This window comes from Bidens hawaiensis, unplaced genomic scaffold (assembly GCF_021521415.1).
Source record: "Bidens hawaiensis isolate Kalapana, Puna unplaced genomic scaffold, B.hawaiensis_p1.1 tig00001368_1, whole genome shotgun sequence".
Taxonomy (NCBI): Eukaryota; Viridiplantae; Streptophyta; class Magnoliopsida; order Asterales; family Asteraceae; genus Bidens; species Bidens hawaiensis.
This window is the reverse complement of record NW_027491076.1, coordinates 7120-74380: the sequence shown is the minus strand read 5'-3', so window position 1 is coordinate 74380 and position 67261 is coordinate 7120. Positions and strand designations below refer to the sequence as shown.

The window sequence follows — 67261 nt, the reverse complement described above, 5'->3', positions numbered from 1 at the left end:
CCAAACCTAATAGTGATCATGATGAATGAGAAAATTGGAGACTCGGTATGAATAAGAATCTTTTATCCTAATAAATGCTTTTACCCGTTTTAAAGATAATCGTTTGTAGTTGATTATCTATAGATAGTGCGAGTTGTCAACAGTGTGGGTTTTGTCTTTGCTGGTAAGCCTGAGTAGATCAGGTTAGGAGCCTCAAATTCAGTATAATTAGTTAACATCTTGTCTCGGTAATGCTCATTCGAGTAGAGGGTAGTTCCAAACGTCATTAAAAGAAAATTCAATTGTCAACAATGTTAATCTTATAAAATGATACCTGTAAAATTTTTTATATTAAGATCACTAATCAAGGGAAGGTGGGGACGCCACCAAACTCGTAATTCCTGAATCAGTGGGTATAAGGCCATGGGGTATACTCTAACCCATTTTAACTCCACATAAGTTTCACATCACTCATTTTTTTCTCTTTCACTCTATGTCATCCAAAGGAAATGGTTTAATCCCCATTTAACACATAATTAATATAACAAATCAATTAGTAATTAATACATAATTAATGCATATTGTTCTTTTTAACCCTTTAAAAACATAACCCATGGGCCATTTTAACACATTTAACACAAGTGATGAGTGGTTTAATCCATCTTTAAAGAGCCATGTCACTTTAACCTATGTATAGGTTAGAGTATATCCCATGGCCTAAAATGATGCTTATCTTATGCTTAAAAGACAAGCTTCCTTAATTATCCAGATCCATACATAATGAGTTAATATCATCTTCTCTTATTATTTGTTTTTTTACCTTTTAAGGTTGCATTTTGTGACATTTACCCAGCATGCGCCATAAATCATTTATGCTTCCAATCAAAGGCAAACAAACAAATGATTCTGCTTACTCCTGCTACTTGGCAACTAATTAAAAGAGTTAATGGCCATTTTCGTCCATGTGGTTTGCTACTTTCGCCATTTCAGTCTAAAATTTGTAATTTTGTCAATTTAGTCCTCATAGTTTTAAATATTAGCCAATTACGTCCCATCTGTGTAACGGCATCCAGCTATACCGTTAGTTTAAGGGTATTTTTGTCTTTCTCTTTAATTTTGAGTTAATGGTCATCTTAGTCCCTGTGGTTTGATATTTTTGCCAATTCAGTCCAAAGTTTGAAAATTTGTCAATTTAATGTTTAGTTTAATTCAGTTTTTTTTATTTTTTATTTTTTTTTTGTTTATAACCCTGAAGAGCATAATTAAAGCCCAAAACCATCGAGCAACCTCAAATACTGGTATGCATTTACTCTGTTGACAACAGTAATCATCCCCCCCCCCCTCGTTTATATTTAGTTTCTAGACATTTCCTAAAATCTTCTCCATGGTGGAATTCAATGGTAAAGTGGTCAAGGTAATTCCCTGAAACCGAAATGTACAGAAAAAACTAAAAATCGTTTCGTTGATTAATGTATAATAGTTGATTACGACCCAGATTTTCGTTATGATATGTTAATCTCTAAACCCTAACTATTATGCATTCATCAAAAAATCGATTTTTAGTTTTTTTCGTACAATTCGGTTTCACGGAATTGCTTTGACCACTTTACCATTGAATTCCACCATGGGGGAGAATTTAGGAACCGTCTAGAAACTAAATACGAGAGGAGAGAGTATGATTACTGTTGTCGACAGAGTAAATGCAGACATGTTTTGGGATTGGATAATGCTCTCTAGGGTTATAGACAAAAAAAACATGAATTAAATTGACAAAATTTCAAACTTTGTACTGAAGTGGCAAAAGTATCAAACCACGGGGACGAAAATGACCATTAACTCAAAAAAAAAAGACAAAAATACCCTTAAACTAACGGCATAGCTGGATGCCGTTAGTCGGAGGGGACGTGATTGGTTAATATTTAAAACTATTAGGACTAAATTGACAAAATTAAAAATTTTGGACTGAAGTAGCGAAAGTAGCAAACCGCAAGGACAAAAATGGCCATTAACTCTAATTTATAATTAGTTACTAAGAAGGTTTCTAAGCATGAGACATCGTGTTTGGAGAATCAGCGCGTGTTCATTCCATTTGCCTTCGACACTTTTGGATCACTAGCTCCCGAGGCGGTTCGCTTCTTGGAGCGGGTGCAAAAGGTGGTCCACAGTGACTCGCAGAGCCCGAGAAACCAAGGATTTATATTTAGTAGAATAGGGTTTGCGATTCAAAAGGGGATAACGACGCAGCTTGTTGCTCGCTTACCCATTATCCAGATGTAGTTTGATTTGTGTTATGAGTAATTAATAAATAAGTTACTAAGAAAACTAACTATTGAAATAAATGTAAACTTGGCTTCAAACTTTTACATTAAACAATGATATAAACGCCAAATCTCGTTCATTTTTAATGCGTATGCTTTTTTTTTTTTAAAGTAGATATATATCACTTTCAGTGACAAAAAAAAAAAAGAAAAAAAAAAGCATGGAATCGTGAAAATGTTTTAAAAAATAAACCCTAACCGTTATCTAATTAGTATAAAAGAAGAGTTTGGTGCCACAAAGTGGACTCTTTATGTTTTTGTATATGAATTAATGGTTTTGAGAGTTGACACATGTGTTGTTGTTGGTTGGGTGACTATGTTGGTAAATTAAATTGTTTTGTGTTGGCTTTCAACCCGGGATCGAGTCCCTGATGCAACATACCATTGTTTTACTTTTTTACTTGACTATGTTAAATTATTGTATAAGTGTAGATTACTTTATGCTTTGGTTTACTTTTGGCACTATAAACAGATACCAACCGAACTGTTTTTTATTCGCCATCATAACACACGGTTTTTGTTAAGTTAATATGTTGTATTTGGGTATTTATAATTTTTTAAAGTTTATTTCCGTTTTCGTAACCCGACGCCAAACAAATTCATCTCAACTCACAGCCGCACCACAATTTTAATAATTTGTACGACTGTTAATAACATCAACCAGGCGAAACTCACTGGAAACCGACGCCCGAGTTTACTGACCAACATCGCGCCACTGGTTCACTCAATTTTTATAATATATATCTTTCTTATTTAGCTCTGGTACCGTAACGAACGTAGCCAAAACCGACTCGTGTCCGGTTACGGCCTCAATGCCCGGAACTGTCAGCACTTGAGTTTTACCACAACCCGGTTTACTGACCAAACAAACTTATACCGTAAATAATATATTTTTTTATATGTTAATTTAACGAATATATATTTTTTGGATGCTAAGGTCTTATCAATGGTATCTATATCGTAAAGAACGTAAACGATACTAACTGAATTCACGTCGACTCACTGACATAACGCTCGGATTTTACCAACATCTAGGTTTCAATGTTGAGGTTTTACCAATAGCCCCGACGCAACGCGCCGGGTGAAAATCTAGTTACAAAAAAGAATGAAATGTTCAAATAAAAGGTTCTATTATATATTTGTATTATACTAACTAATAATGACAGGACGTAATCGGAGATAGTGAGGCTCTAAAATGCTATATTTGTATTATACTAACTAATAATGACAGGACGTAATCGGAGATAGTGAGGCTCTAAAATGCTCATGTTGAATTGTTAAATACCATTACGCCTTCTCCAAATCTACCTATATTAAAACAACTAGCTTTTGAACTTGTGTATAACACGGGATTTGTCAAATGATAAAAATAAAAAGATTCATTATTTGAAAGAAATGAACAAAATTAACAAACAATAAGAAGTCTAAAATCTCAAATTTATAAAATCGATTTTTTATATACAATATTTGCATAAATTGTTTTTACCAATTACCCGTGGATAACTATGATGAATGAGATGAAAGATTCGAAAATTAGAATGAAAATTATAACCCATTTATCAAAATTGTTTTGTCTCATGACCTATGGATTGTTAGAGTAAATAAGATGAGGAATTAGATAATTAGAAATGAAATTATAACTCATTTAACTAAATTATCTTGACCCATGACCCATGGATTGCTAGGTAGAATTAAATGAGAGATTAAATAATTAGAAAGGAAATTATAACTCATTTGTCAACATGGTTTTGCTCTATAACCCATGGATAAGTCAATGAATGAAAAGAGAGATTATGGCAAGAATGAATGTGAGATTGTCACATCATCTTCATTATTTTCTTTTATTAGTATAGTTAGATAGATAGGTTTTTTTTTGGAAAAATTACATATTTTTATTAATTCATCACTATAGTTTTCATACATACTAAGTTTCTCAAATTTTCTTAGTAATTAAATAATTTAAAAGTAAATAATATTATTATATTGTCACCCGATTTAATTTATATATTATTGTTAATTAATGTTAATGATTGTGATATCTACCTATAATGAATTATAAGTTATTAGACATAATGTTTTGCTTTAAAACATCAATGTAATATAAAAATTCGGTTTGTCATTTCAAAATGTTTTTTATATCTATTTAAGAAGTACAATAATTTTCCAGCATTCACTTAATATGGCTTAAATCTCGGACCAATTTTCTTTACAAATGATATATTTACGCATAATATAGCTATAACTTTTATACATAGAATGAAAAAATGTTGTTAATACTTTACATATTAATCAAACTTTCACAAAATATACTTTTTTTTACCTCCTATATATGTTTGTCGTAACACACCACTCCTTTTCCATCTATTTCATAAGTTATTACCAACGTGATTGTAAGTGTCTTATATTCATCTATATTACTAACAATATAAGAATCTACTTATTATATTAAAACAACATCATCTAATTGGACCTGGCTTCTTTCTATTGGTTCATTTTTTATTTTCTAAAAATAACAAGTTCTCATAGAATCCTTGTCAATAAAATAATTCAAAGATAAAATCATAATTAACATTATATAAATGGGTACCAATATGGCAATATTGTAGATTTATGTTAACAATACAAATGGTTTAAATGGTAGTTATGAAATTTTAATATGTTTAAAATAGTTAAAGTTAAATCAATTGTTTTTGTCTTTATGTGATTTCTCAAACTTGTACATGTTTATTTGATTTTTATTTTTATTTTGTGATTATTTTTTTTTTTATGGTAACGTAAACTAACGTGAAACTTAAACCTATTATGACCATCTATATAATGTATAAAAAAACTCAATATGCATTTATTTATTCACTGTTCTCTGCAAGTTTTCCGTCATCCATCGCTCAAGAAAGGTATGCTATTTTTTTATTATTTTTTTTTAATTTTCTAAGTGTGTTAATATTTATAGTTTATATGTAACACCTTGGATTTTTAAAACCCTAAATTACAAGTAGTAATAATAAAAGAAGGATTAGTGTTGGGCTGCATTTTTAAAATTTATTTATGGTTTATAAGTTTAAGAAATGTTTAAATGATTTCTAAATTTCAAATGTGATCAAAATGTATTTTTTTGAACGACCAATTAAGTAACGCCGGGTACTCCGTACGCGGCCCCCATTGGCTAAAGGTAGCCCGAGCCGGCCACTAGTCCGGACGGACAAAGCCCCTAGCGGTCCATCTGTTGATCAAAATGTATTGAAATATGGAAGCATACTGTGCATACTTATTATAATTATTTTGTACATAATGAAATCATTTAACTTATTATTTAATTCCATTTCACCATCGTGTTGGTTACCCATTTTTACCCGGGAATATGGTTCTTTCCATGACTAAAAAAATATTTATATATTAAAAGAAACCCTCAATACACGTATCTTGGAGAAACCAATCATCCCAAATTATGTTCTAAGAGTATGTCCACTTTCATTCTTTTAATATTACATTCTTTTTTGTTCATAACTTAGTTGTTTTTTTTTAAAAAAAAGCAAAAAACAATGCACTAAAAATTCCGTTTGACAATTACAGTTTTATTTACATAAATATTTATAACACGCTAACTATGTTTTATAAAATTTGAAATGTAGTAATTCATAACTATATAATGCCTTTGAGTTATTCATCTATCAAATACTTTTTTTTTATTAAATCCTATTAAAATATGTGTTTTAATTAAAAATGTGTATTTCAAACCATATATGTTAATTAAAGCAAGAAATATATTCATCTATATATTATTTACTTAAGTCCATTTTAATTGTTTCCATAGTTACCAAAAAAAATTAAAATAATTATGTCAATTAAATCAACATAAAAAAAAATATTACCTCCCTATATATACTTTCAGTCTCACACAAGAAATGTTATATCACGTGTTTTCATTTATCAAATTATGCAATTTCACATTTCTTTGTAAGGTTTATTTCTATTACTCAACTTATTTTATTCATTATTGTTCATACAATTTAAATATTATTAATTTAATATTTTGTTTGTATTTTTATTATTTTACAAACAACACAATGGAGCCAACAAACATAACCATGTTTAATGAGCTGGATGTTCTTAAGAATGATTGCATTGTCAAGGTTCATATATTGAAGTTATGACGCATAAATGACAATAACAAACCCAGTGAACACTGGTCCATAGATATGACTTTGCAAGACGAGATGGTAATTTCATATTTACAAACATATATAATCTAAATTTACATTCGTTATTCTTATATTTTATTTACACGTTTTTTTGTTACTTTAGTTTTATAACAGGGTATCTTAATTCAAGTTTATGTCACAAAGGCTTGTATTTCAAAGCTTGATGTTTGTTTATCTTGTCTCACGCACGCCTTCCCGATGGGTTGGATTTTGGATGCAAAGAATAAAGAAAAAAGAGTGTGTTGGTTGGTGAAAGTGGTCCGGCCCATTAAGAAAGAAACCTAAGGTAAAAGGTGAAAGCCGAAGCCTCGTTCTCTGGCGGCGTTGGAAGGAAGAGCAAGAGAATTAGAGATGGGAAGGTCTCCGTCGCAGTCGCAGTCGCAAATGGTGGAGCAACTCGTCGCTGTCAATCCCTACAATCCTGACATCCTCCCCGATCTCCAAAATTACGTCAACGAACAGGTTCTAATTATACTTTCTTACTTTATTAATTGCCCCAATCCTAAACTCATACTATCTATCTGCTTGCTTTAGAGAGATTTATTTTTATTTTATTGAATGCTGGATACATACATCGCTAGTTAGCCGGTGTAGTAGTAGTTTGATTACTAAATAATCATTCTAAACAAATTCAGTAGACGTTCTATTAATATTCCTTCCGCATCAACTAAAGAAGCAAATCTTTCAGGTTTCATCGCAGACCTACAGTTTAGATGCAAATCTTTGTCTTCTTCGTCTCTATCAGGTATTTTTCCCATCTTATATTTCATTTTCAAGACTACTAATTACTAAATAATTTCCCTTTCTTCCATCACACAGTTTGAGCCCGAGAGGATGAGCACTCAGATTGTCGCCCGCATTTTGATCAAGGTAAGAACAAAATATATAATAATCATTTATTCATTCTATTCTGATTAATTTATTAATGATCTTCTATGTAATGTAGGCACTTATGGCAATGCCTGCTCCAGATTTCAGCTTATGCCTTTTCTTGATTCCAGAGAGAGTGGTATATATGCTCATTTCATAATCATGATGCATTCTTTGTCTGAGGCATATATTTTTTTTGATGTTTTCTTTTACAATTGTCATGTCAGCAAATGGATGAGCAGTTTAAGACTCTCATAGTTCTCTCCCATTACTTGGAGGTCTGTATATTTTTCTTCTTTTGTTTTTCGCTTCCTTTCAGACTACTGGATTTGGCTTTAATATTTATGCAGACTGCTAAATTCCGTCAGTTTTGGGATGAAGCAGCTAAAAACCGTCATATTCTTGAAGTTGTGCCAGGTAGGCATTTTCCTTTTTTAATGAAATGGTTTGTGTTCTAATTTTCCCTGTTGAATTCTTCTTCAGGGTTTGAGCAAGCAATCCAAGAATACGCAGTCCATGTTCTCTCTCTGACGTACCAAAAGGTTCCAAGATCTGTCGTTGCTGAGGTATTGCTCTTTCATTAATAACTTATTCTGAATTCGCCAACTAACTAACTAACCGCGCACACATAAAAACAGGCAATTAATCTTGAGGGGGTGTCTTTGGACAAGTTCATTGAGCAGCATGGTTGGATTGTTGAGGGCAAAGGCGATCTTGTTTCACTGCCTAGGAATGAGTTTAATCATCCTGAGCTGAGGAGGGCAAGTGTTGCCAACAGCATTCCTTTGGATCGTATTACTCGTATCTTTCCTGTTCTTGGTTGATTCTCCGTTTTTATATTTTGTTTTTTGATATTCTGCTTAAGAAACAAGGATATTGTTATTTACGTTAGTTTCTGAATACTGCAAATTTGGTAAATGCTGTTGTCGGACCATTTTAGTGAAATCAATAGACAACTCTATGAACCACAACACACCTGCCTATTTTTTTGCTCACCTCTTAAATTTTCATTAGAGATAATAATACGCAAATGGCAAAGTGAAACCAAATATAAATTAAATCATGTATTTGTTATTTTCAGTTTGACAGCAGGTTTTGAAATAAAAATAAGGTGCTAAACATTCTTAGCATGCCATAAATGATGCAATCAATGACGGTACCTTGGTTATTACATATACCCTCTTCTTAACACTCTTAATTACATATTTCTTCAATGTTAAATTGTTAATTACATATTTCGCCCGATTAACATGCAATTACCCTTTTAATTATATATCAGTTTACAGTACCTAAAGTTCAAACCTTGTTCTGTACGCTTGTCTTCATGTTGGTGGAGAACAATAGTTAAAACTGGTTCTGTAACTTTTGCATAAAAATCGCATGAACTGTCTTTGAATTGTTTATCTTTGATTTGTTGTATCAGAGCTTCAGATTCAATTTAGTTTTCCACTAGTGTGGTGTTTTGTTTTTTGGGATCGCCGGAATACCAACAACACTTTCCGTTTTTTTTAACAGAGAAACCAATCGAAGGAAGGTTTGTCTAGGCTCCGAACATGCTAAGTTTTCGATTGAAGGAAGGCGTGTCAAGTTTTTGTAATCGTGGTGATCGCAATAGAAGATTCGACCGTATAGGCTTAGGTAGGGCTGTCACTTTTACCCGAAACCCAACCCGAGTAACCCGTACCCTAACTAACCCGACTCGAAGAACCCGAACCCGAGAAAAGACTAACCCGAACCCAAACCGAAGTAATTCGGGTTGGTTCTCGGGTTTGATTTATAAGATTTGGGTCAACCCGAAAAACCCGAATAAACCTTTAGTTTAAATTAAATATATATTTATAGTCTTACAGACTAAAGTTATCAGAATCTGGCTCTAATTGACTGTTGTCATTCTAGCTATTATGTATCGATTGCTTATTATTAATTTATGTTTTTCGTTTATTACTAATTGCAACCGTAATCAAATAACCAAATCACGCCCGATTGAATATAATTGTGGTTCGAGTTAGGTTTACTCTTCTTTTGAATTGTTTTATCAAGTTACTTTATTATTTGATTATTTGTGTTATAAGCAAAGAAGAATATGTTGTTTTAATTTTCGCATTGTAGTTTAAAAAAAAATTGGTTTTGTGTTTTGTTTTCTAGGATACTCAAAACCCGATTAATCCAACCCGAAAAACCCGTGAGAGTTTCGGGTCAAGATTCAAAAGTTTGAAACCCGAAGAACCCGACTTGAAAATCCCGAAACCCGAAAAACGAACTCGAAGAACACCCCTAGGCTTAGGAGACCAAGAAACTGATCGTAGGAACCAAAATCCGGTAGAAGGTGTTTCTAGGTTTCGATCAGTTTGGATCTAGTCTTTCAGGTCGCATCTAGGTTGTGTGCATGTCAACTTAGTTTTGATGTTCATCAAGTTAAAGGTTTCAATGAGGATGTGTCGTGACAGTGTGTCGGGATGATTGGATTTCCGTATGTCGGGCAGTGATGATGTGCCATTACCGTGTGTCGGGATGGTTAGATCTTCGCGTGTAAGGGTAGTTTAGTGGGGCGAAACGTGTGTAGGTTCCCAGCCGAATCTACACGGAAGTATCTCGTACTACGTAGGTGCGGAATCCCTACGTAAGATGATACGAGTGTTCGATGCGATATACGTTAAAACCAAGCACAAATACACGTTACAATACTCAAAAGACACGTTGTATTGCGACTCCTTTAACACGTGATACCCCAATCACAATTACACGTTCTGAAAACTTGTTTAACAAAAGCCGTAGCTAAGGCATATATAGTTATCGACAACTTCGCCTAACAGACTAGGCGAAGTTGTCTATAACTTCGCTTGTCCACAAGTTCGCTTATATTAGGCGAACTTGTGAGACAACCTATACAAATCAAAACAAAACAAACTAACACGATTACAAACACTAGATACTGAACTACTGACATAATGCACCAACAGACTCCCCCTTGGCAGTAGCTTCATATCTCTATCTTCAATCACGTGTCTTGTAATAAAAAATCTCGAGTCACTCGTCTTTAAGCATGAACACCTTCTCTGACACAAACGGAAACTACTCTCTGATATTTCTTGGCTTCATCTTTCCATGCAGGGATATAGAATATCTTTTTCTCGTCTAGCACCTGCAAGTCTGCTTGAGACAAATTCACCAAGTGCATAGGATCATACACTCTCAGCACCTCTTGTTCATCTTCATCCTCCATGACCGCTTCAGCTGTTTGACTGTCGACATACCACCATTTCAGATTCGTTAGAACATCCTTGGGCATTAGTTTCATCGGTACTTCTTTCAAACACCGGATAGGCTTATACTTCATTATCATCCAAGGTTTGCCATCAGCTCTCATTCCTCTGTCTTTATCTTCAACGAGCTTCCCTTTCTGCGGCTTTAACAACTCAAACTTTTTCTCTTTTATACTTTCTTTCCACACGATCTTTCCAATAATCCTAGCCATATTATCATCACTCCTGTTTATCAACCCCAACTTGGCCAAATCCTTCACCTCACACGCCGGCAAGGTATTCAACGATCTCAACAACCTCCTGAAGTACTGGACCCCATCGAAACATTTAATCACAAAAAGCCTCAGCTGCTCATCATACAACCAGCATATAATCCCCTTCTTCGATTCAGCATACCCTTTAATATTATAACTCTTTTTAAACATAGTAGGAACCGCTGGCTTCTTTGTCTTCACAAACCATTGAGTGTATTCTTCTTTCCATTTCGGCTGCTCTTCCCATTCAGTCTCATCACTTCCCATATCATGACCCACATTTGTCTTATCAACTTCCGGAATCTCATGCTCAACATTTTCCTCCACAATCTCTCCCTCTTCAATCTCACTATCAATTACAATGTCAGCTCCTATCTTTTCAATCTCTTCAGCCGGTAACACATCGTCGTCTCCTACAATATCATCGTCCAACATCTCCTCATCATCCACTACCACCACATCTTCACCCCCTGATTCACCTGTTGCACCAGCTGACTCCCCCTGAGATGTGGAAGTCCCAAGAGCTTGTTCAGTTCTTGGCAACTCACCACCTGCACCTTTCGATGCATTGGGATCATCGTCTCTATCATTACTCTTCTTCGTCCGCAACTCATCGCCCTTGCAGCTCGTCTCCCCCTGAGATGCTAAGAACTGTTTTAAAGCATCAATAAGTTTACCGTGTTCAATCAGGAGGGACGACTGAATCTGATACTCTGCAACAAGGCGCTGAATAGCGTGGGTCTGGATCAGGTTGATTCTTGACTGTTCTACCACGACCCTCTCAAGAGCTGCTATCCTGTTTGAGTCAGATAAAGTTGCATCAAAATCAAACCTCATATGAGAAGTGTCTTGAGCATACGGAGGAGGGATTCCCAAGGTAGCTGGAACATCAGAAACAGGTTGAAAAGTAACCGCAGGTGGTATTGTAACAGATAACCCTGCAGTGGCAACCAGTGTCGACTCAACGAATCTTGCAACAACCTCCGATGGAGTAAGTGTAGGAGGTGGCAAAGAAACAATTTCTGGAGCCGAAAACTGAAAAGTAGTGGGTGGAATGCCAAATGAAGATGATGTAGATACCACGGGAACATCCGAGGTGATTGGTCCTGTCACAGTCATGGACGCAGGGACCATAGTCATACCAGATAAGGCGGGTGGAGAGAAACGAACCACCCTCGAGCTTTCACCAGCTCCCGATCCTTCACCAGTTCTAACCCTTTTAGATCGACGAATCAAACGACCCAACTCCTCCTCAAAATCAGACTCACTGTCATCTGTATCTTTCTTTCTTTTTCCATGAATTCTTTCTTGGGCGACCAGTATCTGTCTTGCTTCAGCAACATCATCAGCTGAGGAGTCAGAGTCGGTTCTTTCAGAATCAGCTACAGACGTAGCTACCATTGACACTTCAACACCAGAAACCTCTGCTATTGAGACCTGAACCTCTGCCTCAGGATCAACTCGTTCCATATCAAAAAATCCTTGGCCACCAAAAGCAGCTTCAAGGTCTACTTGTTCCTCTGGTGCCACAACAGGAGCAGCAGGCAATGCTTGCTGTACCACAGGTGGTGGTTGGGAACCAACAGCCTGTTGCGGTGCCGGATCCCGAAACTCGTCCCCACGAGGAGCAACATACGCCGGGATGATCAAATAACCAAAAAGCGGAGTATGTCGTGGACGAAGCTCTGGTTTACTTCGAGCACTCGACGCTCTGCACTGTGCGAATATCCTCTTGCTAACGCTCTCTACATATCGAATGGGACGGCGCTGAGGTAGCGTAGGTGCCACATGATTCAAGATCATTTGTAAGAATCTTGGATACATCAAGAATCTTTCACGAGCTACCACACGTCTCTGACGGTCTATCTCATAAAACACCTTCTGACTGAAGCTGTAACGCTTGTTGTAAGTCAGTGCTGTCATTGCCGACTGCATCGTCGCACCCATCCCGTCCGTACCAGCCTTACGACCCGACATGCATACGATCATCACATGCATGAGAATACGCCATTGATCCAACAAAAATCCCTTACGTCTCTGAGTGTCACCCAATGGACCAGAATAGCCCATTCTTAAAAAAGCACCATCTCTGAATGGAGCAACAAAGTCTGTAGGATCATCTCTTGTCTTATTCCCAAACTGCAAGGCGACCCTTATCTGTTCCGATGAGAACTGCACCTCTTGATTGTTAACTGTGGCGCGCATGACTGGCGGTTCGACTCTACAATCGTATTCAACCGTCTGCCAGAAGTCTTCTATGTTCGGCAGAGAAATGGACAGAGTTGTAGTAATAGCATGGAAGATACTCGAGCGAATGAGAAAAGTGATGATCTCGCGATAATCATCAACACCGCTAGCATCCGGGTCCAGTGTTATGTACATATTGTGCCCCGGAAAGAACTGACGGTCGTTATTACCACCTTCGTCACCACCAGCACCACCGGCTCCTGCTACAGCTGCCATATCTGCATAACAAACGGACTAAGTTAGAAAATCGTCAAAGCAAATCATAACTTCGTCTATTACCATGAGCGAAGTTACGAGAAAATTTAGTGTGCAGGCGAAGTTAGACATAGGGCGAAGTTGAGCACAACTTCGCCTATACATTAACTTCGCCTGACAACAGATTAACTTTAAAATAATATGAAAAGCACAAGGCGACGTTAAGTCTAAGGCGAAGTTAAGGATAACTTCGCCTAACTATAACTTCGCCCCTTGAACAACTTCGCCCCTGATTAGTTAAAAATTAAAGCAGCATGCGAAGTTAAGCCTAAGGCGAAGTTGAGAACAACTTCGCCTAAACTATAACTTCGCCTGAACTGAAACGGCGACAGTTTAGTAGGCCACTCGATGCTTGTTTGGTGAATTTGGTGATTGTGGACAATAAAAACATGTAACTAAAGAGATCTCGACGACCACATTAGTTACGAACACGTTAAAAAGGGTTTGAAAAGTGGGTGTTTAAAGGTTTGCATGAACGAGATCTCGAATCGGACCGAAACGGCATCTAATTAACGTGATCGACATGAATTATAAGTCATCCGGACCCTACACACCTTTAACAAGGATTGAAACTGAGATTAACAACACGAATTGATTCGAGAGGTAACTTCGCCGAGGGTTAGTATGATAACTTCGCTGGGTTTTGAAAAATTATGTAAAAGGTTTGACTAAGTTGACCCTTATATAGGGCTGAACATTACACAGGCGAAGTTAGGGTTAACTTCGCTTACCCTTAACTTCGCCCTGTAACAAGTTCGCCCTTTCACAACTTCGCTTAGTATTAAACTTACAAAACAGACCCTTATAAATTTGAACAAAGTGCAACTGTCTTTCAAAGACTTCCGTTAAAGATTTAACGTTACGTTCAACTACCAAGTAACCTAGTTTTATACCATAAAACGACATGTGCAGTGAAAATTTTCGAAATAAAGTACACGGGATCAAATTTCAGTCTTGATAGGGACTAGCATGTTTTAGAAACGATCCGAACAGGAATCATACTAGTTAAGTGACTGTCACATAGATCCATGTTCAGCGGTATTATGACTTAAAGAAACAGGTTGTAAGCAGGTAAACGACTTAGTATGGTTTTCATTGCTTCTGTGATACGGATTAGGTTCAATTAAGCTCAAAATTTAAACGGACAACACATCAGAGATTGTGATGCCTCCCATCTATTCTCAAAGCTTATTTGACTTTCCCCGAGTCACCCCGAGTTGACCTCGACCCGTAGTGTCTGATTAAACAGTAAGTACATCTTGATCTTTAGAGTCTTTTTCCCGTTCTCTTTCTTGCCTCTTGATTGATAAGTATAACATAATAGGCTTCAGAAGGCTTAACATTATCATTTTTTTTAAATAATAAAGATTTACATAGCTTCAAACAGTAGACTACTGCAAGTCCCGAATCTGGATCACTGCAGGTACTTGACACACTATCTTCTTGGGAATCAGAACACTCACGGGCTCGTGTATGACTGGGTAATCGCTTTTCTGCCTATCATTCGGAAAGATGTATATGGAGACATACACAACTCTTAATGAGTCTTCCCTTTAAATCGAGAAGATTTAGTTAGTATCACTTTAACTTTTACGCACCATAAAAAGCTACCATAACATACAATGACTGTTCTAGAGTCTTTTAGGCCTAATAACTTCACTAGTTAAGCACACAGAAATAGTTTGTGTATCACTTTCCAAGGTTGGATCAATTTTCTTAGAAACATTGTATAGAGACTTCTTTCGAAGTTGTAGACTTGAAAAATTATATCATCTCCCTAAAAAAACAATTTAAATTCTATCGCCCCGATCAAGTCAAAGTCTTTAGGTAAACGGCTATCCTGAAGATCCAATGGATCAGCTGGACCGACCACATACGAATATGTGTCCTTCTAACTAAGTATGAACGACTATTTTTCAGCGAAAGAATAAAACCACATCATAAACCGCCCCGGTCACTTTCAGTCATCCGGTTAATGGCTATCCTCATAATCTACTGGTAGAAGTGAGGACCAAACACATCCGAAGATATGTCCTTCAAACTGAAGCAACCGACATAATTCTAAGAGATAGTGACGTTTTTTTTAAGTAAAAACGAAAAATACGGTTACTCGGGATTGATCATCCCATTAAGCTCAACGAGATTTTGAAAACGAGTTCTGTCAAACGCTTTAGTAAAAAGATCAGCGAAATTATCTAACGAATTAACCTTTTCGAGCACTATTAATTTCTTCTCAGCACAATCCCGTATAAAATGATGACTAATGTCAATGTGTTTAGTTTTGCTATGTTTTACGGGATTGTTAGTTACTGAGATTGCAGCATTGTTATCAATACAAATAGGAGTTTGAGTAAAATTCAGACCGTAATCGCGCAATTGCTGTTGTATCCAAAGAACCTGGGAGCAGCAGTTTGATGCTGCCATGTATTCTGCTTCACAGGTAGAAATGGCTACTGAGGTCTGCTTCTTGCACTGCCATGACACCAATCTTCCTCCCAGAAACTGACATCCGCCGGTTGTCGACTTCCTGTTCGGATTGCACCCTCCATAGTCAGAGTCTGTGTAAGCAACCAAGTCCAGGTCTCCCCCTTTCGTGTACCACAATCCCAACTTAGGCTTGCCTTTGAGATACCGCAGTATTCTCTTCACTCCCTTCATGTGAGATTTCTTTGGGTTTGCCTGAAAACGAGCACATAAACAAACTGCAAACATAATGTCAGGTCTAGATGCAGTTAAATACATTAAAGAACCTATGATTGCTCGATATTGGGTGGGGTCCACATCTGCATCATTGTCTGAATCAGCACCCAGTTTGTGGTTGACGCAAACTGGAGTATCAAATGGAGTGCTGTCCTCCATCTTGAAGCGTTTGAGAACGTCTTGGACATATTTAGTTTGATGGATGAACATCCCATCTTTCTTCTGATCAACCTGCAATCCTAAAAAAAAAGTTAACTCACCCATTGCACTCATTTCAAACCTCTTTTTCATGACTTCTTCAAACTCCTGACACATGACGACTTTTGATGCAACAAATATGATGTCGTCTACGTAGACTTGAACTAGTAGAAAGTCTCGCCATTTTCTCTTGACAAACATCGTGTTGTCAATCTTTCCTATTTCGAACCCATTCTCAGGTAAGTAATCAGATAAGGTGGCGTACCAGGCACGAGGGGCCTGATGTAGTCCATATAGCGCTTTACTCAGCTTGTACAAATGATCAGGAAAGTCAGGGTCAGGAAAACCCGGAGGCTGTTCAACGTATACTACCTCATCGACTTTACCATTAAGAAAAACACTTTTCACGTCTAATTGGAATACCTTCATCTCATTGTGTGCAGCAAATGCCAAAAATAGTCGAATCGCTTCCAATCTTGCCACAAGAGCAAACACTTCATTGTAGTCGATTCCTTCCTGCTGATTAAACCCTTTAACTACCAGCCTCGCCTTGTTTCTTATGATTATTCCTTTCTCATCTCTCTTACACTTAAAGACCCACTTTGTGCCAATAGCATGTACATTCTTCGGTTTTGCTACCAACTTCCAGACTTCCATCTTCTCGAACTGAGCTAACTCTTCTTGCATGGCTTCGACCCACGAGCTATCCTTGAGAGCCATTTGATAATTCTTTGGTTCAATCTGGCTGATGAAGCAGGTGTACAAGCATTCATTTAAGATACCCGTTTCTTTAATGTTTGCGAAAACACAAGTGTGCTCATTCAAGCTTCGTCTTGTTTGTACACCGTCAGACAGATCACCTATCACATTCTCCAAAGGATGATTTTTGTGAACTTCAGTAGTCGGAACCGTACTAACTTCCAGATTGTTTTCCAAGTTCGAAGAGAGTTCATCAATGGGTGATTGATGTAGAGAGTGAAAAGGATTGTAGAATTCTTCCTCAGTAGAGGCAGCAGGAATATCAGCGGTTCTTGACGAGCAGGGATAACACTCATCGTATCGCGGACGTTGCACAATATTTTCTTCCTCATCATACAGAATATGTGAAGCAATTTTCTCATCAACTTCTGCAAAATCCAAGTAAGGCATATTAAAGGATTTGAACAGTTTATCATAGTCAAAAGCTTCAGCGGGTCCCGTGCTGGGCATTGGTGGTTTGTAACTCGTGATGTCGGTGTTACATACCACTTCAACCTTGCTGTTCGATAAATTAAAGACTCTTCTGTTGGGTGTCCCAACAACATATCCGACTAAAATACCTTCATCGGCTTTCTCACCAAATTTAGAGTTTGTCTTTAAAATCGTACATGGGGACCCGAATGGTTCGAGACCATTCAAGTTTGGCTTTCGACCATGCATAAGTTCATAACAAGTTTTATTTAGCCTTTTAACAGTTAAAACACAATTAGGGATATAACAGGCTGTGGCAACTGCTTCAGCCCAGAACACCACGGGAAGTTCAGCAACAGCCAGCATGGTTCTGGCTCCTTCAATTAGCATCCTGTTCTTCCTCTCAGCCACTCCATTTTGTTGCGGAGTATACGGGGCGCTGTACTGGTGGTCTATCCCTTTCTGTAAGCAGAACAGCTCCATCTGGTAGTTCTTGAACTCTGTCCCATTGTCACTCCTGATTTACTTAACCTTTCTCCCCACAATATTTTCAACCTTGGTAATCAGGTTTATTACTAACTGAACCGTCTCATCTTTTGCCTTCAGAAAGTATACCCAAGAGTATCGAGAGTAATCGTCAGTTATTACCAAGCAATATGATGTTCCACCTAGACTTTTTACATTCACGGGACCGAAGAGATCCATGTGAAGTAGGTCTAGGGTACTGACTATTGAATTAACCTTCTTGGAAAGATGGGGTTTCTTGTGTTGCTTTCCCTTCTTGCACGATAAGCATTGGTCTTCAAAGTTGAAATTCTTCAAGGGAACACCAAGCACCAGCCCATTCTTGACAATGTAGTTCATTTTTCTAAGATGTATATGCCCCATTCTTCGATGCCATAACTCGGACTCCGATTCAGTTGCTTTTGACAGAAGACATGATTCTTCTGTTGCCATCTCAGTTGACCTCATATCCATGACGTATGTGTTCTTTTTTCTTGGAGCTTTCATCAACACCCATGCCTCTGGTGTCTTGAAACCAGGATACAGAACAATTGCTCACTGTGTACTCTTTGTCACAAATCTGATATACGCTCAACAAATTATGCTTCAACTCTTCTACAAAATTCACCTTTTCTAACTTCATTTTACCATTTGTCACAGTTCCAATACAAGTAATTCTACCACCGCTATCTCCAGCGAAACTAACTCTTCCTCCTTGAACAGGTTTCCATTCGTGTAACAAATTCTTGTTACCAGTCATGTGCAGGGAACAGCCACTGTCCACAACCCACAGATTGTTTGCAGTCATGTTCAACAGTTCCTGCACGATTAAAGAAAATGATTAAAATCTGGGTACCCAAGACCTACTGGTCTTGGGTCGATTAAATCTGTTAAACGGAATCCCGTATTGAGAATGATTTCTGTAAGTTCTATAAGGATACCTTCTTGAGAATTGACTATGAGGCCATCCAAACCTTAGTGGATTAACTGAATTATAATTGTTGGTTCGGTTGTTAACTGGGAAAAACTGAGATCGATTTCTTTGAAATCTTGGATTAGTCCAATGTCTGAATTTTGGAGAGTTAGCATTCTTACAATTATAGTAATTACTGTTAGTTTTATTCTCAGTTTTCGGAGGCCTCATACCTCTGAATCTCTGATTTAGAGGACAATCAGCAATCAGGTGTCCTATTTGATTGCATCTGAAACAACTCATGTGTTCAACTTTCGTCTCAACAGTTGTTTCAGATGTTGAGGTTGCATTACTATTCGTTTGTCTAACATATGGTGGGACAAACGGGTTTAGGGGAGAGTTCTTTTCAGTTGGCTTATATTCCTCCCCACGTTTTAGTAACACTACCTCTTCTTTTATCTCACTAGATTCGGATGTCTTGTCCGAATTTGATGAGACAGAACTAGGAACAGAAATCTTAACATTTGAAACAGGCTTACATGTTTCGCTTTTACTAACTTCAAGTTCTTTAATCGAAACTTTGACAGGAACTGTCTGACTAATTTCAACATCAACAGATTTCTGATTACTAGGATCATACGTATAGTTATGGTTATATGGTGGTGGAACCTCAGAAAATCCAATTCCCCCTTTGTTAACTGGGGAACGTTGAACACTTACGATGTGATCAAGCATTGCTGAGGAATTTCTAAATTGTTCAATTTTCTGTTTAATTCCACCACTTTTACCTAGTAATCAGCTATCTGTTTATCCCTGTCAGCAATTAGTTTGGTTTTTTTCCTCTAACACTTCATAACTAAGATCAATTACTTGTATTTTTTCAGCTAGACTGGCTTTAAGACTTCTGATATCTTTTTCACTAGCTTTTATTTTTACCGAGTAACTGTTTTCTCTAGTTTTAGTGTAATGATGATCTTCTTTTAACGTTTTAAATTGAGCGTCCAAACTAACAAACTGATCAGTTACTGTTTTCAATTGTTTAGACAGATTTTCACATTACATATAATGAAGTTCGGAACTTACCTCAGAGAGCTGATCGTTCACTTCTGCCATGTAAGCTTGATTTTCTCCCGTCACTTTCTCACTTCCTGCAGTTTCGATGTTCACCAAATTTGCCTGTTCGAAGACTTCCTCAACCTGTAGGTTCCAGTTATACCCACTATTGTGTCTAGATACCATAGCCTTATTCTCACTATCTCCCCCATTCTGTTGTGCAGGCCTGTTCTGACTACGTTCGACTCTCTCATTGGTACATTCCTTGGCAAAGTGACCATTTTGTTGACAGTTGTAGCATCTAACCTTTGATTTGTCAAACCCTGGTCTTTCTCCAACGAACTTTCTGCCTGTTTTCTTCATGAATCTCTTAACCCTTCTTACTATCATAGCCATCTGCCATTGCAGGTCCATCTCTTCTAGATCATCAGCATCGATCTGATCATAGTCTTCATCTAAAGTTGCAGAGTCGACTATTTTACCTTTGATGTAGTTTTCGTAAGATGCGATGAAGGATGCATAGAGAGCAAACTGCTGTTCAGCTGATTTAACACTCATGGGCATCTGCGAGTAGTTGTTGGTCGGAACATTTGAGGAAAAACTACCAGTTGTGGCTTGAGGTTTTGAAGAATTACTTCCTCCAGCTACAAAACATACATCACCATCCATGTTGAGAGTCACATGACCATCATGAGTTGAGTTTGAGCTTGAGTCTCCCTTTGAGTAGTAAGCAGATGATTTTGACCTTGAACTTGAACTAATTTTTGCACCGTACATTGCCGGATCCTGAACCTGATCAGTTGGTGTCTCTTTCCGAACCATGTTTAGTTCAAAAGTTCGTAATTTATTGACTGCTGTTTCCAAATCAATATCGGCAAACTCTTTATCTTCTCTCATCAAAACCGTGTACATTTCCCATTTCGGTGGAAGAGCATCAAGAAGTTTCTCTACTATCTCCTCTTCTTTGTATACAATGGAGTAATTGCTGAGTTCGGTCATCAGGTGATAATATCTTGTGATGATATCATCAAGTGATTCATTTTTCAAATATTTGAACACCGAGAATTGGGTTTTTAGTAGCTTAATTTTGGATGCACGTATCCCCACATTCCCTTCATATCGATTTTATAGCGCTTCCCATAGCTCTCTAGCGGTTTTGTATTTCCTGAAGGTGTGAAGAATCTCTTGTGGAAGAGCCATGGTGATAGCCGCATGAGCTTTACTCTCTGCCTCATACATTTTCCTCTCCTCCTCATCCATCTTACTGTACTTCTTTATTTGATCACGACCCTCAAACAAGGCCGTTGGTGGAATGTATCCATCTTGTATGCACACCCACATCTTAGCATCTTGATATTTAACATACTGTTCAAATCGATCTTTCCAAGCAACAAAATCGGTACCCTTAAGCATTTTCGGTGCCTTAGTTGCTAAACCGGCTTTAGCTTCCATTTTCACTAGTTCCGTGATGTTTATCGAAGTCATTGTTGAAAGAAACACAACTCAAAACACGAGGAAAGTATAAAATAATTTTTTTATTATTTTGAATAGTGCCCAGTAGGCGAAGTTATGCTTAACTTCGCTTAAGCTTAACTTCGCTGATACACAACTTCGCTTCTTGACAACTTCGCTTAATATAAGCGAACTTGTGAGACAAGCGAAGTTAATGATAACTTCACTTAAACTAATATCTTCGCCTAAACCCTACGAACAGTGACGGCAACTTCGCCTGATGAACACAAGGTTTTTGCAGGTTTTAATTTGACGTATTGCGAGGTATGCGAAGGTGTAATGGGTTATATTTGATAGTGGGAGATGGGTAGGACACAAAAACTCGGTATTTCAACGTAAACTCATCCCACGAAAAGTCGAACGGAACGATTTCTACACTCGTGTGATAATCCCGAACCACACAATCACGAGCAAAAGCTCTGATACCAATTGTAGGTTCCCAGCCGGATCTACACGGAAGTATCTCGTACTACGTAGGTGCGGAATCCCTACGTAAGACGATACGAGTGTTCGATGCGATATACGTTAAAACCAAGCACAAATACACGTTACAATACTCAAAAGACACGTTGTATTGCGACTCCTTTAACACGTGATACCCCAATCACAATTACACGTTCTGAAAACTTGTTTAACAAAAGCCGTAGCTAAGGCATATATAGTTATCGACAACTTCGCCTAACAGACTAGGCGAAGTTGTCTATAACTTCGCTTGTCCACAAGTTCGCTTATATTAGGCGAACTTGTGAGACAACCTATACAAATCAAAACAAAACAAACTAACACGATTACAGACACTAGATACTGAACTACTGACATAATGCACCAACAACGTGGACCCGGTATTCCCAAGTGGTAGCGTTATTGCGTTGTATAAACGGGACATCAACATCAGATGTTCGGGGTCTAGTTTCGAGACCAAATTGTAAGGTATAGGTTAGCAGCGGTTCAGGTTGTTGACAACAACGAGGGATGAGTCATGGAGCTGGAACCGATGGCTAAAAATGGCCTCATAGTTATGGTTTTGGGGCTTTCAAAATAGAAGACAACGGGCTCGATGGTTTCGGTTTTGCTTTCACTTTGTACGAATAGTGGGTTCGTAAGAGATCAGCGAAGATGATCAAGGAATGTGATAAAACTGTTTGGAGGTGAGTTAAATCTGTCATAGGTCATAGATCCTTTGTTAATTAAGGAGTAACCGATTGAGACGTAACTTCATGTGAAGGCGTGTGACGAGTCCAAAAAATCAAGTCCAAAGAGATACAAGTGTTGAGGGCTCTCAAAGACCTTAGAGGAACAAGTATGAATCTAGAGGGAGTGTTGGAATTTAACACTTGAGTCGAGGCTAGGAAGACAACTTGTTGTGTCGAGTCACATGATGTTTGGAGTCGAGGTTCTTCATGACGACGGTTAGTATTGAAAGGGAGTGCTAAAAATGATACAATACCAACTTGAAGGACTCGAATGGTTAGTACGATAAAGTACAAGGCCGGTACGGTAATCTCTATAGGGGTGGTTGGAGGAGATTAATAAAGTCTAAGGTGTAATTTGAATTACTTGAAGTTTTAGTTCGTTTATAATTATCTTGTTAGTGTTTAGTTAATTAAGTTTATTATTTAATTCCTAGTTTGAGTTTGAATATGTAGATGGGTATTATATAATCCCTAGAATCTAGGTTTATGTGTGTGTCATTAATTTCTTCGTGATAAGCAAAGAGTCGATCGTGTGCTGTTCATATCCTCGTGCTCGTATTCTTGATTCACTTGCTTAAAGTTTAACATTACACTTGTACAAAACTCAAAAAACTTGTGTTTTAATAATTTATTCGAGGAAAAAGCTCTTATTTTGTAAGTGATGATGAAAGTAGAAGTCTTTTCTTTATGTTTTGATGTTTGTTTTACATGGAATTTAACTTAGTACAGGAAATGGATCGCTCTATTGGAGTGAAAAACCACTTCTTCATCACATTACATTTGAGATATTTCTTCTAAACCCCATCATCGTAAGGAAAGGATGTGGAGTCTAGCCACTCTTGGCCGGTGATGAATTCTGACACTGAGAAATTATAAGCTTCATAATAGTCCATAATGTGATAACCGGGCCATGTGACTCGACCGTCTACGTTGGAACCAGGACCAACGTTGGCATACTCGCCATAGTATAGGGTGTCCAAACCTTCTTCATCTTCGGACCAATGGATCCAGCCCCCGGGGTCAATTAAGTCATCGATGTAGGACTCAATGATGACGGTGCGAGAGTAGGGCCTCCATGGCCTCCCAAGATAGCTTTTGACCGTAGTCGTTGAGTTACGAAGGTCCTCTGTAGCCAGAATGGAACAATTCTGAAAGGAAATCCCTGTTTGTTGGTCAGGAGAGTCCCTTGAGTGTGCGGAGATGACAGTGAACTGACCAAGCATGGGCATTCTGGATATGAGGTTGCATCCCTGGAACACCGCCGCTGCATTGCCAAACACATAGTCTATGGTCCCATAGATGTCGCATTCTCTGTAAAATTGCCTGAAGGAGTGGACGTACAAGGTGTCTTGGTAACTGCTTATGGTGCATCTGTAGACTGCTGCTAGGTCTGCATTCACACGAAGGGCCACTGCCTGGTGCTTCTCTGCTCCTGCTAGGTTGTGAAACCCAATGTCGCGTGCCAAGAATCCTTCACCTGATACAGCTGCACGCGTATTCATCCACTCGATCATTAGCTCTTCAATTAATATTTCAAAAACGTAGGGATCAGGGGAGTGATCAGCTAATTAATTACCAATGGTGGCAGATTTGAAAGTAGTCCAACCATCAACCACACTTCTGTTTCCAGTGATTATAGTAGTATCACTTCCGTCTCCGAGAAGAACCATGTTGGTTTTGTAACTAGGGATATCTACATTTTCTTCATACGACCCCTCTTTGATGTAGATGATGACCCTCTCAACGCTGTTGTTTGGAGCAAAATTTATGGCGTCGGTGATGCTGGTGAAGTTACCACTCCCATCGAGGGCCACGGTTAGTGTGTTTGCGTCGTAGTTGTTATAATCATAATCATAATCATAATCATTATCATTATCATTATCATCTTGGTTGTGGAAGATCTTGTGATCTCTCTTGGATAGCCACGTCATGCCCTTGTCGTCGTTGGTGATCATGATGTCTGTTGAGCAAGAGATAGCCGAGAGAAGAGAAAGACAGTTGCTAACATGCTGGTAAGAAGCGATGATGCTGGCGACTAGAAGTGGTTTTTGAGGGCCAGACGCAGACTGTAGGCCTTCTAAACAAGTATTCTTGTTGGTGACGGCTGCTGTTAGGAAAGCGTTCACATCCGCCAACTTTAACATTTTGGGGTTGGTGAGCCGAGTCAGGGATTTGTTCAATGAGGCAAGTGTTATCTGGTGGAGCTCATTGCAGTCTTGGATGGTTCCCTTGTGCTTCTCGGTGATATTAATATCCAACAAACTTAATACTTTTAATGCTTCCGATATGGCAGCCTTGAGAGATTGGAGGAGGATATTATCAACATTAATATTGTTGATATCTATGGAGACCGAGATCTTTAAGCAAGCATCCGGGTATGGCGTAGATTGGCAAACGGATGTTGCTAGAGATTTGGAAGGGAGAGCCCGATTTGTTGGCATGAGTATTAGCATTAGTATTAGTATTAGTATTAGTGTGTGGATCATATGCTTGGAGAAAGACATTATCAATGTTAATTGTTTGTGCATATGGATGAATGGATTTACAAAATCTGAATATAACGTCACCCTAGGAATGCAAAAAAACAAAAGCATGCATGGATACAAGAGCCGTGATTGCATGGATTAGGACAAAAATGTCATGTCTTGGCTTCAATCATCAAATAAATTCCTAGATGTTTTATCTTATCTTTCTTCGCGGGCACTGTCTCTTAAGGAAATTAATTATATATCTAAGTATCTTGTCCTGAGTTTGGACAGGAATAGGAATATCATATCATATCACATGGGTGGGCCGCCAAAACCGCGTTAAAAGTCAATATAATATCTCCCACTTAAATTAGTTTTTTTTTTTTTTTTTTTGAATGTTTAAGCTTGCCTCGTACTATTTAAAATAAATCGTCATTGCCAGGGATCGAACCCTGGACCTCTCACCCAAAGGCCTAAGCCTTTACCATCCCACCAAAGTGGAGATGGCAAACATTGCTTAGACCTGGATTCAAACACGGGTCTCGTGACTGAAAGTAACACAACTCAATCACTAGACCACGGACTTCTTTTTTTCCCACTTAAATTAGTTGCTTTCCTTCCTGTGCCCTGCCCTACACCCAATGCCACATTATTAATTAAATTATACTCAACTTTGACCCAAAATGAAACCACACGACACACTGACTGACAAGCTGCATCAACGGATACAAATCTATTTCATTTCAACTTGCATGTCTTTGTTTAATTTATTTTTCTTTGGAAATTATCAGATGAATTATTAAACCGCCATACTCACGGTAATTTCCATGTCGTTATGGTAAAATGTACGTGTTATTTTCCGTTCATATGCAAGCAAATCTTGCATATATATAATTACAATTTTACGATACATGAATCTACATGTGTTTTTGTTTGTGAATGACAAATTAAGTCCACATGTTAATGTGGCTGGTCTTGAAAGAAACTTAACCAGACCGGTTTCTTGATTACATTTTAATTAAAGACATCGATTTGATTGAACTGACTCGGTACAACAAATATCCTCATTTGTCAACATCTGAATTAAATACTATCATAATTAAGGTGCTAAATATATGCATGAGTGAGAAATATATACAAGATCATAAAAATATTGAATCTTAATTATAACTTCATGAAATTAACAACTTTGCAGTTCTATACTGTCTCCACTGTATTGGACATTAACTGATTCTACTTGTTTATATATATATATATATATGCATGTTCTAGTGAATCACTGAATTCTGTTTTAGTTCATTACTAATGAATGATTTGTTGCATATATAAATGAATCAATTTCCGTCACATTACGATCGAATAGTATCAAACATGCATATGAATTGATTATATATGTAATCAACGGCAAGAATTATACGAATACATCATAATCTAAAGGAAGTAAAATAAGTAAATATAAATTTAACACGCTCAAACTGTCAATCCTGCGGTATACTTGACTCCGGTGGATGGCAACCAGGAGTTTCCTAAAAGGAATTGTGCGACGGTGAAGTTGTTGGCCTGGGTAGAGTCATTAAAGGCATGAAGACCGGGCCACTTCACGCGGCCTCCTAATCCAGCACCTGGGCCATAGTTCATGTACTCTGCGTAGAAAAGAGTATCGAGGGCGAAGTCACCATTCCATTCTAGCCAGCCTTCAGGCCTTATGAGGCCACTGATGTAGGACTGCATGATGATGATTCGAGAATACAGCTTCCACGGGCGTCCAAGGTATGTCATAATACTAGTGCTGGAGTTGTTGGAGAATTCCGTGGATATGTTGGAGAACTGAATCGAAAAGCCCGAAGGCTGAGTTGGTTCCTTACGGCCCTGTGCGGTAATGGTGTTCTTCTGGTTAGGCAGGCCCACTCTGGCTAGGATCTGACAATTCTGGAACACCACAACCCCATCTCCAAATATGAAATCAACGGTGCCTGTGATCAGACAGTCTCGGTAGAATTGGCGCATCGAGTGGGCATACAGAGTGTCTTGGTACCCCGTGAAGGCACACCGAAACACAACCGACAGGTCCGAGTTGGATCGAAAGGCCACTGCTTGGTGCTTCTCTGGGCCTGCGGTGTTCTCAAACCTCATGTCACGAGCAATGAACCCTGCTCCCTTGACAGCAAATGTAGCCGAACGATAGGTGGTCCAACCGTCAATGAAGCTGCGGTTTCCAGAAATAACGGTTTGGTCCATGCCATCCCCAATCATCATGATGTTGGTTTTCTTTTTACCGATCTCCACATACTCCCGGTATACATCCCTTCTTGACGTAGATCACATAGCGGCGGCTGTTGTGGTCTGGGACTGTGGAGATGGCATCCATCACACTCGTGAAGTCGCCGCTACCGTCTGTAGCCACCACAGCGTCAGCAGCTATATTATCATTGGCTTGGAGGAGTTTCCTCAGGTCTTTTTGTCCTTTTAGCCAACCAGGAAAATGATGATCAGCAGCAAGCAGCTTCCTCCTCCCATTATTATTAATAAATCCAGAAGCTGGGACTGCGCGTACCATTCCGAGTATTTGACGCACTAAGGAGGTGACCTGGGCAAGGCTACCGCCTACGAGTGTCTTTACGAAAGTGTTTGTGCCCTCAAATCCATCCATGCAAGTGTCTTGGTTACCCAGTGCACCGCCAAGCCATGTCCTCATATCAGCACCCGTGTTACCGGTGCTGTTATAACTATGCCCGCCTAATTGAAACAAATTAAATTAATAATAGTTAAGATGAAAAGAAAGAAATGAAAAGGTAGTTACCAGAAGAAGCTGATAGAGTCCAGGTGAGTTCATCAGCAGAGAGATCGAGTAGATCAAGGCAATCAGCAATGGCATTGGAAGCCCTGAAATCCCCACCACTGAATCCGGAGACGATGGAGATCACGTCTCGGACTATTTGAATGGTGGACTTGACGGAATCCGCAAACTCAGATCCGGGAACCGACAAGCATTGATCATATGCATCGTTGCTGCTGCTGTAAGCGTGAGGTAGTACTAGTACTAGTACTAGTATAACAATGGTCGTAAGTGGAAGTGGAGCCATGATTTTGATTAATTGTTCCTTAAGCTAGCTCGCTAGTTATAATATAATGTCCCAATTTAATACTATGATCGAGTCAACCAGCTTAGCTGTGGGTGAAAATGAATGAATTGAATTAATATGGTTTGGGAGACAGGTGAGATATTTAATGCATGGGATGGAATATGTATTGCGTTCCAGCCTAGCTAGAATGATAGATTGTTTCCCCTTAATTTCCCTTTGCTGCCTTTAAGATCCATCCATCCATCCATCCATATATAAAAGCTAGCTAGCTTGCTAATAGTAATAATAATTCAAGATTCTGTTCTCGCTCCATTATATGGGCATCAGTCCCTATCCTTCTTTTCGTGCTCTTTAATTTGCTCATCACTTTAATTACTTACTTTATCAACAAAAAGCATGCACCGTGTTACTTTACCACAAACTTAACGTACCTTCATCGATCCTCATCTTTTTTCTTTTCTTTTCTCACATGCATTCATTTTCCTTGTAATTAGAATCAACTCTTTTTTCCTAAATTGACAAAACTACTTTTCCAAGTCCGTAATTAAATTAAGGTGACAGGGAAAATAATTACTGGCCGGGCTTAAGTAATTAAGGAGAGTTATTGTGGATCCTAAGTTTTCTTTCTTTCCTTTTATCAACTAAGGAGAGTATGAATAGATCATCGATATATGAAGGTATAATTCTTTCTATATATTCATTCTAACAAAAAAGAACTAGCGGGGTGTAAAATATATATACATATGGCCATATATGCTACTGTTTTGAATACTCGGAAGCATTAAAATTACACGCTCGACGTTCCCTCTCCCCTACGTAATGGATTAAGACTCATTCGATTAAGCCCTCTCCCGTGGCATTAGACTTGACCCAGGGGTTTCATACATTTCATTTTCCGTCGACATAAGGGAAGATACTTTTCATAGAAGCTAAATACTTTTTTCATTAATTTATTTCCTCAATAGTCACCTTCTCTATCTATAACCGTTGGTTTCCAGAGTTACACCATCACCAGATTGACTTTGTTGTCTTTGATGTTCCTTTAAAATCCTTCTTGGGCTAGGGGCAAATGACAAATTTTGTAACGAAGAACTCGGGTCAGATTTCGGACCAAGCTCAACATCTTCTAGAGGTAAAATTGATATAGGAATCTGATTACCATCATCACTTGTTTTTATAATACTTTTAGATCTTTTAGGAGATTGCACTTTTTAAGGGTATTTTTTGGATCTTTTTCAAGTATTTTTAGGGTAATTTCGGGTATAGATTGGGTATTTGATAAATCCGGTTTCCAGTACTGTAAAAACCCGGTTCTGGTATGGAGCCGGTTCCAGTTTTCGGGAATTACCATGTACAAATCGGGTCTGGTTCTAGATACGCGTTTTGGTACTGAAATGCATATCATCATACGGGTAAGGCCGGGTACGTGTTCGGGTATTAAAAACCCAAATATAAAAAAAATGTGTTAGTAACAAACATTTTGTTAGTATGTATATTATATCTTTTCGCAAATTTTAAACCTTATGTTAAATATAAAATTATAATTAAAAAAATATACAAAAGATAGTTATAAATCAATTAAAATAAACAAGCCAAACCCAAGCTTAAAAAACTATAAAATGTGTTGAGCTTAAGCTTTAAAAATAAAGATCAAAACGAGCTAAACTCAAGTTCAAACTGACTTGTAACTTACACAAGTCGACCTGGCTCGTTCACACCCCGGTACTCTTTGATCAAGTGACATCTTTCAAAGCTTAAGAAACAATCAAAATTCTATTTACTAAACGTGTGTATCAACCAAACGTCAAAATCATGGCGCCTAACAAAATAACCACGAAATTATGAAACATATTAGACCAAATGGAAATACTTATTTAGTAACAAATATCAACTGTAAAATCCCAACATGAAAAAAGTATTAGTTCAAAACAAAACAAAAAAATAATCCAAGACAGAACATAACATATCTCCTTTTTGGCAAAAGAAACCAAAAAGTTCACCAAGAAAACACATTTAAGACCCGAGATCTAGACAACAATCATGATTAACCACGCTTCCACTCACGTTCAACCACTTTTGTCTCCAACAATTAGCCACAAAACCAGCAGACAATTATACAAACAGTTTATACCCAACAGATGATTCATTGATACGACGTTACCACCCATCCTCAACCCATAAACAGCAATTCAGTTGAATCTTTAAACTCCAATGGGAAAGACAGTCACATTATCTGCAAGTACATGTATAAAGATAAATAACTCAACTGCCAATCAAACAAGTAGCAAGCAGAGTTCATTCTCACCATTTTGCCTGCACGTATGCCACGATTGCCAGTACCATCATGCTCCTCGACATAAATTTTAGAAAACTGAATGGGAACCTGGACGTTGCACTTCATGATCAAAGGCCATGACAGTTGACCTTTCATATAACACGTTAAAAACTCCAAACATCAGAACACAAAACTTAAAAAAATGTAAAAACATATATGCCCTTGTAAAAGATCTAAACGATCAAATGTGGCAAAACTAAAAACATCATGCACACCCTCACAAAGTAGGCAAAATATCGTCACTTTAACTACAAATTTTCTCTTATTTATAATTTACCCCTTTTAGCTTAACCTTTTTACCCATTTTTATCTTCAAAATTTTTTACCAACAATTTTCATTTATAACAAAACCGAACAAAATCGATAAGCAGATGCGATAAGCTAATGCAATAGCATGCCCTAATGTGATAACATAATGAGACAAATAGATGGACACAGATGCAGTTATACCTGGTTCGAGTATCTGACTCTAGTTAAATTATTATGCAATCACACCGAGTTCGATTATCTCTCTCGAGAGGTCAAAAAGAGAGAGACGACAGTTTGGTTCGCTTGCTTATCGTTGACGTCGACCAAAATCAAAATTGGGTTTAAACAAGTATAATGAAAAGGGGTAGGATGGTCATTAAGTAAAATTTCATTGAAGTTTTGTATATATGGTATTGTTACTTTTGGTTCGGTGTATATAAAATTTTTCAAGCATGACACTAGTCCTATTAAGAATTAGATTATACCATGTAGAGCTCAAAGAGATCACACAAAGTGATTGCCTTTCCAAATTGACTGTCCTTGTTGATCCAAATGAGGAACATACTGCTGTTGATGGTGAGCGTGTTCTAGATTCTGTGTGTCCGCTTCAAACTGGACCACTGGGACTTGTTTTCCAGGAAACGGGAAGCTAGATGTAGCTACAGAATCATTAACATACTGAGAACTCCGACTTGATGGCAGATTAACCGGTTGAACACCACTTTTCATTGATGATTGCAACTGATATCCATCTAACCAGCTGTAATCATCATTTAAAAGACTCTGATTCTGATTCTGATTCTGACCCAATGCAGAGTTCGGCTCGTTGACTTGCTTACTAGGGCGAACAGAAGTAAAACCAGGTGGCGGTCCAAGGTGTCGTATAGGCCTGTTTGTAGGCACTTTTAAAGAGCTTGTTGACATGTTTAAAGATGTATTTCGCCCCACAAGATAAGGATCAGGTTCAGGTGTATGAGATGGTCCAGTATACATCATACCAGCACTAGCATTTAAAATCTGCATATCTCTGTGCATTTCAGGTTGACCATTTTCCACTGAAGTCAAGCCTTGCAATCCACTAGACCACAATGGAGACTGGAACGGATATGGCTGCCCAGTGTTTTGCGTACTATAACTGTTGTTAACTGACTGCCCAATGTTTTGTGTATTATAACCGTTGTTAACTGGTTGCCCAATGTTTTGTGTATTATAACTGTTGTTAACTGGCTGCCCAATGTTTTGCATATTATAACTGTTGTTAACTGGCTGCCCAATGTTTTGAGTGTAACTGTTAACAGGCAAAAGGGACTGTGAGCTAACATACACCGTGTCCAGCTGGCGAATATTAGACTGACCAGAACCAACATCTATACTTCGCAGATTTTCAAACACTTCTTTTGAAGAAAGCATTTCAGCTCGATTATCAATCAAATTTGGTTTAAACACAATCACTTCATCCTCATCTGCACCTTCGCCTTCCACATGAGATTCCACCGACGACTGTTTAACTACCTGTGATTTAGAGCTACCCGTGTCTTTCATCCCAACACCGATAACAAACTTATTCAGTTTTGAGTCAAACCTCACTTTCTTATGATCAATGGTAATCTTATCCAAAATAACTTTCCCTGCAGTCAGAATCCTCTTCACACGAGCTACTTTATCATTTTTGTTATCAGAATGCTTTCTTGAAAAATCCAAAAACGTGTATGCGGGTTCAAGCGGCAAGAATCCTCTTAGCTCAAAATCCTCCCACAAAGCAGATTGGTATTCGTTCCCCCCCTCTTCATACCGTGTCATATCAGTAAAGCAACTCAGATCTTCATCATCATCGTAAGAGACCAAACCAGCAGACAATAGCTTATTAAACAAAGACACACAGTAGCCCCAAAATTTGATCTGAGCCGTTGATTTTTCGTCAGTTTCCTTAGATATAACGATATCAGAATGACAAGCAATCCATTCCACACAAACGAGAATGCCAGGTAACAGAAAACTTGAGGACGGGTCGATCAATTCTATGCATCTTTTAAGTAATTGACCAATAACCTCATAAAATGTTATGAGAGCGTTTTTTAGAAGTACAGTGTTTAGTACAATATCTGCATAACTCTGACCTTCGCCCCCGCCTTTCACGTTATTTACTGTAAATATGAGTATGGAAACAAGTATCACGATAAAAAGCCCATTTTCATCTGCGTCTGTTCCAAAAGTCGGCTCGTCTTCTGGCCCGGAAGAAAGAAGCTCCTGCAAAGCGTTGGTAACTAGAGAAAGAATTTCTTCAAATGCCTCCAAGCTGAAACAATACTTCATGCAATTAAATTTTTGATCAACTTTGAGGTACTGAATTTGGTTTTTGAAACCGATTAACTAACTATATAAACCTTTAGATTTTATTGTTTGGATAAAAAACACATTTGCTTCTATCACTTAATTATGGGGATGCCAAATAACAGTTTCATACCAACTGTAAAAAAATTTACCTACTTAAACCTACTTTTATCCTAATAAGAAAAGTATACTCCTGTTTTATCTTACTGAATATTGTTTTTTCCTCAAATATGAACACTCTTTTCTCTGCTAAGTCCTTAAAGAACTTGTCAAATCCTTATTAAAACTTCAAATACAAAAAGACCTCTAAAAACTAACATTAGTATTTAACACCCGGTTAGTCAAATCAATCAAACAAATCTTTACCGTACCTTGTGTGTGTAAAAAGAATACCATTCAAGCGAACAAAACAGACACGAAATGCTTTAAACGTTTGGCGCGTTACAGCCACTATATCCACATCAGTATCAGTAATCAGCTCCTTTGATCGAGATACTGGATCCGCTTTCCCTCTTCCTCTACCTTTTGCCCTAACAGGTGATTCCTTAACAAGACCATTTGAATCGACATGCAGCTGAATATAACTTTGTCGATTCTACCATGTGAAAAAAAAACCAGTGATTTGTTATTTTGTTATACCTTCTAAAAAGTTAATAAAACCCATAGATATGTCAACATGTATACTAATATTACCTTCTCAAAGGCTACTATCAAGTTATCTCTTGCAGTTGAAAAAGGATGCTCAGCTGCCAGACTTCTAAAGTAGCGATATACCGCCATCATTTCATCTCCTGAATAGGTAGCCAATATAGCAAGCTACAACAAACGAAATAATCAAATTAGGACGGAAATAAATAAAAAAAAGTCTAGATAAAAAAAAGTTTAGAACTGAAAATAACCTGATGATGTGGATTCCCACTTGACGGCCACAAAGAAGCTGCTTGCAAGTAATAACTTGAAGCTGCTGCATAATCACGGCTTTTTGATTCACCTTCACCATACAATCCTTTGTAACGTGCAAGATCGCCTAAATATATCAAGCACCGATGACAAGATATCAAACCCTTTTTAATCTGAATAGATTTCTTCCCATCTTTCTGCCGGTTGTCTTGTTCAGGATAAAACTGGCCTATTGGGAGTCCGTATTTGGCTCTAATTTTCAAAATCAGATCATGGTAAAAACCGGTAGCTTCCGAGAGGAATGTTTTAAACTGTAACCGAATTTTTGAAGCTCGATCGGGTCGAGCAGGGGCGCCTCTGGGCTGAGAGGCAGCGGTATAATGCGCCCTGAATTCTTCAATCCGCCTGTAATGCAACTGCCAAAGAGCAAATTCAATAGTGTTCTTCTCGGAAAAAGCGTGGTCTTCGAGTATTATCGTCTCAAAGTTTTCACGCATTTGGTGCCAGGCATTTGGATCGGATGGTATCTGGCTTGAGCGGACTTGCGGCGCTTATTTTCCAAGTCGATATTCTGAGAAAAGCAAATCTAGTGAGTGTGTTGTGTTTGAAACTTGAAAGGGAAGCATTAAACTATGGAGTTGAAGATACATAACATAAATTAGGATGATAAAAGGTTGAAAGCAGCAGATATGACCTAATTAATTATTATTATTATTATTATTATTATTATTATTATTATTATTATTATTAAGAAGATAAAGTAATAGTGATAGAAAAAGGAGGGTTAATTACTTTGTCATAGAGACGTTGAGCAAGGTCGTGTGATGAAGAAGTAAGTGGTTGTTTATCCATCCTATCCTATCCTATCCTATCCTATCCTGCAAAAGATACAGCATAAGTCTCAATAATCAATTTGAAGTGATAAGGATGAAGAAGTTAGTTACCGATTGTAGATCTGATATTGATTGAATAATCAACGGAAGACTATTGTTTTGTTGGCTGAATAATAATAAATCTAGGTCTAGGGTTTGGAGCCATCGATTGAAGAAGAAGATAATACAATTGAATTTCAATCCGTCTTCTTCTAGGCTAGGTTACAATACAAAGACTAGACTACGCGTTTACCCTTTCTTCCCTTCTTTCTTTCTTTTCTTTCATTATTATTTGCCATTTACTCCCTAAACTTTACCATGCCCAACCTTCCTCATAAAATATATTGTATATAAATCTCTAACACCGAATTTGTGATCCACGGGGAAGCTCTAGGAACTTTTTGTTGATCCGATTCTTTCATAAGGTCATAATACATTCGAGGGAAGCCTCCAGTACCAAATTTTTGATCAGATTCAATGAATAAACTTATACTTAGTTTTTCGGGACAGCGATGCACCGACCTCTAGGGCCCTTCTAGGCAAAATTTCGGACGAACCACGGGAAAGCTCTGGTGACTTTTCATTGATCTGATTATTCCGTAGGGTCATAATATATTCGAGAGAAGCCTCCAAGACCGAATTTATGATCAAATTCGGTGAATATACTTATACTCAGTTTTTAGGGCAGGCAGTGTCCTATGGTACTTCTAGGCAAAATTTCGAACGAGTCACGAGAAAGCTCTAAGGATTTTTCATTGATCCGATTCTTTCATTGATCAGTTTTACCTCCGGCTCATGAACATACCCCTTTGGCAATACTGGCAAAATTTCGAACGGGCCCCAAGGTGGCGTTAGGACATAATTATTAATCCGATTCTTTCGTAGGGTCATAAAATATGTATGAAAGTCTCCAATACCGAATTTCTGATCCGATTCAGAGGTTCGACCCAAACTCAGTTTTTTCTTCGACTCGTAAATATACCACATCGGCAATACTGAAAAAATTTAGAACGGGCCACGGGGTGGCGGGAGGGCATAACGATTCTTTCTTAGGGCCATAAAATACTGTGTGGTATGCATGACCGAATTTATGATCAGATTTAGTGGTTCGACCCATACTCAGTTTTTCCTCCGACTCGTGTACTAACCCTTTTGGCAATACTGGCAAAATTTCGAACGTGACACGGGGTGGCGTGAGGGCATAATTATTGATCCGATTCTTTTTTAGGGCCATAAAATATTGTATGGCAGTCTCCATGACCAAATTTATGATCCGATTCAGTGGTTCGACCCATACTCAGTTTTTCCTCCGGCTCGTGTCCTACCCCCTTTGGCAATACTGGCAAAATTTCGAACGGGACACGGGGTGGCGTGAGTGCATAATTATTGATCCGATTCTTTCTTAGGGTCATAAAATATTGTATGGCAGTCTCATAGACCGAATTTATGATCCGATTCAGTGGTTCGACCCATACGTAGTTTTTTCTCCAGCTCGTGTACTACCCCCTTTGGCAATACGTCTAAAATTTCGAACGAGCCACGGGGTGGCGTGAAGGCATAATTATTGATCTGATTCTTTTTTAGGGTCATAACATATTGTATGGGAGTCTCCATGACCGAATTTATGATCTGCTTCAGTGGTTCGACCCATCTTCAGTTTTTTCTCCGGCTCGTGCACTACCCCTTCGGCAATACTGGCAAAATTTCGAACGGGCCACGAGGTGGCGTGAGCGCATAATTATTGATCTAATTCTTTCTTAGGATCATAAAATATTATATGGCAGTCTCCATGACCGAATTTATGATCTGATTCAGTGGTTCGACCCATACTCAGTTTTTCCTCCGGCTCGTGTACTACCCCCTTCGGAAATACTGGCAAAATTCCGAACGAGCCACAGGGTGGCGTGAGGGCATAATTATTGATCTGATTCTTTCTTAGGGTCATAAATTATTGTATGGCAGTCTCCATGACTGAATTTATGATTTGATTCAGTGGTTCGACCCATTCTCAGTTTTTCCTCCGGCTCGTGTACTACCCCTTTTGGCAATACGACCAAAATTTCGAACGGGCTACGGGGTTGCGTGAGGGCATAATTATTGATCCGATTCTTTCTTAGGGTCATAAAACATAGTATGACAGTCTCCTATACTGAATTTATGATCCGATTCAGTGGTTCAACCCATCCTCAGTTTTTCTTCCGGCTCGTGTACTACCCCCTTTAGCAATACGACCAAAATTTCGAACGGGCCACGGGGTGACGTGAGGGCATAACTATTGATCCGATTCTATCTTAGAGTCATAAAATAGTGTATGGGAGTCTCCATGACCGAATTTATGATCCGATTCAGTGGTTTGACTCATCCTCAGTTTTTCCTCTGGCTCGTATCCGAATTTATGATCCGATTCAGTGGTTCAACCCATCCTCAGTTTTTCTTCCGGCTCGTGTACTACCCCCTTTGGCAATACTGGCAAAATTTCGAACGGGCCACGGGGTGGCATGAGGGCATAACTATTGATCCGATTCTTTCATAGGGTCATAAAATATTGTATGGCAGTCTCCTAGACCGAATTTATGATCCGATTAAGTGGTTCGACCCATACTCAGTTTTTCCTCCGGCTCGTGTACTACCCCGTTTGGCAATACTGGCAAAATTTCGAACGGGCCACGGGGTGGCGTGAGGGCATAATTATTGATCCGATTCTTTCTTAGGGTCATAAAATATTGTATGGCAGTCTCTTAGACCGAATTTATGATCCGATTCAATGGTTCGACCCATACGCAGTTTTTCCTCCGGCTCGTGTACTACCCCCTTTGGCAATACTGGCAAAATTTCGAACGGGACACGGGGTGGCGTAAGTGCATAATTATTGATCCGATTCTTTCTTAGGGTCATAAAATATTGTATGGCAGTCTCAAAGACCGAATTTATGATCCGATTCAGTGGTTCGACCCATACGTAGTTTTTTCTCCAGCTCGTGTACTACCCCCTTTGGCAATACGACCAAAATTTCGAACGGGCCACGGGGTGGCGTGAGGGCATAATTATTGATCTGATTCTTTTTTATGGTCATAACATATTGTATGGGAGTCTCCATGACCGAATTTATGATCTGCTTCAGTGGTTCGTCACATACTCAGTTTTTCCTCCGGCTCGTGTACTACCCCCTTTGGCAATACTGGCAAAATTTCGAACGGGCCACGGGGTGGCGTGAGGGCATAATTATTGATCCAATTCTTTCTTAGGGTCATAAAATATTGTATGACAGTCTCCTAGACCGAATTTATGATCTGATTCAGTGGTTCGACCCATACGCAGTTTTTCCTCCCACTACAACAAAAAGGGCTTTTTAGTACGCACAAAAGCGTCCTAAAATGCTATTTTATAGGACCTTTCATCTAATAGGACCAACAAGAAAAGTGTTTCATGTAAAGGGGTCGTAATAAGTCTCTTACTCAAAAAGCGTCCTGATATCTCAAATAAGATTATGAAACCAATTTTATGGTCGCATAATATATCCATTAACAACCTAAAACGTGTCCCAATAAAAACATAATAGGACACTTTTTCAATGTTTTAACATGTGCTAACTTACCTTTAATTTTTTGATGCAAATACAAGCGTCCTTAAAAATTAATTTATATGACCCTTATGATGTAACATTATAGTACCAAGAAAAGGGTCCTAATATCCCAAACAAGATTATGAAACTAAATTTTATGGTCGCATGATATGTCGATGAACAACTTAAACGTCCTAAAAAACATATTATGACACTTTTACAATGTTCTAACGTTTAGTAGGACAAAAATTCGAAGTCCTAACTAATCATATTATACAACCCTTTTATCATGGACATATATATATTGAAAGAAATAAAACTTCATTATATTAAATAAGCTTGTTCATAACGAAAACACTAAACATAAATAAGTTATAACATTATCCAACATAAACTCTTGTAATATTCAACAAAAAAATTAAAAGCAATAAAAAAAACAAACACCATAAATCCCGAGTCATCATGCGTCCTCAATCCTCACGGGATACCTAAAAATATCAATTTCAGTTTGGGTGTAATATTAATATTTCCATTTGTCAGTGTCCAGGGTTGATAATTTGTAGTCTTCAAATTTTGCATTAGGTTGAATCGACCTCATGGTAGCAACACTACACAAAAACAATGTTACAATTACCTGGTGTTGCTTTTGGACAAGGGGTAGGGTAGCAGCTATACATATAGCAGATTGTAGCAACTAATAACTTAAATCCGCCTCAATTATACCTTCAGGTACAAGACAACAAAAAAGTAACGCTACCATAAAATCAAACCAACTTTTATAACTGAACCGGACCCATATAACTGATCCCCCCCCCCCCCCCCCCCGCGTCTATTTTTTCTATTGGTCCATCTTAATTATCCCACGTTATAATTTCATACTGTGTTTTGAACTTTTGGTTCAAGCGGCCCAAATTTAACTTATTAGCCAAGCGGGTCGATAAAAACATTTTAGCCAAATGGCTCGATTAAAATGTTTTAGCCAAACGACCGGAAAAAAACTTTTGTTTGTCAAATGTTTGGTCCAAATTTATTTGTATTCTTTTCTAAGAGAGACTTACAGTTTATAACTAACCATTATATAGAGAGCGGTATTCATTCTAATAAACTTCAAAATGCAATGATATTAGAAGATGGTAATGATAAATGTAAACTTCAACTGAGAAAACTTACAGCACTATAAGAATGGAAGTAAGAAATATCCTATTGTGATTCATATGCTTGCCTCTATCAGTTTGCTCCCACCAAGTCAACCTGTTTTTGGTGAATATTATAGTTAAGTTTTAAGACAAACAAGTAACCGTACCCGCGTGTTGCGACGGGCCGAAGTAGTACCATGTTCTTCGTGTATTAGGCATACTCATAAGATTCTGTAATTACAAAAGCTTAAGAGTTTAATTTGTAGATGTTATCTACTAATACAGTATATTAGTTGGTTAAATGAAAAGAGTCTCTTCTCGTTTGCTGCATTGTTGTTGTTAAATGAACAAACATGAACACATGTCTCGCTCGTTCATTTATGTTCTTCTACGTTCGTTCATTTAAATTAGTTTATGTTCGTTTGTTTAAGTTCGTTCGTCAAAACATTCATTTAAACTTTTTTGGCCCATTACAACTTAGTATAGTTTTAACAACTTTTAAGCCCAACACATGGTTTTTCTACTACATTCGTTCATCTACGTTTAACTAGTTTTTGCTCGGCTACGTCCGTTCATCTACGTTCAGTTACATTCTTTCGTGAACCGTTAGTCTATAGTGTTCATAAACGAACACGAAAAAGAAAATGCCTTTCATTTAATTGTTCATGTTTGAGATTTTGTTTGGTTAAAGTTAAACAAACGAACACGAACATGCTCATTCGTCTACGCTTGGTTTGTTTACCAGCCTATGTTTAGTCAACGAAAAACATTACCCAAACTGCATCGGGATGTCTAGCCAAATATGTTGTACGAACCGCATCTCTCTCATTTTCAAGAACCCATATAATTTAAAAACTTATGAATACTAAATAAAATGACATATTTAAAGCAAGCTCATTAACATAATAAACCACATAATTACTCACATAAACAGCATCACCACATAGAGTTATATTAAGTCTGCTCTATCTTCTGGACCTTTAGCAGTAAGTAATGAGCATTCAGGGTTAGCAAGGAGGTCCTGTAAAAATACCAAAACTTACACCAAGTTATTAAAGCAAATGCAACGAGACCAAAATCCAACTGTCTATACAAACCTTCGTATGAGTTGCCAAATTACTGACGGCTAATATTGGAGATCCGTTATCATCACAGGCAAAATCAACCATTGATCCTGAAGGATAACCCTCGTGCTTCTACAAAGTTCATCAATAAATGTGAATCTATTATATGTCAAGTAGAATATCTAATGACTGCAACAGAGTGATTATCCATGAAATAAAAAAACCAAGAAAGAACCTGAGAGCAGGTACAGCACGCCACGAGTGCTGTGACAAAGGATAGTTTTGACTTCCTCAATTGGTGGCAGTCTAGTAACCATTTTCTAAATAACAAATAAAATCCCTAATTAAAATGAAATTCACAATTGTCAGGTCGTTTCGAATCGGATCTTAATCAATCATGTCATAACTCACACAAAATTAATCGTGTTGACAAGCGAGTTAATGACGGGTTACTAAGTTTAGAAAGATGACCGTTTGTTAAAGGCGGAATCAATAACAAACATACGGTTGCAATAAATATTCAAAATACAAAGACACACGAAGGATTCACTCAAAAGATTTCCATTTATATAACGTTAATCATACAAAAGGATAATCGATTAGGGTTTAGGAGGAATCCTTGGACAGTCGTCACACACAAAATATTCTCTTAATTAATGTGTCGGTCTGTGTGTGTCCTCTCTCTTTGGCGACGTGCCCTAATTATTCTATTTATATGCCTGCCAACCTAGGACAGGCTGTCATTCCTTCTAGAAACCCTATCCGATAGTACATATTCAATTTACATATTCAAAAATTATACTAATTGTAAAACAAGTCTTCCGGGTAGGCTTTTCATTAAACTTCAGTCTCCGAGTACGCAGCGTACTCGGCCTTCATTCAGACTTGGTAAACATAGAAGTGTACTCGGAATCAGTTTCCGGGTAGACTTTACTTAGAGAATATTTTACCAAGTAAAATATTCACCGAGTAGACTTCAATATTCTTGGACTTATCAAACTTTGCTCGACAGATCCTCACGAGCAACCTTGTTCTTCTATGATCCTGTTCGGCTCTTTGTTAGTTGAATAACTTATTGATAAGGCGTACTCGGGAGTACATACCTTACTCGAGCAGAACCTTACTCGATATAACTTAGAGATATTCCATCAACTCATCAAGTATACTCGGACCATAATTATTAAAGAATACCTTGCCCGGTCTTCCAATTACTTGGCTTCTTGGACTTGGTTGACCATACCTTACTCGAAAGAGTAAAATACTTGGTTTTGAAGAACAACCCTGCTTGACAAAGTGAACCTTACTCGGATATGCCAAATAGATGAACCTTACTCGAAAATCACCAAAAAGCATACCTTGCTCGGATATCCACTTAAGAAGATTATTCGAGTAAAAGCTTACTCGAATGTCCAAGGTGTACCCGGATTCAATACTTAGCAGTTTCTGAGGAGGTTGAGAAGATTCCAATCTTCAATATTCTTCATTTAGGTCAAATCTCCTCATTTGTGTCAAACTCTTGACCCAACAATCTCCCCCTAGACTGGAACACCTCAACTGACCCAAAACATTCTATGGTTACTTACAATTAGCAAAATACACATCAAATTTCATAATTGAATTACATAAGTAAAAATTACATAATCAAAGGTTTGTCCGAAGACATTACAAAGCAAGGCCTATTCTATCTCATTTGTCTTTTCCTCTTATTGTAGGCTGCTTGTCTTCTCAGTTGGATCACAGATGCTGTCCTTTCTCTGAATATATTGAGCACTTGGTAGTGAGTGTGTCCTTCTTGTATCACCAAGTCTCTTATATCAGCAAGATCATCATTATGTAGGCATGTCAGATCTGCATCCTTCTTGATTGTTGCCAAGGCCTTCCCATCTGAATTCCTCAGCACATAGTGGCCAGTGTCTTCTCTGTATTCAACTTCTGTAATGACACCATTTTTCTGCACTGTGTAATTTGGCCTTCTCATTCTTCTTCCCAAGCTTATACAAGTCTCCATGTTGGACAGAGGATTTTGATCTCGGACTCTCATCTGGTAGTTCAGTTCAGCCCTGTCCATTTTCTTCAGTTTTTCTGACCTCCTTGACTTGTGAAGTTGGATCAGTCTCCAACTTCTCTTTTCTTTCAAAAATTTGAACCCATCAGCAGCCTGTTCTTGTAGATACTTAGATAAGTCATTCATTTGTCTTCCTGCTGATCTGTCTCTGTCCCTGAAATCATATAAGTGAAGTGACTCCATTCTTCTTAGTTGTTCTTCTTTGTATTCTCTGAAGTCACTTCTTACAACAATCTCCCGTAACTGCCTACTTTCCATTATGACTTTCAAAGAATCAGTAACTGAGTCATAGTAAAGCTCTCTTGGTAGATCCACATCAGACTGTGGTCCATTTGATCTTTGTTATGCAGAGCTACTTGACTCACCTCTTCTACCATGACCTCTTCCTCTAGGGAATCTCTGATGAAATGGAGGTCTAACAGGAATGGACTTTCTAGGCTTTCAGGACCCAAATTAAAGAATTTTCTGTATGTGGCCTCCACCATTTCAGTTGGTAAATTTTCAAGCTCTCTCACATCCACCCCATGCTTGTGAAGCTCATTCAACATCTTTGCCATTCCCACTGTATTTGCTGATCTGGCTTGTACAAACCTGCCATCTGCATAATACCTAGGGTTTTCACCCTTCTTTAAGGCCTTTTCCCATTCTGCCTTCTGGATATAATATATGTCTTTCAGATCAACCTTTTCCAGGGCATTGAAATCAGCTTCAGTCATGCCTCTTTGATGTATCATTATGTTCCTGAGGATGTTTATCATTTCCTCATTCTCCCATGGCAAGAACTTCTCTTCATCAGACTCAGGCTCAGGCTGTTCTTGCTGAGGGATAGGAGTTTCATCAATTTTCTCTAGTTCCTTCTCTTTCTCCCTCACAGTCCTGATTCTTCTTCTTTTCACAGGTGGCTCACCATCAGTTTCTTTCATAATTGAGCTCTCAGTTTGGACTCTTTTCATCTCTTTCTTTTTCATTTTGGAATATTGGTCAAATACTGCCTCTTTGCTCAAGTTTCTCACAACCTCAGGCTTTATCCCTTTCTCAATCAGATAACCACACATTCCATCATACTTTTTCTTTAATTCTTCCAATTCAATCTTATCATCTTGTTTCACAAACTTTTCTGCAACTATCTCTTTCTCACTGTTATAAAGATCTTGAATTTATTCAGCAGTGTATCTTTCTAAAGCAGCTTCAGGATACCCTCTAATATTCAAAAAGGTTTTATAGTGCTCAGTGTTTTTCTTTCTTTTCTCAACCTTCTTTAGGACTTCCTCTGCATTTATTTCAATTATGCCCCTTTGAATATAAGTCATTTCAGCTTGAGGGGTCTCAGCAGTAGAGCTTGTGTCAACTTTCTCACCTCCTTGATCAGGGTGATCATCACCCTTTCCATCAGACTCCTCAGAGTCATCCTCCCCATCATCTGATAGATCATTCATGGCATCTATCTTTGGTTCATCAGAGGCAGGATGCTCTGGTTCAGTAACATCAACATCATGAACCTTAGCCTCAGGGACATCAACATGAGGGACTCCTGGTAATTTTTCTCTTGGTTTCAGTGTTTTCAAGGGGATTGCCCTGATTGGCTCATCATCAGTCTGTTCAGCAGATTTCTTTCTTCTTTGATAGGTCTTTTCATATCTTCTTTCTCCCCAGTTACTAGCAGGGTTCTTTTTCATATCCTCCTTAACCTGTTCTGCCCATTTCTTTGCAGCTGTAGATGTAATTGACTCCCCAATCTCTTCAGGTATAATCATGTCAGTGTTAAGATTGGTTGATGGTTTAGCAGTCTGCTCTTGTTGCTCTTGAAACTTGTTAACCACCTTTCTCAAAGAGTCATCAAACTCTTGAGTTTTGTTCATATTCACCAGAATTTCAATAACCTCTTGATCTGCCACATCTTGAAATATTTCTTTTGCTACATTGGCTTCATTGATCAATAGGTCCTGCTGTGCCAACTCTTCTTCAGTCAAGGAATGGGCAATTGCTTCCCTTTCCATTGATTCTTTAATAAGTTTTTCTCTCTCAGCAAGAGCAGCAGCAGCAATATCAACAAAGGATACATTCTTCTCAACATATACAGCAGGCTCATCCTCTGTTGCTATCCATTTGCCTTTTTCTTTTCTTTTTCTCAACTGCTCTTCATTCTCTTGCTCATCACTAGTTTCATATTCATCAATTTCTTTGAATAAGTCTTCTAATTCAGAGTCATGCTCTACCCTCTTGGAACTAGCTTCTTGATCATCAATTGGCTCAGTGTGTTCTAGTTCCTCAGTAGCATCATTCACATTCACATTCTCCACACTCATTTCTTCATTTACAATCTCAGTCAACTCTTCTGTCAGCACATTCTCAACATCATCATTCACATTCATTACAGATTCATCACTTTCATCATATTCATTCATGATCCTCATCAAACCATCAATATTTTCAGCACCTTCAGCATCAGTCACATCATTTTGATCCATATTCTCCCCCTGTTTTGGGGCAGCTGAGGTCTTCTCAACCTCCTGCACCAGGGTTCGAATTAACAATTCAGCATTAGCTAACCTTTTCAATAATAGTTCATTTTCATTTGTTAGCTCTTCATTCTTTCTACACAACTCAGCATTTTCATCCCTAACCTCCTCAACTCTCCTCTTCAGCTCATCATTCTCCAACATTAGTTCAATATTTCTTTGAAGTGTGTTTTCTTGTTGGCTTGAGGGTAGGGTTGTAGGGAATGGTTCATAGGTGGGTTGTTCAGTGATGGATGGAGATTGTGTGTGGTGTGGAGGTTTCTGGTTGGTCTAGGTTGAAAGATTGAGGTGGTTTTTGATGTGGTGAGGTATGTGGTGGTGATTGTGGTAGTGTAGGCATAACAGGTACAGGCATAACAGCCAAATCATGGTTTAATAACCATGGTAGAATTTCTAGTGGAACACTTGCATCAAAATTGTTAGAAACACCAGGATTCTTTATTCTCTTGTATGCATCGGGATCTTGCAGTTTATGGGTGGTTCCAATTGTTGGTAAATCTTGTAAAGTGCTGTTGAAAATGATCTGCAGGAATCTTGGGTACTGTAAAAATCTTTTGCTTTCTGGTTTCTTCAAATTTCCTACTAGCCCATCAAAAATCATCTTGGAAAAATTAAATGGCAGATCAAAAATTGTACCAACAGTGGCATTTGCTAGATCAAGGCTCATCAGAGTCCATGATCCCTTTCTCGGAGCAAATCCATGAATAATGTGGTGAATCAGAAATCTGTACAGCATCGGAAATAAACCCTTCTGAAACTGTCCCTCATGGACATTTCCTTGATACCCCATTGTTTCTTTAAAAATCTTCAATAGATGCTTTGTATCGAAGCTGATGTGATTGTGATCATCGTCATTCAGTCTTAAACACCTTCTGATCATCCTTTCAATAATCTGAATCTCTTGTCTGGCCACGGTTGCCTCGATTCGTCTTTCATTACCGTCTTCAATAAGCTCTGCTGATCTCCAGAAATCCAAGGAGTGATTTCTGTAGATAATCGGGCTTTCAGTGAGAGCAAAGCTAATGTTTGACTGTGCCATCCACAAGATCATAAGAGCCATCGGTTCATTCTCTGGTGTCACTTGCAGTAACGCGCACATGTTGTGCTTTGGCTCAAAAACATACTTTGGCTCGTTGTCTGCCATATCTGTAAAACATAAACAAACATATTCAAAGTGAAATTAGACATAAAGTTTAAAACTTTAGATAATTTCAAGTTATAAAAATGAAGAAGAAAGATAGAAATCTTCAAGAACCTGTTCTTCGACAAATTAATAACCTAAACACATAAACAGAGTGTTAGTACTCGAATATATAATCAAGTCACAATAACAATCTAATCGTGATCGGAAAACATAAAATTTTATGCTTACCGAGTCGGAAAGTAGTGGCTGATAAAAATTAGGGTTTGGATTAATCTTGAATTCGATAAGTCGGTTATTTTTCTTAGTAAGAGAGAGTTTGTAGTGGAATGAGAGAGATAGAGGGAAATAATGTAGAAGAAATTTGCCTAAGTCCCTCTTTTATACATTTTGAAAGTGGGTTTTAAATGCTTTTTGTCTTCTTGTGAATTACTAGCTGTCAACCGGTAACGTTAACCACTTGATATATTAAACATTTAATCCCATTTAAAATCATAAGACCTTACTCGAAAATTTAATTTAACCAAAGTCTACTCGATCTTCTTCCACTAACAACCTTACTCGGTCAAACTTTACTCGAAAAGATTTTCATTTTGAATATAAAGTTTGCCCCGAATACTTCTCTTTTTAAACCATGCTCGATCAAGAAAATTAATTTAAAGTTAAGACATAATAAAGAAAGCTTACCCGAAATACTTGATTTCTTGAAAAATAAATCACAAGACAAATAATCAAATATAGTTATCAAATAAACATTCTTACTAAGAATCAATTAAGATCCTCCCAACAATTTCTCAAATTCAAATTAAAACTTATCTAGCATGAACCCTAAAAATCATAATCACTAACATATTCGAACAACGTATTCATTCAAGTATGAGTCTAAACAATTTCATCATACTTACTCACATATTCAATCAATGCATTCATTCAAGTATGCTTGTATGAAGATTGTGCTCGAGCACTCTTTCAAATGTAAAGTGTGTTCGGACAACAAAGTTGTGCCAAGTATACTCGAGTAACTTTCATATAATACAAAGTGTGCTCGAAACCAAATTCTAGCAGACAGTGTACTCGGAAAGTTGGGTTTTGAAAATTACCAAAGTATATTAAAGGAACACAAGTGTACCCGAAATATAAAGTGTGCTCGGAAGACAAAGTTTGCCCGAAAACACTTGTAATTTCAAAGAAATCATACACACATATATCATAGAGCATGCTCGGAATGAAATTAAACACATAAACATTTAAGTGTGCTACAGTCTAAAATTTCATAGAGCTTGCTCGAAAATCCTAAGTTAGCACTAAGCTTGCTAGGATAAACACATTCAATCATCAGGTATGCCCTTGTTCGAGGGAACTTGTCATATCAAACCATACCCGAAAAGTGACAAAGTTAAACAGTAACATCTAAGCATGCCCAGAAAGATTAACAAGTCTTTCCTAACAACATATTCACTCAAAGCTTACTCGGTACACTCACTTAAGTGCACAAAGTTTGCTTGAAAACACAATCAGCATATTACATGCATAGCTTATTCGAAGCTAACATAAAATATGCATAGCTTACTCGAAACAAGAATTTCTTGTTAACAGTTAGCTATTTCAACACATAATCATCTCAAGACTTCAAGCTTGCTCAGAAAGTGAGTGCAACAGTGTAAATACTTCAAAGCATGCCCGAAAGTCATAATGTTAGTCAAAAATGACTAAGCTTACTCGGAAAGGTTGAAAGTTGTCAAACCTTACCCGAAACAACATATTCACACATAATCAACTGTTCTGTACTCGGAAAGGATATATTTCAATATCCTTACCCGAAAATACATATTCAAACAGTTTGTGCTCGAGAAGGTTAGAAATCATCAAACCTTACTCGAACTTACATATTCAGCCTATTTTAGGCAAAATGCAACACTTTTTGACTTAAACCACTTTTTCAAAGACATTTCTAAGTTATGTATCATTTCAGAACATAGTTTTAAGAGCAAATGGTGCATTAAGAGATCAAATTTCAGTTATATTTCACTTCAAAACAATATCTTTGATAAACTGAAAAGATCTCAGGAATGGGATCATATTGACTAAGTAGCTATCTCAATACTTCACTCTCAGCATTATTATGACAACTTAGATAGGTTAACAGCAGGTATAAACTTAGCATGATTTTCATCTCTTTGGTGATATGAGTAAGATTCAATTTGAGCATAATGTAATAATGGTCAACGCTGTGCTATGATGCCTCATATCTCTTCTCAAAGCTTATTTGGCTTTCCCCAAATCACCCCAATTTGACTCCAACCTCCTGTATTCGGTCAAAAATAGTTTCTTATGACAGAACTTATTGTATTTTTGGACTTTTGATATTCAAACATATAGAGGTTGAACGTTGGACTTACAGTTAGCAGCATGCCTTTCATTCAAGATGAGACAGTTTTTGTCAACATCTTTGTAGTTCTTGTTGTAACCCTCTTGTTTGATAAAATATCTAAAACATTTATCAACTTTTGGTTGATTTATTTATTCTTCCCCTTGTTTTTGATATTTTCTTAAATTTTTTTAAAGCATGTTCTTTGTCATATATAAAAAAATGTTTCATTTTGGTTGACCAAATAACAACAGGCTTGTGTATGACTGGGTAATCACTTTTCTGTCATATCATTCGGAGAGATTTATCTTGAGACACGCAAAACAACTATGCATCTCCACATAAAGATTAGCATATTCATTATGTTTATATCACCTTAGATTTTACATCATCATGGGAAAGCAACCATACATATTAATGACTATTACTAAGGCCTTTTTAGCCTATTAATTCCATATGATCAACTAAGTAGTCAATGTACTATCATTTCCCACAAAATATAGTTTAATATTCAATCACCCCAATACCTCTTCATTGTCAGGTTAATGGCTATCCTGTATTGACTAAAAGTGGTCAATAGGACCAAACATACATGTGAGTGTATGTCCTTTTAAAGTCAGAGTTATTGACATAGTTTTAAGTGAAGGAATAAGAAACAAGTCATGATTGCCCCAAATGCATTCAGTTTTCTGGTCAATGGCTATCCTTTGAATCTATAAAGATTTAAGGACCAAACATACACAAGTGCATGTCCTTCCAACTGGGCAAATGACATAATTTTCAGCAAAGACAACTGTTTGAGATCTTTCCCTTTAAAAATCCTTCTTTTAAGCTTCTTAAAAGCTTGAACTGAATAATCTTATCATATCTCTACACCATTAATCAACTTGCTCATGTTTTGACCAAAATATAGTATTTATGCAAAATTCATTATAAATTTCATTGAATCACATAATTTTGACATAAAACACATTTTGACATAAACAGTTGCATCACATACTCAAATCTTAATCATTCAATCATCATTAAGAAAAACAGACTGTAAGCTCATTCAATGTCTATTCTACCTTAACAACTTCAGAAGATCAGATTAAGATCATATTCAAGTAATCATAAACATGTGATTACTCATGACATTATATAAGCAATTAATCTCACCTAAACAGATCAAATTACTTATCATAATACCAGATTAGTTAACAAGATAGTTAAGTATTATCATCAAATTCAACCAAATTGCACAAATAGTTACTTAACCACCTATCAGTTAACATCAAAACAGTGACATATTCAAAACATATTAAACAACATATTCAGTAACATATTCAGCAACATTTTCAACAACATAATCATCAGATAATCAGCAACATATTCAGTAACATATTCAACAACATAATCAGCAACATTTTCAACAACATAATCATCAGATAATCAGCAACATATTCAGTAACATATTCAACTTGTGTAACCTCTTATAAAATATTCAAGTAGCACATAGAGGTACACAACTAAGCACACATCCTTTGTAACACCCCGTAACCGCAGCGGAAACGTAAACGGGATGCAACAGACACGTCTGATATCAACAGCATTTCTTATAAAGAAAACACCACTACATTAATTTAAAGGTATTACATTGTTCCGAGTTTCATTACCGTCTAGGCGTTATCACATAAGTTTTACCGATAGTACATTAACATATTTAATACAAAATATAGATCCTTAATCTTCCACAAAATAGCACATATCATCAAGCACGTATCACTCATTCCAATTTGGGTGTACCTAGAAAGCATGTAAAGAAAACGGGTCAACTACGAATAGTTGGTGAGTTTCACTAATTTAAGTAAACGATGACAAATCATTATAATAATCATATATTAGCGATGAAATTATGCTGAGCCCACAAGTGAAACCTCTGTTAACCCAAAGACACATCCAATAACCTCTGGGGACACTGTTAACCCAGAAACACATTTAATAACCTCTGGGGACACTGTTAACCCAGAAACACATTTAATACCCTCTGGGGACACTGTTAACCCAGAACACTGTTTCGGGCCTTACACTGTTAGCAACTCAGACAATTACCATCTTAATACATTACCGTACGATTCCCGTACAATAAACATTATATAAATACATTCATTTCCATGCGATCAGCATGTACTTAAACATTTTGATAGAAACATGCTTTTCGCCCCGGGAAAATATTTAAAACAGTTCAGTAAAAAGGGGCTCGTGAAACTCACCTTTTCGTGAGCAAATATGTAACACTGTGCACGGCTACCGGTCCGGATCTGTAATACGATCCCTAATTCGTTACTATACAATTTATATTAATATAACTTAAATTCGTGTTAACCGGTACGTCTGGGGACACTGTTAACCCAGTACCGTACACGATCCGGGGACAATGTTAACCCCGGAACACTTCTCAGGACTTAGATTGTGATATCATTTAGAGTTCTTTAGTCAAAACTACCATTAGTTTGTTTTCCCCGTTTTGCGTGCCTAACACGATTATCCGTTTTTATGTTTTCAAAAATGAGTTTGGTCACATACGACCCGAAAATAGTTGTTACTGATATTTTAATTAAAGTGGTGAAATTAGAGCTCGGTTTAGACACCCCGTTTGGCCGCGGGGCCCGTTTCCGTCTTTAATATACCGGAAACTGCTAAATCGGGTAAAATTACCCAAATCATCCGAATTATTTTCGGATGATTTATTTTTACTTGATTAACTTAGTTTCATGAAAATAGTCCATTTTTAAGGTTTTTATACACCAGTCAGCTCGCTTAGGCGAACTTTGCCGGTTTACGCGTTTTAAGCTTTAAAAGTTTGTTTTTATGTTCTTTTTAGCACAAATAATTATCCGTTTAGTCTCGGATCTTAAAATTTTGCACAGACCACTTTTTGATAGTAAGGAATTTTATAAAAATATTTCCAGAATTAATTTTTATATTTAACATTTATTTATCTATTTTTAAACGTCATTTAAACACCAAATATGTCGAAAATACCAAACGACCTTAGAAAAATCCCAAATTTTTCTGGGATGACCCCTGCCATCCACATAGTTCCCTGTAATTTTTCTAGAACCAAAATCTCATTTTTCATGCCATTTTCACTAAAACCGAGCTAGAAAACCCTAGAACTCGTTTTACCGAAAAGCCTACTTAGACTTCTCCAATGGACCTGAAATTTTGTGTGTAACTTTTACATGTTATGAAAAGCTTATCTGAAATTTCCCGAATTTTTCATGATGTTTAGCTATTTTTCACCATTTTTAGCCAAAACCGAGCATTAAATTCACCAAATATTCATCCTTTATCCAAAAATTACCAAATTTTCACAGATCTCATATTTTCATGTGTAGATCATCTCTGTGAAATTTCATGACCCAACTCTAAGTCTATCACAATCTGTCCAAATCATATAAATCATACGAAAAACCGAACTACCTTGTGTTTCTAGCTTTAGATCGCCAAGATCTTGCTTTCTAGCCTTTGCTAGCAACTAGATATAACACCTACAAGCACAATAACACCACACCAAGCAAGTTACACCCACAATCAAGCCATTTCTTTCATGGTTTCGGTTAAGACATCAAAACAAAGATTTTAACCGTAAAAATTCGTTTTTGACTCTTTTAACTCATTTCTTGGACCAAGATCCCTTGTATAACTTGTATACATCACTTGATCATGCAAGAATCGGTTTCATCTCGGGTTTTCACCCATTTTTCATTTGAAACCTCATTTTCTTGTAAATGACTCGAGAAAAGAAGATGAACACGACTATAATCCGATCTTTATCTCGGTTTCTTGCTTAAAAACTTGGGTTTTTGGATGAGAAATTGAGAGAGAGTGATGGAGTTTGAGTTTGGATGTTTGAAAAAAGAAATGAAGGCCAAGGGGTAATCCCCCTTGGTCCGATCGGTCCTATAGGGAGGGTGGGGTGGGGCCCACACCTCCAATCTTGTCCACAAGTTCAGATTACGCAATCTGGATAATGTTTTGGATAATCTGGTTCAGTTCGTTTTTCGGTTAAACGTGTAAGTCGGCTTAAAACGAGGCTAAAACGGTCGTTTTTCGGCTTAATAATGAAATTTATATAAAACCGATTTAAAAACTCTAAAAACTTAAACCATGACATTTATTGACTTAACACATCATATTGTCGGTAATTGTGCATCCTTTTCGGCTTGATTGATGTTTCGTTTAACGTACCGACGTACCATTAAATCGAAAACTCTTTTCTGTGCTTTAATTCACTTATCCCGAAGCTTTAATACTTCGTAAACATCACTAAACATTATATATTTCGTCTATAATGTAATCCCCGATTCGTTCGGGTTTCAATAACCGTTCATCGGTTAATCGTAATTCCAATACGACTAGCTGTACATTCGAGTATAATTCGTACTGTGAATCTTATATACTCGTATAAACACATCATAATTCATATATTCAGTATTAAATAACACGTTATTGTATATACCGGCTAGGGTATACCTGAATTTTCTGGAATCGTTACATCCTTAATCAGATTTCATCAGAGTTGATCATCCCCAGGGCTTTCAAAAGAAAGTTGAACCTGGTTCTATCAAGTGGTTTGGTGAATAGGTCAGCCAGATTATCACTTGTATCAACTCTTTGCATTTCAATTAAACCTTTTTCACTACAATCTCTGATGAAGTGATGTCTGATTTCAATATGCTTAGTCTTAGAATGTTGCACAGGATTCTTAACAGTAAAATATGCAGCAGTATTATCAATCAGAATAGGGGTGTTTAGAAAGTTCAAACCATAGTCCAGCATCTGATTCTGAATCCAGAGAACTTGTGCACAGCAGGCAGATGCAGCAACATATTCAGCTTCTGCAGTGGAGATTGACACTGTGGTCTGTTTCTTGCATTACCATGACACTAGCCTTTCACCCAAAAACTGGCATCCTCCTGATGTTGACTTTCTACTCATATTACATCCATCATAATCACTGTCTGTATATGCAATCAGATCAAAGAATTGGTTCTTTGGATACCAAATCCCTAAGTCTGGTCTTCCCTTCAAATATCTGAAAATTCTTTTCACAGCATTCATGTGGGAGACTTTTGGATTTGATTGGAACCTAGCACATACAAACACAGCAAACATGATATCTGGTCTTGTTGCAGTCAGATACATCAGTGATCCAATCTTGGCTCTGTATTCATGTTCATCAACTGACTCCCCCTTTTCATCAGCTATCATCTTTTCTTTGGTGTCCATTGGAGTTGAGGCAGCCTTGTAATCATGACAGTTGAACTTATTCAGAATGTCCTGCACATACTTAGCTTGGTGAATGAAGATTCCTTCATCATTTTGTTGAACTTGTAGTCCCAGAAAGAAATTCATTTCACCCATGGAACTCATGCTGTACTTGGACTTCATCACCTCTTCAAACTCCAAACACATATTTTCATTTGTAGATCCAAAGATGATATCATCAACATAGACTTGTACAAGCAGCAAATCTGACCCTTGTCTTTTGTAGAAGAGTGTCTTGTCTATGGCTCCCCTTGTGAAGTCATTTTCAAGTAAATGAGTTGATAATTCATCATACCAAGCTCTAGGAGCCTGATGTAAACCATAAAGGGCTTTGTTCCGCATATACACCCTGTTTGGATACATGGGATCCTCAAAACCTGATGGTTGAGTCACATACACTTCTTCATCAATCTTTCCATTAAGGAATGCAGATTTGACATCAAGCTGGAATACTTTAATGTTCTTTGTGGCAGCATATGCAAGAAAAATCCTTATGGCTTCCAGTCTTGCAACTGGTGCAAACACTTCCTCAAAGTCTATCCCTTCCTTTTGAAGACATCCCAGTGCTACAAGTCTTGCTTTGTTCTTAATCACCAAACCCTTTTCATCCCTTTTGTTTCTGAACACCCATTTGGTTCCCATTGCATATCTGTCATGTGGCTTGTCTACAAGATCCCATACATGTAAATCTCTAAACTGAGCCAATTCCTCTTGCATTGCCTCTACCCAACTATTGTCTTTTAAAGCTTGAGCAATATTCTTTGGTTCTAATTGGGATAGAAAGCAAGAGTACAGACAGATGTTAGCTATCTCAGAATGACTTCTTGTTACTCTTTCATGCAGGTCACCAATGATATTTTCAGCAGGATGATTATTTTCAACAGTAGGAGTTTGTGTTATCATATTTGTAGACGAATTTATGTCAAGATTTGTTTCATTGATTTCAGGTTCTTCAATGATCAAATCAGCTTCTGCATCATGAAACTCTGGTGCTTCATCATTGGTTTGTCTTGAAGTGGAAGCACCATTGTTTCCCAGATTCAAACTTTGAAATAAGTCTTGAAATCTTGTTGTTGTTGCAGCTTCTTCATCATTTGTTTTGTTGCCTGTGTCACTCCCATTATGAACATGATCATTTTGTACATCAGTACTATCTTGACTTGTCATTTCCTGATCTTGTTCAATGTCATTGTTTGAGGAGCTATTCACAAAAATGTATTCCTTTTCTTTTCTGGCAACCTTTTTCCACAATTGTTCCAAGTCCAGTTCTTTCTTCTTATTTTCTTCAAGTACACTGGTCTTGTAGAATGTTTCATCAAAGTCTTCAGAATAAATCTTGAATGACTTGATTAACTTTTCATGATCAAACAGCCATGTTGCACCACTGACTGTATTGAATTGATTCTCATTAAAAATAATGTCAGATGACTCTATCACACTCATGTGATCTTTCACATAAACTCTGTAAGCCTTTGAGTGAGTAGAATATCCAACAAAGAAACAGTCTAGTGACTTGGTTTGAAACTTGTTCAAATAGTCTCTAGTGTTCAATAAGAAACATTTGCGGCCAAAGGGCTTGAAGAACTTGATGTAAGGCTTTCTATTGTTGAAAATCTCATATGGAGTTTTATTATGCCTTTTGTTCACAAGCACTCTGTTCTGAACATAACAAGCAGTGTTGATTACTTCAGCCCAGAATGTGACAGGTAAGTTAGCATCAGCCAACATGGTTCTTGCAGCTTCTATTAGTGTTCTGTTTCTCCTTTCTGCAACACCATTTTGTTCAGGAGTTCTTGGAGCTGAAAATTGTTGAAGTATTCCTTTCATAGCACAAAATTCTTCCATAACTCCATTCTTGAACTCAGTACCATTGTCACTTCTCAGCATCTTCACTTTCTTATTCAGCTTGTTTTCAATCATTATGACACAACCTTTAATCAACTCAGCAGTCTCATCTTTGGTACTTAGGAAATAAACCCAAGTATATCTTGAATAGTCATCAATGATCACCAAACAGTATCTTTTCTTTCCAATACTTGGTACACTCACAGGACCAAAAAGATCCATGTGAAGTAACTCAAGTGGTTGATCAATTGAGTTGATGAGCTTGGTCTTATGAGTAGACTTGTGTTGTTTTCCCTTCTGACATGAGTCACAATGATCATCTGACTTAAATTCTCTTGTAGGTAAACCAATCACATGTTCACCCTTGACCAGTCTATTCATATTCTTTAAGTTCACATGACATAACTTCCTATGCCACAATTTAGATTCATTTTCAGTGGTTTTGGACACAAAACATGCACCACCTCTTGAAATAGCATCTTTCATATTCAACTCATACAAGTTGCCATTTCTTGGTGCCATCATCATAATCATGTCAGGTGGGATCACAAAATCAGGTTTTAAGATGAAACAATGAGAATCATCAAAACTGACTTTGTAACCCTTATCACACATTTGAGATATACTCAACAAATTGTATTGTAGTCCCTCAACATGAAAGACATTGTCAAAAGACACTTTCCCATTTGTCAATATCCCTTTACCCACAATCTTTCCTCTATTTTCATCACTCCCAAAGGCAACTGGACCCTCATACTTCTCTACATAATTCACAAGTGACCTCTTGTCACAGGTCATGTGCCTAGAACAACCACTATCCATATACCATATATCATTCAATGGAGTGGCCTGTTCCTTAGATGAAGATGCAGAGTCTATGGCCATGAATGCCACATTAGCTCTTCTGATATCATCTGCTATATCTTCCTCATGGTTACTCCAGTCAAAGCTTCCCTCATGCTGAGTAGTTACTGCCACATTGCCTTGATTTCTTGGTTGATTTTGGTTTGCTGGAATGTTGTGAGTTGCAGGGATTTGAACAGCTTGATTCTGATTGTTGTTCATTTGATATACTTGATTCTGATTCATTCCCTGCTGGTTGTTCATCTGAGGCTGATAGTGGTTATTAAAATTGGGATTGAAGTTGTTGTTTGGATGGAAGTTGTTGTTGTTGGGATTGAATCCTTGGTTATTGTTGAAATTCTGCTGGTTATTGTTTCTATTCACATTCTGCTGGTATTGTTGTTGGTTTCTAGGCTGTTGGAACTGATTGACTTGAAAGTTCCTTGGCAAATTGCACTCTCTTGCAAAGTGTCCAGGCTGTTGACAGTTGTAGCAAATAGCCTTGGACTTATCAAATCCTATTCTCTCATTTGGACCAGAAACTAGTGACCTACCAGTTCTGTTGTACAGTCTCTTGCTTCTTAATGCCAACATTGCAGCTTGCCATTTGAGATCCATGTCTTCAAGGTCATCAGCATCTATTTGTTTCAAATCATCTTGCACTACACTTGTGTGAATCATGTTTTTGGCCACAAATGCATTGTAGGACTCAGTGAACATAGACATTAGGGCTTGTGCCTCACTCCCTTGAGCATGCCCTGCACCAGCACTTTGAGCATTTCCATTTCCCACAGAGGCTGAATCATCATCAATTAATTGAACATTAAACCTCTGTTGACCACCTTGACTGCTTGAACCACCTCCAATAAATGACCTAGCAGTCTCACTGTTGTGATCACTTGGTTCTTCAATGATGGGAATTTGTTGTTAATTCTTTGTTGTAAGATTCCCCATTGGAGCAATTAAAGCATTTGACACATTGAAACTTAGTTTATCTTCCTTGATCATTTCATTCTCAATCATTTCAAGTTCAGCAGCTTGAAGAAAACATACTACATCATCCAATTTCAATTCATTGAAATTTTGCTTTTGAAGGATGAATTTGCAAGCAGTATATCATTCTTTTGGCATTGAGTTGAGCAACTTTGTATTTAAATCAAAGTCAGTCATTACATAGTCAGTTGTTCTCAACTCATTCACAATACTCAGAAAACGTTCTAGTATTGACTTCAACCTTTCACCATCTCTATACTTGAATCTTTCTAACTATTGCTTCAGTCTTTGCTTCTTAATGTTCTTCAATTCAGTATTCCCTTCATACATCTCAAGGATTGCATGATACATTGCCTTAGCACTTTGATGATGTGCAACCTTTGTGAGGATTTCCCAAGACAGACCAAGTTTGAGCATAGCCAATGCCCTGTCATCAACCTTTCTCATTCTCTCTCTAACAGCAGCAATAGCATTTGCATTAGCACCTTCTTCAACAGAAGCTTGTGGTCCATTCCTGATAGAATTCCACATATCCACATCATTATAACAAACAGCAGCCTCAAAAAGCACTTTCCACTTGGTAAAGTTCTCTTGACCATACAATCTAGGTATCTTATTAGTAGACACCTCTTGTTCCTCATATCCAGACATTTTCTTAAAACAAAAGTTAAGCTTTTATCAAAAATAGAGTAAAATAATCAGATCTGAGAATAAATTCTTAGATCTGAGGTGTCTGATATGAATATAACAAGATTCAACAATAAAAATTAAAGCTTGAAGTGAAATAAGGAAAAGAAAACACCTAAAACTTGTAGATCTTGAAGAAAAAAAAATAAAGAACACAGCTTCTGACGTCACAAATCAATCGAACAGTGCTCTGCTTACGTCATTCTTCTTCAAAACTTAATCAGCAACAATCTTTCTAAAAATAGCAGCAACAAGCTCTGATACCACTTGTCAGGTTGTTTCGAATCGGATCTTAATCAATCATGTCATAACTCACACAAAATTAATCGTGTTGACAAGCGAGTTAATGACGGGTTACTAAGTTTAGAAAGATGACCGTTTGTTAAAGGCGGAATCAATAACAAACATACGGTTGCAATAAATATTCAAAATACGAAGACACACGAAGGATTCACTCAAAAGATTTCCATTTATATAACGTTAATCATACAAAAGGATAATCGATTAGGGTTTAGGAGGAATCCTTGGACAGCCGTCACACACAAAATATTCTCTTAATTAATGTGTCGGTCTTTGTGTGTCCTCTTTCTTTGGCGGCGTGCCCTAATTATTCTATTTATAGGCCTACCAACCTAGGACAGGCTGTCATTCCTTCTAGAAACCCTATCCGATAGTACATATTCAATTTACATATTCAAAAATTATACTAAGTGTAAAACAAGTCTTCCGGGTAGGCTTTTCATTAAACTTCAGTCTCCGAGTACGCAGCGTACCCGGCCTTCCTTCAGACTTGGTAAACATAGAAGTGTACTCGGAATCAGTTTCCGGGTAGACTTTACTTAGAGAATATTTTACCAAGTAAAATATTCACCGAGTAGACTTCAATATTCTTGGACTTATCAAACTTTGCTCGACAGATCCTCACGAGCAACCTTGTTCTTCTATGATCCTGTTCGGCTCTTTGTTAGTTGAATAACTTATTGATAAGTGTTGGTGCATGATGTCAGTAGTTCAGTGTCTAGTGTCTGTAATCGAGTTTGTAATGTTTTGTATTTGATGTAAGCGAAGTTAGCTAACAAGTTCGCTGATATAGGCGAACTTGTTAGACAAGCGAAGTTAGGGACAACTTCGCCTGAACATGCCAGGCGAAGTTGTCGTGATATATATTGATTAGGTTACGGCTTAATCAATAAGAAGTTTTATTATTCGAGTTTACGAGTCAGAGAGTCCTGTAATCAGTGATTGATATCACGTGTTTAAGGTTGCAATATAACGAGTATTTGTTTATTGTAACGTGTGTTCGATTGTGTTAACTCGTATCGTCTTCTACGCTCGTAACGTCTTACGTGGGGATTCCGCACCTACGTAGAACGAGATATCTCGTGTAGATCCGACTGGGAACCTACAATTGGTATCAGAGCTTTTGCTCGATTGTGTGGTTCGGGATTATCACGCGGGTGTAGAAATCGTTCTGTTCGACTATTCACGGGACGAGTTTTCTGAGTTTTTGCGTTATACTCACCTCCTACAATCATAAACAACCCATAACACCTTCACAAACCTCGTAAAATCCAGAAATCTAACCTGCATATTCATCGTGTTCATCAGGCGAAGTTGCCGTCACTGTTCGTAGGGTTTCAGCGAAGATATAAGGTTAAGCGAAGTTATCCACAACTTCGCCTACCTTCTCAAGTTCGCCTGTATCAGTGAAGTTACCCACAACTTCGCCTACTTCACAAGTTCGCTTACCTTAAGCGAAGTTATCTACAACTTCGCCAAATCAGGCGAATTTAAAAAGAAAGCGAAGTTCAGAATTAGCGAAGTTCAGACTTAAGCGAAGTTATCCACAACTTCGCCTACAGTACTGTTAAAAATAAAATTTTTATTTTTCGGGTTTCTGTGTGTTTCGTGAAAGATGTCTTCAATCAACATTACGGAACTAGTTAAGATGGAAGTGGAAGCGGGTTCGGCTACAAAGGCACCGAAGATGCTTAAGAAAACCGATTATGTAGCGTGGAAAGATCGTTTTGAACAATATGTCAAGTACCAAGATGCTAAGATGTGGGTATGCATACAAGATGGTTACATTCCACCTACTGCTGAGTATGAGGGTCGTGATCAGATAAAGAAATACAAAGAGATGGAAGAAGAAGAGAAGAAAATGTATGAGGCTGAAAGCAAAGCTCATGTTGCGATTACTATGGCTCTTCCACAAGAGATTCTACACACCTTCAGAAAGTATAAGACTGCTAGAGAGCTTTGGGAAGCTCTTGAAAACCGTTTTGAGGGTAATGTGGGAATTCGTGCTTCAAAGATTAAACTACTTAAAACCCAATTCTCGGTCTTCAAGTACTTGAAGAATGAATCACTTGATGATATCATCACTAGATATTATCATCTGATGACCGAACTCAACAATTATTCAATTGCTTACAAAGAAGATGAAATTGTTGAAAAGCTTCTTGATGCTTTCCCACCGAAATGGGAGATGTACACTATGTTGATGAGAGAAGACAAAGACTTTGCTGACTATGACCTGGAAACAGCAGTTAACAAGCTACGAACTTTTGAACTAAACATGGTTCGAAAAGAGACACCTACTGATCAGGTTCAAGATCCAGGAATGTATGGTGCAAAGGTTAATACAAGTTCAAGTTCGAAGTCTGATTCATCTGCTTACTACTCAAAGGGAGAGTCGGGCGCTAACTCAACACCTGAAGGTCATGTATCTCACAACATGAATGGTGATGTATGCTTTGTAGCTGGAGGATCAAATGCTTCTAACCCTCAAGCAACCAAGAGTAGTTTTACCCCAAGTGTTTCGAACAACAACTACTCAAGGATGCCCATGAGTGTTAAATCTGCTGAACAGCAGTTTGCTCTCTATGCATCCTTTATTGCTTCGTATGAAAATTACATTCAGGGTAAGATTGTTGATCCAGCAATATTGGAGGAAGACTATGATCAGATCGATGCTGATGATCTGGAAGAGATGGATCTGCAGTGGCAGATGGCGATGATTGTGAGAAGGGTTAAGAGGTTTATGAGGAAGACAGGTAGGAAGTTTGTTGGTGAACGACCAGGGTTCGACAAGTCAAAGGTGCGCTGTTACAACTGTCAACAGAATGGCCACTTTGCGAAGGAGTGCACGAATGAAAGAGTTGAACGTAGTCAGAGCAGGTCGACACACCAGAATGGGGGTGGTAATGATAATAGGGCCATGATTTCCAGACAGAATGGGGAATATAACTGGAATCTGCATGTTGAAGAAGTGTTCGAACAGGCCAATATGGCGAACATCGAAACTGCAGATACTGAGGAAGTGACTGGCGAAAATGAAGCTTACATGGCAGAGGCTCAAAATGAAGCTTGTATGGCAGATGTGAAAGATCAGCTCACCAAGGTAAGTACTAAACTCCCTTGCACTAAGTGTGAAAATCTGTCTGAACAATTGACAACTATAACTGATCAGTATGTTAGTTTGAATGCTCAATTTAAAACCTTAAAAGAAGAACATCATTTCACTAAAGCTAGAGAAAATAGTTATAAAGTAAAAATAAAAGCTAGTGAAAAAGATATTAGAAGTCTTAAAGCAAATCTAGCTGAAAAAATTAAAGTAATTGATCTGAGCTATGAAGTGTTAGAAGAAAAAACCAAACTAATAGCTGAAAGGGATAAACATATAGCTGATCACCAGGTGAAAGTGGTGGAACTTAACAGGAAACTTGAGAAATTTAGAAATTCCACTGCTATACTTGATCACCTCGTTAGTGATCAAGGTTCCCCAGTTAAAAGGGGAGGAATTGGTTATCATGAAGTTCCACCACCTTACAATCATAATTACACTTATGATCCTAGTAATTAGAAATCTGTTGATGTTGATTATAGTCAGACAGTTCCGGTTAAGGTTACTATTAAAGAACCAGAAGTTAGTAAAGGCGAAACAAGTAAGCCTGTTTCAAATGTTAAGATTTCTGCTCCAAGTCCTGTATCATCAAACTCGGACAAGTCATCTGAGTCGTGTGAGACAAAAGAAAAGGCAGTGTTACCAAAAAGTGGAGAGAAACATAAAACAACTGAAAAGAAATCTCCACTAAACCCGTATGTCCCATCATATGTGAGACAAACGGGCAGTAATACAGCCTCAACATCTAAAACAACTACTGAAAAGAAAGTTGAACACAGGAGTTGTTTCAGATGTAATCAATTAGGACACCTAATTGCTGATTGCCCTCTGAAGCAGAGATTCAGAGGTGTGAGGCCTTCAAAAACTGAAAACAGATCTAACAGTAACTATAATAGTGGTAAAACTGAAAACTCATCAAAGTTCAGAAATTGGACTAATTCAGGTTTTCAAAGAAAAAGATCTCATTTTTTCACTGTTAACAACCAAATCATGAGAAATAATTCATTTAATTCTAGAAGGTTTGGATGGCCTCATAGTCAATCTCCAAGAAGGTATCCTTTTAGGACTTACAGAAATTATTCTGATACTAACTTTGGACAGCCAAGGTACGGGATTTATCGACCCAAGACCAATTGGTCTTGGGTCCCCAGATTTTAATCATTTGCTTTAATCGTGCAGGAACAGTTGAACATGGCTGCAAACAATCAATGGGTTGTGGATAGCGGCTGTTCCCGGCACATGACGGGTAACAAGAAATTGTTACACGATTGGAAACCTGTTCAGGGAGGAAGAGTGAGTTTCGCTGGAGAGAGCGGTGGTAGGATTACAGGAATTGGGACGGTGACTAACGGAAAGATGACGTTAGAGAAAGTGAATTTTGTTGAAGAACTGAAGCATAATCTGCTAAGTGTTTCGCAGATTTGTGACAAAGACTACACCGTGCATTTCACCAAGAATGAAGCGATTGTGCTATATCCTGGTTTCAAGATACCAGAGGATTGGATACTTATGAGGGCTCCAAGAGAAAAGAATACGTATATAATGGACATGAGGTCGACTGAGATGACCACAGAAGAATCTTGTCTTCTGTCAAAAGCAACTGAATCGGAGTCCGAATTATGGCATAGGAGAATGGGGCATATTCATCTTCGAAAAATGAACTATCTTGTCAAGAATGGGCTTGTGCTGGGTGTTCCCTTGAAGAATTTCAACTTTGAAGATCAATGCTTATCGTGCAAAAAGGGAAAGCAACACAAGAAATCCCATCGCACCAAGAAGGTTAACTCAATAGTCAGTACCCTAGACCTACTTCACATGGATCTCTTTGGTCCCGTAAATGTAAAAAGTCTAGGGGAACATCGTATTGCTTGGTGATCACTGATGATTTATCTCGATACTCTTGGGTATATTTCCTGAAGTCAAAGGATGAAACGGTTCAGATGGTAATAAATTTGATTACCAAAGTTGAGAACATTATGGGAAAAAGAGTTAAATTCATCAGGAGTGACAATGGGACTGAGTTCAAGAACTATCAGATGGAGATCTTCTGCTTACAGAAAGGAATCGAACACCAGTACAGCGCTCCGTATACTCCGCAACAAAATGGAGTGGCTGAGAGGAAGAACAGAACATTAATTGAAGGAGCCAGAACCATGCTGGCTGATTCGAAACTTCCTGTGGTGTTCTGGGCTGAAGCTGTTGCAACAGCCTGTTATATCCTTAATCGAGTGTTAACCGTTAAAAGATTAAATAAAACATGTTATGAACTTATGCAAGGGAGAAAGCCCAACTTGAGTGGTCTTGAACCATTCGGGTCCCCGTGTTCGATATTAAAGACAAATTCTAAATTTGGTGAAGTAGCCGACGAAGGAATTTTAGTCGGATATGTTGTTGGGACTCCCAACAGACGTGTCTTTAATACATCGACCAGCAAGGTTGAGGTGGTGTGTAACACTGATATCACAAGTTACAAATCACCAAAACCAAGCACGGGACCCGCTGGGGTTTTCGACTATGATAGACTTTTCAAATCTTTTAATATACCTTATTTGGATTGTGCATAAGTAGATGAAAGAATTGCTTCGAAGATGATTTTTGATGAGGAAGACAATTATGTGCAAAGACCGAAGTATGATGAATGTCAGCCTTCCTCATCAAATGCTGTCAATACCCCTGCTGCCTCTACTGAAGATGAATTTATCAATCCGTTTCACTCTCAACAACAATCACCCACTGATGAGCTACCTTCGAACCTGGAAGACAATCTAGATGTCAGTGCGGTTCCGACTACGAGAGTTCACAAAAATCACCCATTGGAGAATGTGATAGGTGATTTGTCCGACGGTGTACAAACAAGACAAAGCTTGAATGAGCACACCTGTGTTTATACAAGCATTAAAGATTCAGGCATAATCAACGAATGCTTGTACACCTGCTTCATCAGCCAGATTGAACCAAAGAACTATCAAATGGCTCTCAAGGACAACTCGTGGGTCGAAGCCATGCAAGAAGAATTAGCCCAGTTTAAAAAGATGGAGGTATGGAACTTGGTTGCAAAACCAAAGAATGTGCATGCGATTGGCACAAAATGGGTCTTCAAATGCAAGAGAGATGAGAAAGGGATTATTATCAGGAATAAGGCGAGGCTGGTTGTAAAAGGTTTTAATCAGCAAGAGGGGATTGATTACAATGAGGTGTTTGCTCCTGTGGCAAGATTGGAGGCCATTCGTTTGTTTTTGGCATTTGCTGCACATAAGGAGATGAAGGTTTTTCAGTTGGATGTGAAGAGTGCTTTCCTTAACGGTAAAGTCGATGAAGTTGTGTACGTTGAGCAACCTCCGGGTTTTCCTGACCCAGACTTTCCCGATCACGTATACAAGCTAAGTAAAGCACTGTATGGACTACATCAGGCACCTCGTGCCTGGTATTCAACGTTATCCGACTACTTGCTTGAGAATGGTTTTGAACGGGGAAAGATTGATAGCACTTTGTTATTTAAGAGAAAAGGGAGCGACTTTCTTCTGGTGCAAGTCTACGTGGACGACATCATCTTTGCTGCATCAAAAGTCGCAATGTGTCAGGAGTTTGAGGCCGTCATGAAGAAGAGATTTGAAATGAGTGCTATGGGTGAACTAACATTCTTTTTAGGACTGCAGGTTGATCAGAAGAAAGATGGGATGTTCATTCATCAGACTAAGTATGTCCATGATGTTCTCAAACGCTTCAAGATGGAGGACAGCACTCCATACGATACTCCAGTCTGCGTCAACCACAAATTGGGTGCTGATTCAGACAACGATGCAGACGTGGACCCAACTCAATATCGGGCAATAATAGGTTCTTTAATGTACTTAACTGCTTCTAGGCCTGATATAATGTTTGCTGTTTGTCTTTGTGCTCGATTTCAGGCAAACCCAAAGGAATCTCACTTGAAGGGTGCGAAGAGGATTCTACGGTATCTCAAAGGCAAGCCTAAGTTGGGGTTGTGGTACACGAGAGGAGGAGACTTGGAGTTGGTCGCCTACACAGATTCTGATTATGGAGGGTGCAATCAGAGTCGGAAGTCAACTACAGGTGGATGTCAGTTTCTTGGTGGCAGATTAGTGTCATGCCAATGCAAGAAGCAGACCTCAGTCGCGATTTCAACCTGTGAAGCAGAATACATGGCAGCATCTAACTGCTGCTCCCAGGTTCTTTGGATTCAACAACAGTTGCGCGATTACGGTCTGAATTTCACTCATACTCCTATTTGCATTGATAATACTGCTGCTATCTCAGTAACTAACAATCCCGTAAAACACAGTAAAACTAAACATATTGACATCCGTCATCATTTTATACGGGATTGTGTTGAGAAGAAACTGATTGTGCTCGAAAAGGTTGATACGCTAGATAATTTCGCTGACATGTTTACGAAAGCGTTTGACAAAACTAGATTTCAAAACCTTGTTGAACTGAATGAGATGATCAATCCCGAGTAACCGTGTTTTTATCTTTATTAAAAAAAAAAAAAAAGGTCACTATCGCTTAGAATTATGTCGGTTGCCTCAGTTTGAAGGACATATCTTCGGATATGTTTGGTCCTCATTTCTACTTGTTGAATATAAGGATAGCCATTAACCAGATGACTGAAAGTGACCGGGGCGGTTTATGATGTGTTTTTATTCTTTCGCTGAAAATTAGTCGATCATACTTAGTTAGAAGGACACATACTTGTATGTGGTCGGTCCAGCTGATCCATTGGATCTTCGGGATAGCCGTTTACCTGAAAACTTCAATTTGATCGGGGCGATTGAAGTTAAAAATTTTTCAGGGAGATGAAATTATTTTTCAAGTCTACTACTTCGTAAGAAGTTCCTTTACTATGTTTAACAGAAAATTGATCCAACCTTGGAAAGTGATAGATATACTGATTCTGTGTGCTTAACTAGTGAAGTTATTAGGCCTAAAAGACTTTAGAACAGTCATTGTATGTCACGGTAGCTTTTTATGGTGCGTAAAAGTAGAAGTGATACTAACTAAATCTACTCGATTTTACGTGGAAACTTCTTAACAATTGTGCATGTCTCCATATATATCTTTCCGAATGATAGGCAGAAAAGCGATTACCCAGTCATACACGAGCCCGTGAGTGTTCTGATTCCCGTGAAGATAGCGTGTCAAGAAACTGCAGTGATCCAGATTCGGGACTTGCAGTAGTTTATCTGAAGTTTGTGTAAATACTTAAAAAAAAATTAGTTATTGAGACATTATAGAGTTCATAATGATAAGACTTCTCAATCAAGATGCAAGATAGAGAACGGGATTAAGAGTCCAAAGATCGAAGAGTTCCTACTATTTAATCAGACACTACGGGTCGAGGTCAACTCGGGGTGACTTGGGGAAAGCCAAATATGCTTTGAGAATAGATAGGAGACATCATAATCTCTGAGTTGTTGCCCACTTAAGTTTTG

At 37.8% G+C, this 67261-nt stretch overlaps 2 protein-coding genes and 2 pseudogenes across 4 annotated transcripts; 1 reads left to right on the top strand and 3 right to left on the bottom strand.

Annotated features, from left to right (window-relative positions):
* The first annotated feature begins 6809 nt into the window (after positions 1-6809).
* LOC143572025 (eukaryotic translation initiation factor 3 subunit K-like) lies at positions 6810-8311 on the top strand. Of its 2 annotated transcripts, none has more exons than XM_077057304.1 (8): positions 6810-6958; positions 7197-7241; positions 7316-7366; positions 7443-7505; positions 7594-7644; positions 7717-7783; positions 7850-7932; positions 8005-8311. In XM_077057304.1, the coding sequence occupies exons 1-8, from the start codon at positions 6848-6850 to the stop codon at positions 8188-8190; spliced, it is 657 nt and encodes a 218-aa protein (XP_076913419.1). In that variant the 5' UTR covers positions 6810-6847; the 3' UTR covers positions 8191-8311. The 2 variants fall into 2 exon arrangements, with proteins under 2 accessions (XP_076913419.1, XP_076913412.1); XM_077057297.1 differs by having other exon boundaries at positions 7185-7241.
* Positions 8312-23384: 15073 nt separating this feature from the next.
* Positions 23385-25330, bottom strand: LOC143572014 (putative pectinesterase/pectinesterase inhibitor 12). Its single transcript, XM_077057288.1, has 2 exons — positions 24205-25330; positions 23385-24114 (listed from the first exon to the last, which is right to left on the bottom strand). Exons 1-2 carry the CDS (start codon positions 25247-25249, stop codon positions 23423-23425), a joined length of 1737 nt encoding a protein of 578 aa, XP_076913403.1. The 5' UTR covers positions 25250-25330; the 3' UTR covers positions 23385-23422.
* Positions 25331-26456: 1126 nt separating this feature from the next.
* Positions 26457-28396, bottom strand: LOC143572117 (pectinesterase/pectinesterase inhibitor PPE8B-like; annotated as a pseudogene).
* A 1675-nt stretch (positions 28397-30071) lies between these two features.
* On the bottom strand, positions 30072-35147 carry LOC143572106 (nonsense-mediated mRNA decay factor SMG7-like; annotated as a pseudogene). Its single transcript, XR_013142210.1, has 8 exons — positions 34939-35147; positions 34787-34857; positions 33994-34565; positions 33788-33910; positions 33466-33689; positions 31249-33059; positions 30485-30603; positions 30072-30412 (listed from the first exon to the last, which is right to left on the bottom strand). The product of XR_013142210.1 is annotated as a nonsense-mediated mRNA decay factor SMG7-like (transcript).
* Between the last annotated feature and the right edge of the window lie 32114 nt (positions 35148-67261).

Coding starts and splice junctions, on each gene's coding strand:
- LOC143572025 (XM_077057297.1), top strand. CDS start 6,848: ATGGGAAGGTCTCCGTCGCAGTCGCAGTCGCAAATGGTGGAGCAACTC. Junction 7,784..7,849: donor TATTCTTGAAGTTGTGCCAG/GTAGGCATTTTC, acceptor ATTCTTCTTCAG/GGTTTGAGCAAGCAATCCAA. Junction 7,933..8,004: donor CAAGATCTGTCGTTGCTGAG/GTATTGCTCTTT, acceptor ACATAAAAACAG/GCAATTAATCTTGAGGGGGT.
- LOC143572014 (XM_077057288.1), bottom strand. CDS start 25,249: ATGCAATCACGGCTCTTGTATCCATGCATGCTTTTGTTTTTTTGCATT. Junction 24,115..24,204: donor TTTCAAATCTGCCACCATTG/GTAATTAATTAG, acceptor ATACGCGTGCAG/CTGTATCAGGTGAAGGATTC.